At 44.1% G+C, this 68,134-nt stretch overlaps 1 pseudogene across 1 annotated transcript; it reads left to right on the top strand.

The window, feature by feature from the left end:
• Positions 1-16,126: 16,126 nt before the first annotated feature.
• LOC307247616 (histone H1-like) lies at positions 16,127-16,708 on the top strand (annotated as a pseudogene). The gene has a single exon. The product of its transcript is annotated as a histone H1-like (transcript).
• Positions 16,709-68,134: the final 51,426 nt, after the last annotated feature.

Raw genomic sequence — 68,134 nt, 5'->3', positions numbered from 1 at the left:
AGGAAAGCTACGGGCCCAAATGGCATATCTGGGCGAGTACTGAAGACCTGTGCTAACCATCTAGCCCCAGTGTTCACTACAAAATTCATCAACTCCCTGGCTGAATCAGTGGTCCCGTCCTGCTTCAAGAGGTCCACCGTTGTTCCTGTCCCAAAGATCGCCTCTCCTGCCTGCCTGAATGACTACCGTCTGGTGGCCCTCACCTCGGTGGTCATGAAGTGTTTCGAGCGGCTGATTAAGGATTATATCTGCGCCTCCCTCCTCCGCACCTTGGACCCGTTGCAGTTCACATACTAGCAGAACAGATCCATGGACGGTCTCCCATGTACTGCACACCACGCTCACGCACCTGGAAGGCCGGAAGGGGGCCTATGTGAGATTGCTGTTCATCGATTACAGTTCAGCTTTCAATACGATAGTCCCCACCAGACTGGCTGTCAAGCTGAAGAAGCTTGGACTGAATACTCTGTTGTGTGCCTGGATCCTGGACTTCCTCTCAGCCCAGCCCCAGGTGGTTAGGGTGGCGAAGCACTTGTCCAGCTCCCTCACCCTGAACACAGGATTCCCCCAGGGCTGCGTCCTCAGCGCCCTACTGTACTCCCTGCAAAACCCTCCCTGTATGACTGTGTGGCCAGGTGCAGTTCCAACACCATCATCAAGTTTGCTGACGACACCCCTGTCGTGGGCCTGATCACCGACTGCGATGAGAAGGCCTACCGCAAGGAGGTCTGACCAGCCTCCACCTGAACGTCAGCAAACCTACGGAGCTGATTGTGGACTTTAGGCGAGGAGTACAACCGAGGATGCACGCGCCGTTGGTGATTATTGGGACTTCTGTCGACAGGGTGAGCAGCTTCAAGTAACTGGGAGTCCACATCACAGAGGACTTAACATGGACTGTACACACAGACACTCTGGTGAGAAAGGCGAGGCAGCGTCTTTACCACCTCAGGCAGCTGAAGAAATTCCGGGTCTCGGTGAGGATCCTCAAGTCCTTCTATTCTGGAGCAGTGGAGAGCATCCTGACAGGCAACATCACTGCCTGGTTTGGGAACTGTACTGCTCAGGACAGGCAGGCCCTGCAGAGGGCGGTGCGTTCAGCTGAATGTACCACTGGAATTACACTCCCCTCCCTGCAGGACTTATACACCAGGAGGTGTATTAGCAGAGCCCGTAGGATCATGAAGGATCCTCATCACCCCAACAACAGACTGTTCCAGCTGCTGCGGTCAGGCAAGCGCCTCCGCAGTCACACAGCGAGAACAGAGAGACTGAGACAATTTTTTCCCACAAGCCATAAGTACTGTCCATGCTGACCTCACCAGGGGTCCTCACTGAGCCACACACATAGGCGTCACTATCTTACTGTACTGTATGTAGCATACTGTGTCACACTCTGTCACTGTTCTGGGTTGTTCGGTGTTACCGTATTGCTGCGCAGTACTGTTGTATACTGTGCTGTATATCTCACAAATGCTACCTCACTTTATTCACTGCCACTTTAATACACATATTGCCACTTTAATGCACATATGTATCTGTATATACATAATTTCCTATCCCATATACATAAGTCTACTCCATATACGTAAGCCTATTCCCTTTATCTATTCTATTTTATTTTATTTTATTCTATATATTTTTATTTTATTCTATTATTCACTTCGACTTACTGCATTACGTTTTAAGAATCAGTAAGTTGGTCTCGTAGAAATTCTTAGATAGCTACTGTGTTCAGTCTAGGACATGTTGTGTGTAATCACCGGGTGCGTTGCATTGAAATTTCACTGCATATATGTATGAAAGTATGTATATGTATGTGACGAATAAACCTCTTGAATCTTGAATCTTGAAATGTTTGGGGTTACCATATATGACGCGCCCTTTCATTCTGACAGTGGATGAGAAGGATGGCTTTATATCTGCTGTGTTGTTGCAATCCCATGGAGATAAATTACATCGTGTTGCATATTATTCTCAGAAACTTGGAGCCGTGGCAAGTGGGTTGCCTGCTTGTATGCGTGTGGTAAGTGCTGTATCTATGGCAGTGGCTGCATCTGCCTCTCTTGTGGCCTACAGTCCACTTACTGTTTTAGTACCACATGCTGTAGCCTCTATCTTGCTACAGAGCAAAACGGCTGGTTTCTCTCCAGCAACAGCTCTCCATCATCAACATGTGCTGCTCTCGCTTCCCCATGTCACCTTGAAGCGATGTACTGTCCTTAATCCAGCCACTCTTCCCCCCACTGCTGTCGATGGGGATCCGCATGATTGTTTGGCAGTGATAGCCATTGTGGTTTCTCCCCGCCCAGATCTTGCTGCTGAAGCTTTTTTTAAATTATGATATGGAACTTTATGTGGACAGGTCTGCACAGAGGTCACCGGCTGGTGACCCGCTTGTGGCATATTCGGTTGTTTCTCCTTTTGAGACTGAAATCAGCCAGGCTCCCTGGACATCTTTCAGCCCAGGCTGAAGGATTGTTTGCACGAACCCGTGCTTGCATTCTTGCCAAAGGGAAAAGTGAAAATATTTATACTGACAGTTGTTATGCATTTGTTGTTCTATATGATTTTGGTGCCCTATGGCACCACAGAGGGTTCTTAACCTCCGCTGGAAGATTAATTGCTAATGCTGACCTTGTGAAAAACCTCTGGGATGCCATCAACCTCCCAGCTCAAGTTGCAATTTGTAAATGCGCTGCTCATACCTCCGCCTCCGACTACATATCTGAAGGTAACGCTCCTGCCAATGCAGCCGCCAACGCCACTGTATTCAACACTGCTCATGTTCTAACAATGGTCATCTCTCCCGCAGATGGAGAGGACTGCGATTTTTTTTCTATCCTTGCATCCCTCCAAAAACAGGCATCCCACTCTGAACTATTGTTGTGGAAGACAAAAGGTTACTGTGACAAGGAGATTGGTATGGTCCGGAGGGAAAACCATATCTCCCATGCCAGCTTTTTCCCTACTTTGCACATTTGACACATGGTAAAGACCATGTGTCCGAATGCTCCCTTCGAGCACCTCATGATGGACTTTATTGAGCTGACTCCCTGTCGTGGTAAAAAATATTCTTTGGAAATAGTTGACATGTTCGCTAAATGGATCGAAGTGTTCCAATGTAAGACCAATGACGCCCGTGCCATGGCAAAAGCACTACTGACCGTCATCATTCCACGCTGGGGGATCCCAGTGAAGGTAAGCTCAGATAATGGTAGTCATTTTGCAAACTTTGCAATCCGCTTATCTGTGGATCCAGAAAAAGTTTTATTGCTCTTATCATCCACAAAGCGGTGGTGCCATGGAAAGAGCAAATGGAATGATAAAAAATAAACTGACAAAAACTATTGCTGAAACCAAACTTTATTGGGTTCCATGCCTGCCATTAGTAATGATGGGAATGCGAGGATGATCACATGGTGTGACAGAACTGTCCCGCATGAAGCGCTGACAGGGAGGCCAATGCGATTAGGTTGGTCTCCCTCCGTTAAAGCCACGAATGAATTACATAATGTGGACCAAGTAATGTTGTCATATTGTATGTCTCTCAGCCAAGTGTTGGAAGTCTGTGTGGTCCCAGGTCTAAGCGGCCCTACCCATCCCACTTGAAAGACCACTACACGACCCCCGACCAGGTGACTGGGTGGTGATTTGTGACTTGCGGAGGAAAAGTTGGAACTCTGCCAGATTCCTGGGACCGTTCCAGATCCTCCTCACCACTGCAGCAGCATTTAAGGTGGCAGAACGACCAACGTGGGTGCACGCATCTCATTGCAAGAAAGTCTGCAACCTTCCAGAGGACCAGATAAACGACGACAACAGAGAATCATCGGACGTGAACTGAGATCATCACATCCTGGCGGGATATGTGCTAGTAACCTTGGTCTCCGTGAAGAGGACATGCCACTACAGTATTTCTACATGAAAAGGATGATGCCCCATCAACAGGAAAATATTGGTAACGTCTGTGTGATCATCCTTCTCATTATCATTGCCATCATTCTGTTTATCATCCAACCCTGGAACACAGTTCCGCAGCGAGACTTGAATAACCACTCCCCCGCCCCACTCTCACTCACATCAGATCTTGAAGAAGAGCCTCAAGTGAGAAATGAACGTTCTGCCACTAACATTGACCAATCATTGTTAAAATGTAACTCCACTGGACATTCATTTCAACAAAATATGTGGTGGAGATTTCTGAATCATTCAGTTAAAGAGGAGTATGGTGCGGACCATTCCTCTTATGTAGTAAAATGCCTCACTCAGTGCAAACACCATTCCTCCTCTCACCTATATCAACATCATGGGAAGAATCTAGATGTTGAGCATGGGCTACAAATTTTCCAACTTATATATTAATATGACTGAACTAATATATAATGATATTGATGGAGGTATGACACATTCATTATTCAAAATAACCAGGTGTGATGGAGGAGTCTCGGTATAACAGACCGTCTATATATAGTTTATCAACAACCATTGATACGCTTTAAACCGTCTGCCGGTTCTCCTTCAGGAAGGGATACAGCATCTTCCATCGGTCATTGATCTCCAGGGGGAATTGCTCGCCATAGCATTGCCTTAAGTTTTAGCCGCTTGGTCCGGTGGTCCTGGAGGTGCTGACCGAGGTCTTCCGTGCAGGGGCTCTTGGAGGGTCGATGGCTATGGGGGTGATTTTCCTTCTTTTCAAGAAGGGAGATGCCTCCTACCTTAACAGCTGGCGTCCATTGACTATGTTGTGTATGTGGATGAAATAGAGGCCACATAAATCTTAACTGTGGCAGGGGACATGCTGTGGGATCCAGGTCGTGCTCGCAGCTTCTGAGTTCTAATAATACAAATAAAAAATGCGCTGCAGATTCAATAATACAATATATTTTAAAATATGTCCACTTGATTTATTCACTTGAGAGGGTGGAACAGAGACCGGCAGCTTGTTTGAAGTGCCGGTTTGTACTGGTACGTGCTCCGTAAGAGTTGTTAACGTTATGGCTCTGATTTAGATTGTGATATCAAAGCTAAAATAAAGATGTGGTAAAGAGCGGACGCTGAGAAGAGATGCACTTGCAGTGTGTTCAAGTTTGGCTCTTTTCAGTGAACTGGATGATCCCCCTCACTGAAAAGAGCCTCTTACGGCTTCCAATCATTTTTGTTATATATTAAATTGTATAACATATATTGTTTATATTTATTCCACGAGCAAAAAATAACATTTATTATAATGATGTACTCAAAGTTAGTTATTGAGAACCATGTCTGTGTGTTCTGCCGTTGTCGTGTTTTAAATCCTTTTACCCCGAAATGATTATTATTTTTTTTTTAACGGCTGAGCGATAACAATAGCCTGGTCTCTGCTGGACAGAAACTTAAATTACAACTCAAATGGGCTCTTTTTAAAATGAAAATGAAACAAATTCTTTATTTTATTCATTAATTAATTCCCCTCCCCCTCCTTCCATTTTGAAGTTCCTTTTCAAGAACGATGAATCTTCTAATATAAATAATTGCCATTTTCTTCATGTAAATTTAATCTAGGCCCCAATTGGAATTAAATCCAACTATTCATTATTTGTTATAAAATAGTAGGCCCTACCTATTACAAGAAAGAGGGCTCAGTGGGCCGCAAAGCAAAAGACTTTTGAAAAATACGCTTTTTTCAAAATCTGAATACCAACTGACACCTGTGGTGAATAGAATAATTGAATATATAAAAACATAGAAGAAAAATAAAAAAATGCTGAACAATAACAATTACCTGGTCTCTGCTGGGGGGGGTGGGGCTCACCATCCTCCTATAACAAAATAATGTCACAATATATATAAATCTATGTAATCACATAAACATATATGCACACACATATTGACGAACACAACCTCATATAACCCCAGTCACATATTTTCCACAATTCACATAATTCCCACAGACATCCAAGCCTTGGAGTCCAGACGCAGCTATCAGTGTTCAGGCCTCACCTTGACGCAGCTGTGGAGAGTGAGAACAACATTCGTCACATAGTTCACCAATGACCAGTAACGTCAAACTGACTATGTATTGTTTCTGACTTCCCACAATAAACCCTTCGACTCAGAGAGCTGCGCCTCAGCACATCTCTGATCCAACCCTTGTATAAGTAAAACCAACGTTGTCTGCCTCTTTATTCAAGACCCACCCATTGACAAACTGCAGATTAAAGCGACCCTTTAATTTCTGTAACACTCCGATCATGTTGGGCTTGACTCTGAATACCAACACCAGGCATGGATTCAAGGGTGGAACGGGAGGAAAACTCTGCTCCGTAAAATCTTCCACCTTTGTAATGGAAGCACAGGGGCGGTTTAAGTGATTCTGAGGCCCCAGCAAAGACCAATGTGAGGCCCTTCTCTATTTTACTAAACGCAATCATAGCTAGTGAACAAAAGCAGACCAAAATGAGAATTCTCACTGTTCTAACTGAAGACCTTCAGATGACCTTCAGCGAGTTAGAAGAAGACAATATTGCAATAAAAAGATTATAAGTATATCATCTTTAATTCTTTCAAGACAGAAGTATAGGACATGCTATTTGATAAAGTATTTTGAACGTCCACTACCTCTCAGGGGAAAAGTCTGAAGTGTGTGTGTGTGTGTGTGTGTGTGTGCGCGTGTGCGTGTGCGTGTGTGTGTGTGTGTGTGTGTTCCCCAATAGCTTAAAGCCTCCACGATGATTTACAGCCATCTAGTGGCGGAGACGTGTAACTACATAGAACTTACATAAAGGAAATGACAAGTATTTATTTTAGAAAAGTAATGGTTCTTGAAATGGAACTGCAAAATGGTAGGGGGGATGAATTTTGTTTGTGGGGTACTTCATTTTAAATGGACCTATCTGAGTAAAGTTCTGTTTTGTGACTTTCTGCAGAAGGCCCGATCCACTTGTCACGGTCCACTGCTGCTCTTTGGAGTAATACAAATGGTTTATTGATGTTAGTAAACGCCTGCAAATCCAAGTTTATAATATTATTAAAAACTATATATTGTAATTCTATACGGTACATACGCCACAGACCCCATTTGATCAGATTTAGTCAGGTTCCAGTCCCAATTTTCCTTCCAAGTCACTGCGGAGTTTCCTTCGATTGGAGGAGACGGCATCCTGCTTAGACTCAGTGGCTTCAAGAGTTAACTCACTTGATGAAGGTTTCAGGTTTGTCCATTTGAGAGTTTGATTCCTGGGTGAGCTTTTGAAAGCTACCAACCCAAGGGCACATTTAAACGCACCTGTAGAGTTTCTGACATACGCTCACCGGCCACTTTATTAGGTAAACCTTGTTAGTATCGGGTGGGACCAACTTTTGCCTTCAGAACGGCCTTAATTCTTCGTGGCATAGATTCACAAGGTGTTGGAAACATTCCTCAGAGATTTTGGTCCATATTGACATGATGGCATCATGCGGTTGCTGCAGATTTGTCGGCTGCACATCCATGATGCCAATCTTCCACCACATCCCAAAGGTGCTCTATTGGATTGAGATCTGGTGACTGTGGAGGTCATTGGAGTACAGTGAACTCATTGTCATGTTCAAGAAACCAGTTTGAGATGATTTGAGCTTTGTGACATGGTGCATTATCCTGCTGGAGGTAGCCATCAGAAGATGGGTACACTGTTCTCATAAAGGGATGGACGTGGTCAGCAACAATACTCAGGCATGCTGTGGCTTTTAAACCATGCTCAGTTGGTACTAAGGGACCCAAAGTGTGCCGGGAAATTATCCCCCACACCATTACACCACTACCACCAGCCTGAACCGTTGATACAAGGCAGGATGGATCCATGCTTTCATGTTGTTTACGCCAAATTCTGACCCTACCATCTGAATGTCGCAGCTGAAATGGAGACTCATCAGACCAGGCAACCTTCCAATCTTCTATTGTCCTTTTTTGGTGAGCCTGTGCCAATTGTAGCCTCAGTTTTCTGTTCTTAGCTGACAGGAGTGGCACCCGGTGTGGCCTTCTGCTGCCACACCAGGTGCCACGTTCAAAGTCACTTAAATCCCCTTTCTTCCACATTCTGATGCTCGGTTTGAACCTCAGCAAGTCATCCTCACCATGTCTACACGCCTAAATGCAATGAGTTGCTGCCATGTGATTGGCTGATTAGCTATTTGTGTTAACAAGCAAATGAACAGGTGCACCTAATACAGTGGCCGGTGAGTGTACATGAACCACCCACACATCAAAATACAATTGTAAAGAATAAAAACAAATGTGTATTCTTTACACTGAGTCATCATACAGCTGTTTTTTTCATAACAGTCTGTGTCACTCACATGAAAGGTAAACTACAATATTATTAATGTTATTAAAATACCGTGTCTAAATCAAAATGTTCTTAAATCAAAACATCAGAAACATAAGCGAGTTTAAATATAAATATTGAAAATAAAATAATTTCAGATCATGTATGTCACAGGAAGGAGGAAACAATTCATCCTGTTTTATCTGATTTTTAACACACTGCAAGATATTTTGCCCCTCGCTTTCCTGTGGCTGATCGACATTGACAGAGACATAGAGAGAGAGAGAAAAATAAACTTCTGACAATGAACCAGAGACTAACTTTTTTGAGGAATAATGCTGGCTTTTGCACAGACATGGCAACCCTGGTGGAGTCTTCTTGTCGGAAGTGTCTTTTTCTATGTCAATCACCCACAGGAAAGCCAGTGTATTAAAAAAATTAAATAAAAGGTTTTGTTCTTTATCAAATGACCTCAAATCATTAATTGTCACTATTTTTATTGAAAATATTTGTTATGAGATGTTCTTTGGTGCAATGGTTGTCCAACTGTTTTTTAGTCGTGCACCCCTTCTAAGATAGTTTTTTAAGCTGAGTACATCTTCACTGGCATGGAGAGAAAAACATAATAATAAATTATGTTCTGTATGTTAATCGTGTGTGTTGTTTTTAAACATTATACATATCCAATATTTTTAAACAGATAACGGTCATTTGGTCTCATCTACTGACCTAAATATGTCATTTTCTTGGAAATGGGAATGATCGTAAATTTATTTAGTCGCTATTTGATTGATTTAATTGCAGATGAATATAATCAATCACCTATTCCTCACAGACTAAAGCAACCGATAACCAGAATGATATATAACTTCAGTTGAGTTTGATGTGATTCCCCAGTGGCTTGATGACTATGATGCCAATTCTCAGTCATTTGCTTGTGGCTGAGAGATGTAACTGCACCCGACGGTGCAACGCACCAACCTTTACCACGACAAATTCCTCGTTTTGGGAAAATATATTTGTTGAGTCTGATTCTGATTGTATAGCACATTTGTCGTGCATACAAAATGCAAGAAAGCAGTGTCACAAAGTGGCGCTTCTCCTGGATTGGTCTTTTCTCCAAGTACAGTTAGCAGACCAGGTCCAGGCCATTGAAAGATTTCTAATCAAGCAACAATTTAAAATCAGTTCAGTGACACACTGGAGGAAGGAGCAGAGACTTGAGAACTGGCGTAATGTGTTCAGTTTCTTAAATTTAGTGTTGAATGTACATTAAAGTTAGAAGAGTCCGATTCACCAAAATGCCTATCCAGATGTGAGTCACAGCTGTTCAACTCTGTGGTACCAGATTTAAAGTTAAATTGTTTAATTGATATTTTTTTAAATTTCATAACAAATCTGAGACTTTGTTCACTTTAATCATGTATTTCAATGATGGATCAACACTTGCTCATGAAATTTGTTCAGTTTTGGAAACTAGATAACTAGAAAATATAAATGAGAAATCACAGCAAGTCCGCAAGTTGATGCACATCTGGATGGGTTTCATCCTGTGCTTTTATTCTTGACTTAGGCCAATCCTTTTATTTACAAATCTAATATGTTTTATTCCCAGGTGTGACTGCTTGTTGGATAGCAGAATGAAACGGTGAAAACGATTCTAAAGAAAAGGAAAACAGCTGTACCTGGAAGGAAAAAGATGCAGACAGTGCAACACTCACAGGAAGTTCTTTTAGAGTAGCGAGGATGATGGAGAATCTGGACATTGTTTTCCAGATAGAGAGGATTATTCTGTAGAAGTCATGGATCCGTTTAAGGACAAGGAAGTACTTTCTAACCCATTCAACATCTCCATCCCCTGGAACGACAAGAGCCTGCAGAGTTGGCTATGGACGTAGCGGGCCACCTAATTTATCATTATTATTATTATTATCATTATTATTATTATTATTATTATTAATAATAATAATAATAATAATAATAATAATAATAATAATAATAATAATAATGTTATTTATTTTAAACTGTTCAGATCTGCAATATATTTTTTTTATATTCCGTTGTATGAAAAAAAAATCATCCACCAACTGTTAACCATGTCAATCCATCCCTGAGTACAATAAATCATGTCCAGGTCTCCTGGATCCTGAGTTTAAATGTGCACCACACCACATGTTCTGTGAGCCAAAGTCACCATGAAGATAATAGCTCTTTCAATTTCAGAGAAATAACGTCTAAACAAATGTGTTAGGACGATTCAATTTTCCAATACAAAGCTTTGTGATGCAGTTACATATTTGAGCCACTAGAGAGTTGCAAATAATCACAAATAGTCTAATGACATTAGAACAGGGATGAGCAAACTACGGCCCTCGGGCCACATCCGGCCCGTTGGTGTTTTTAATCTGGCCCACAGAAGATTGGTACAGAATTCATAATTATGACAGCACTGATTTCACCTTGACCTGTAATGCCTGGCGTTTCACCAGGTTGCGCATTAGCCGCAGTGACTTGATTTTGCGGAGCCCGAGCTACTCTCTGTTATTACTCTGCTACTACTCTGAACCCATCTGCAACAATGAGTGGGCCAAAGAAAAGAAAAGTCCACAGTGAGTGCCGAGTGTTTAATAAGGAATGGACAACTAAATACTTTTTTACCTAGGTCTGGTCAAAGGCTGCATGTCTTATTTGCCAAGAAACGATTGCGGTTTTAAAGGAATACATCAGCCCTCACTTTTCTACCAAGCATGCTAATTACGCTAACAACCAATCATCGCATAACGGATGGCTCCCGCTCAGAGGTTGGCAGCTGGCTTGCAGGCTCAGCAAAACACCTTTATCTGACAAACTCCCATCCAAGAATCAAGCACGAAGGTAAGTTATTTGCTGGCATTCAAATTAGCAAAAGCCAGCAAGCCTTTCTCCGAAGGGGAGTTTCTCAAAGAGTGCATGGTAGAGACAGAAGGTATCTTGTGTCCTGGGAGCAAGAACAAATTTGAAAAAATTAGCTTATCACGCAGGACAGTGACTCGCCGTGTTGAATTAATTGACGAAGCTAGCTAGCAAGCTAAACAAAAAAGCGGAGTCATTTACATTATATTCTTTGGCACTGGACGAAAGTAATGACATAAAGGACACCGCTCAGCTTTAAATTTTTATCAGAGGGATTAATGACAATTTTGAGAAAACAGAGGAGTTTTTGGCTTTGGTTTTTGGAAAACACGGGGAGAGGACTTGTATGACAGTGTGTCGGCAGTCATCAAGAGGCATAAGCTACCTTGGAGTACACTCGCAAACGTTACCACAGATGGATCGCCAAATCTAACGGGAAAAATCGTAGGACTGTTCAAAAGAATCCAGGAGAGGATGAAAGAGGACAACCCTGAGCAGGAGGTAATTTTCCTAGACTGCATAATTCACCAGGAAGCACTGTGTAAATCCGTAATGCAGCTTGACCACGTGGTGAAGCCAGTTGTAAAACTTGTTAACTTTATTCGAGCGAGGGGACTTCCCCATCGCCAGTTTATTAAGTTTCTTGAAGAAACTGACGCTGATCACAGGGACTTGCTTTACCATTCTAATGTCCGCTAGTTAAGTTTGGGGAAAGTATGTATGTCAACGAGTGTGGGAGCTCAAACAGGAGATTATCTCATTTTTGGAGCTACTTGAGAACGCTGACAAGTTTCCTGAGCTGAGTGACACTAATTGGATTTGTGATTTAGCTTTTGCTGTGGACATACTGACACACATGAATGAGCTGAACGTGAGGCTACAAGGGAAAGACCAGTTTGTGCATGAAATGCATACAAACGTCAGAGCCTTCAAAACCAAGCTACCTTTATTCTCAAAGCAAATGCCAAACAAGTCATTCGCTCATTTCCCCACACTGGCTACGTTGAAAGAGGCTCCGCAACATGTGAAAAAATACAGGAAATCACTGGATGACCTGCATGAAGAATTCTGCCGTTGGTTCTCTGATTTTGGAAAAATTGACAAGTCACTTCAGCTGGTGTCATGTCCCTTCTCACAAGACCTTGAAACGGCGCCACAGGAGTTGCAGTTGGAACTGATTGATCTCGAATGTGACACTGTCTTAAAGGAGTTCAACTCTCTTGAGTTTTATGCATCATTAAGCGCAGCCAAATTTCCAAACATCCAGAAGATGGCACAGAGGATGCTGGTGTTGTTTGGCTCTACGTATGTGTGTGAACAGACTTTTAGTGTGATGAACACCAACAAAGCACCCCACAGATCCCAGTTGAGTGATGAACACCTCAGATCTGTTCTGAGAATTGCCACAACAAAATTAACACCAGACTTGTATGCACTGGCAAAAATGGGTGAATAACAACACTGTTCCCACTAAAAGGTAAGTGTATTAACACTGTAATGCTTTTTTTCTGTTTATGTTTGATATGTATGCATCTTGTGCTGACCCGGCCCGTCTGTCAAATTTTAAAAGTCAATGTGGCCCCTGAGCCAAAAAGTTTGCCCACCAGGGTTAGAACATGGATTTTGGGGGCAAATTAAACAATTAACTGAATTTTTCTATCTCATCATTTGATCAAGACACTGTGAAACCAGCCGTAAAGAAAATGTCTGTTTATTTTAATATGTATGTTATATACCACAATAACTGTACATGTTTATAACAACCATCTTGTTCTAACCTGAAGGCAGCACGTTAAAGAGCAGTACAGTGATCCGCAAAGGAGCGTTCCCTTAGGAACACCAGGATACGTGCCTCGGCTTGCACACCCGACAGCTGAGATCAACATCATGGCCCCCAAGCTCAGTGAAGTCAGGCAAGTCATGAAGAAGGCAAGGTCCTCTTCAGCAACTGACCCAAGGTACTAGAGCTGCTATGGTACCTAATGAGAACTGCCTGGAGAAAGCAACTCATTCCATCCGAGTGGCAGAGAGCGGTAACAGTCTTCATTCCCAAGGAAACAAACTCCAGAGATATTGGCCAATTCCGAAACATCGCCCTGCTGAATATAGAAGGAAAGATCTTCTTCTCAGTACTAGCCCGAAGGATGACCAACTACCTGCTAGAAAACGGCTATATCGACACCAACTGCCAGAAGGCAGGAGTCCCAGGTTTCCCAGGATGTGTAGAGCACTCCACGATGATCTGGGACCAGATCCAGAAGGCCAAGCAGGAGAAGATCGACCTGCATGTCATCTGGCTCGACCTTGCCAACCCGTATGGATCAATCCCACCTCAGCTGATCAACTACGCCATTGAATTCTTCCACATGCCCACCTGCATCAAGAACTTGGTAGCACAGTACCTCAGCGATCTGCAGATGTGCTTTTCCCTCGGGGATTTCACCACCGGTCACCACAGCGTGGGGTGTGCCATTTCTCCAATACTGTTTGTAGCAGCCTTTGAGATAATCCTCATCGGAGCAAGACAAATGGTTGGAGGGATCAAACTACCAACTGGTCAGAGGCTACCCCCACTGAGGAGCTACATGGATGACGTCACCAGCCTCCTTCAGACAGCAGAATGCACATCGAGACTACTGAGAAGGATGGATGAGTTGATGTCGTGGGCAAGAATGAAGATCAAGCCCTCCAAATCTCGTAGCCTGTCACTCAGAAGAGGAGTCAGAAATGACAGCACCATCTTTGTCGTTGGAGGAGGAAAAATCCCACTCCTATCTGAGCAACCCATTAAAAGCCTGGGGAGGCAGTACACTGCATAGCTGTCTGATAAACAGATGGGGAAACCCGTCATGAAACAGCTCTCTGACGGCTTGACAAGGATCAACCAAAGCCAACATCCTGGGAAGTATAAGGTCTGGTGCTACCAGTTCACACTCAACAGGAGGGTAATGTGGCCCCTGAAAATGAGTGCAATCCCCTAATCGACCGCAAGTAAAATGGATGGAAAAGCTAATTCATTCATCTAAAAGTGGTTGGGGCTGCCACGGTGCCTATCTGAAACCGGTCTGTTCGGGAAGAACAAACTGCAGCTGCCACTGCAGTCCATAAGTTTGGTTCTCGAGCTAAGGGAGTCCACAGACCAGTCGGTAAGGAACACAAACGCCAAGGTTCCAACTGGCCATCAGTGGAATGCCCAAACCGAGGTTGACCAAGCTGTCGGTCGGCTGCAACACCGGGAGATAGTGGGCAGAGTCCACACGGGAAGAGCAGGGCTAGGATGGGGAGAGGTGCCACGCTTCTGGTCCAAGGTCAACCGTAAGGAGAGGAAGGAGATGGTGGTGGCAGAGGTGACGAGGATGGAGGAAGATCGCTCCAAGATCAAGGCTGTGTCGCAGGGCCGACAAGGAAGCTGGACAACCTGGGAGGGAGTTGTTAACCGGAAAATCAGTTGGTCAGACCTGTGGAAGATTCCACAGGCAAGACTCAGCTTCCTCATTCGCTCAACCTGCGACACGCCTGTCCCTGTCCTAGGAACCTTCACCAGTGGTTTGGGAAAGAAGAATGCTGCTCACTCTGCAATGCCCCCAACGCAAGCCTCCAGCACATCTTATCAGGCTGCAAGATCGCGCTTTCACAGGGGCGCTACAGATGGCGCCATGACCAGGACATGAGAAAGCTAGCCGATGTGCTGGAGGTGTGTCGACAGGGTAACAAAGAACCACCATCAGCAGAGGACCACACCAGCTTTGTCTCAGAAGGAGGGGTAAGGAGAAACACCAGGCCAACAGAAAAATCAAGGCCCTTCTCTCCCGACCAGGAGTGGAACATGAGGGTTGACCTCGACAGGCAGCTCCGGTTCCCCACAGAGATCATCACCACATCTCTCCGATCAGACATAGTTGTGTGGTCAACCAAGGCAAGATCTGTGCACCTCATCGAGCTCACAGTACCACTGGACGAGGGGAATGAGGGCCGCCTCGAACGTAAGAAGGCCAAGTACTCAGAGCTGGCTGCTGATTGCCGGGAGGCTGGCTGGAAGGCTACGATCTACCCAGTGGAGGTGGGATGCCGAGGGTTTTTGGGGTTGTCAACCACACGCCTCTTGAGGGATGCAGAAGTGACCGGAGGTAGGCTAAAGAGGGCAACAAAGGACCTAGCAGAGGAGGCTGAGAAAGGGAGCTTTTGGCTCTGGCTGAGGAGGAAGGAGAGGTGATGGGGAAAGAACATCTAGCCCCAGACAACAGGGGAGGACAACTATCAGCTGCGGGGGGTGACCACCAGGAGACGTTCCAGAATTAAAGGAGCGAAACGTTGGTGAATGGTGGTTTCTGGCGGATGACCCTGCAGCTGACCCATGGGCACCGGAGGAGGTGTGATAGGCAGCAATTCCCAGCAAGCGATAACATCATCCTGTACGTTTACTAAATAATAATAATAATAATAATAATAAAAATAATGAGTATAATTATTATTTGTATCAATAATCAATAATCATGATTTACACTATTGTTAATTGGTTTGTATATTTTGTATACAAATTATTATTAATAAATATAGAATAATTCCCCTTTGCAATTTATTTTCAATTTCAACACAGCCTGTGACCACAGCACCACTCGACCACACTTTGAATTATTAGATTTGAATTGTACATTTTGTCTTAATTCTCAAAATTCTGAGATGAATTGTTGAAATCTATTTTTTTTAATTTGACACTTTAATCATGTGTCTTTGTGTACGTTACACAGCAATCACTGGATCCGTGTATTTTATCCCCAAAGGTCAGCAGAGAAAACTGAGGAGACGTTTCTGCCGCAGCGCGAACGACTGCACGGGTTGAGTCTCTGCGGTTCTCATGATGCGTTTAAGTCCAAATCCCGCCTCGGTTCAGCCTCTATCGATTCCGCCTCCACAGAAAACTTTGTCAATCAGCCTGGAGAGAAGGAGCAATGGCAGAAGTTGCTCCAGCCACTGCGGCCAAAGCCCCAAGAAGAATGCCTCGCGTCCCAAGAAACGGGACCCAGCGTGAGAGAGATGGTCGTCAGAGCGGTGTCCGCTTCCAAGGAGCGCAGCGGCGTCTTTCTGGCCGCCGTCAAGAAGGCTCTGTCTGCCGAGGGCTACGATGTGGAGAACAACAACTCCCGTGTCGAGATGGCCGTCAAGGGCCTGGTGCTTAATGGAACTCTGGTCCAGGTCAAGGGGAGGGCGCCTCCGGGTCCTTCAAGATCCACAAGGTAGAGACCGAAAAGCCCGCTAAGAAAGCTGCCACTCCCAAAGCCAAGAAGCCCGCTGCCAGGAAGCCCTCTGCAGCCAAGAAGCCCAGCAAGAGTCCAGCTAAGAAAGCTCCAGCCGCCAAGAAGTCACCCAAGAGAGCCCCAAGAAGGCGGCCAAAAGCCCCAAGAAGCCACTTAAAAGCCAAGAAAGCAGTGAAGAAACCCTCTGCAGCCAAGTAGGCTCCAGTTAAGAAAGCTCCAGCTAAGAAGGCCGCTAAGCCCAAAGCAGCCAAGAAGACAGCTCCAAAGAAGAAATAAATTCATTTCATCCCGTTGGACCCACAAAGGCTCTTTTCAGAGCCTCCCACACCCTCATAAACAGCACGTATTAGACAACTATCGATGGAAAAAATGGCATTTTAGAAACAATAATCATAATAAATCCATATTCAAAAGAAAATAACACTCATTGTTGGCTCAACACTGATGTGGAGCCTGTACAGAGAATCATCTAGATAATTATAATATAATAATACTTGACAGTTATTATTCATAATAAACATATTCCACTGCTAATAAATAATAATAATATCAATTATATTTATAAAAAAAAACTTTTTCATATAATATATATTTATAAACTGTAAAATAAAAACAAAATGTTCATTGATTAAATTATTTATTTCAGTTATTTAAGTTGATGTGATAGTATAAGATTTCACTTCATATATATATTTTTAAAATTACATTATATTATAATGCATATTGTTCTCTACTCCATGACACATATTCAACATGTAAATTTACCATCAGTGTTTATTGAAAATAACTCCATAAACTAATAAAAAACGTCAACCATTCAAAATGTTTTGGCGGAACTTTCATGAATCATGGTCACGTGACAAGTGCCATGGACCAGTCAGCACACAGCACGAGCGCTGCAGGGACTATATATGTATCTGAGCTCCACCGCTGCGATTCATTCTTGTTCCTAAACCAGTTGAGAGAAGCCTGAGCGATGGCCAGTACCAAGCGGACCGGAGCGCTCCAGCATCACTTCCAGGGAGATCCAGACCGCCGTCCACATGCTGCTCCCCTTAGAGCTGGCCAAGCACGCCGTGTCTGAGGGCACCAAGGCTGTTTCCAAGTACACCAGCTCCAAGTAATCCCAGTGCTCACCCTGAAACCAAAGGTCCTTTTCAGGACCACCCACACTTTCTCAAAAAAGGCTTTTCCATTTCTCAAAAGTCACATGATACAAGTTCATTATTCATTCTTGTATGTTTATAAATACATTATGAACACACCAGTAAAGATTACATTTCGTACAGTGATTACTGTAGATTGTTATATTAATTCATAAATATAAATTATCAGCTATTAAATATAATTTTATACCTGTATTGTTCAACCAACATGTATTCCTTTATATCTCTGCATATGTATTGGGTTTTCAATTTATGGGAAACATTAAACAAAACAAATATGGAGCATATACAAGAAATACTCCACTTATCTATATCCATGTTTGACATTGAATAGAATCGAGTCATAGGAAGCAAAGCATAAATATAAAGCTGCAGCTTCATCAAATACGGAATTCAAGTCATGTTTGACATTAAATAATAGAATACTAAATCAATTCACATAAATATAAATAACCAATGTGGTATGTGGACATGTTATACACAATTATAATGCATTTATTGTGAAGTGTACATAAATCATTCAACACATGCAAACAAGAAACTCTGGATACTTTGATCATATTTGCATGCTGACAATAGTATAATATACAATATATTAACAAATATATTATAGTATTGTGATTAGAAGATGTTATATAACCATAGTGTATTCATAGCAAAGTGTAAATATTTGCCATACAGCGGATGGTGGTTTGTTGTTCTGGCCGTTTAGCATGTCGTATTTGAGTTGAGTATGTGCCACTAACCCTAAGCTGTTCGCCGGACAAGTAGAACAAGCTGTAATGACTCCCTGTGCTTCAGTCCTGGTGTTAAAGCTTCACAGTGGACGTAGAGGAGGCCACACTGGCCCTACGCTGCAAGTCATACAAACATGCTTTAGTCTTTCTGCTGGAAAATTTTATTCAATTATATCTGAAAAAAATACATAATAAACATAATATTGCAGACAAATGCAGGTCTACCTCTTTTCAATAAGTTGCTATTCTTTTTCCTTCGGTATTTTGCCACTTCATTTAAAAATAACTCACAATACAATTTGCATTTTCTCTGTGTTCTTTGTTCCAATTGAAGTAGATTCATTTTACGTTTCATTAGTAACATTTCTATCTTGCAGAACTGAGTTATTTGTTTCCAGTAGGATGTTTTTTTTAACAAATCAGATAAGGTCAGATTGAAAACCAAAGTATATGATCCCGATCCATCTACAATTTTACTAAGACATGACTTAATTATATGATCCACACAAATGTAGAAGACAACTTCGCAATATAAAATATAAGCCATTATTCCACAGATGCATTTAATTTCACTAAATATATAATTACACCCTACATACATTTTAAACAGTTTACCATTAAGATGTATTATATAACATCTTAAAACTTTGTCTTCATGAGTTCAGTTTGATGACAAACTTTGATCTTTTTCCCCCCAAGAGCTTGAAGCCTCTGAGGCCAGTCCACGATGATTTACAACAATCTCGTGGCGGAGATGTGTAACTACATGAAACTTACATAAAGGAAATGACAAGTATTTATTCGAGAACAGTAATGGTTCTTGAAATGGAACTGCAAAATGGTGGGAGGGTGAGGAGGATGAATTTATAAAATAATGAATTTGTGTGTGGAGTATTTAATTTAAAATGGACCACGGCCTATTTGAGTGAAGTTCTGGTTTATGACGTTCTGCAGAAGGCCCAGATCCACTTGGAACGGTGCACTACTGCTTCTAGGAGTAGAACAAACAATTTATTGTTGTTAGTAAACGTTTACAAATCCAAGTTTCTAATATTACTAAAAAATATATTTTATAATTAGATATGGTGCATACGCCACAGACCACTTTTGATCAGATTTAGTCTAAGATCCAGAGGAATCATTTTAACTAGTAATCATTTTGATGGGGACCGCTGGGACCTCTTGTGGCAAAATATTTCTTGGAGCTCCCGTGTCTCCATGTGACTGGTGTTTCATGGAGAAACTCAACCTGATCTCACTAAAGTCTCCTGAGAACAGTACAAGGTTTAATTACGTGTAAATACATCTCAATTAATGGTTTTTAATGGGTGAGAGTCTCTGGTTTGTACATTTGAAGGTTTGATTCCCAAGTGAGCTTTTGGATGCTGCCAGTTAAAAGCACCTGGAGAGCTTCTGACATATATGAACCACACATCACACATCAAAATACAATTGTAAAGATTAAAAACAAATGTGTATTCTTTACACTGAGTCATCATACAGCTGTTTTTCATAACAGTCTGTGTTACTCAGATGAAAGGTAAACTAAAATATTATTCATGTTATTAATATACAGTGTCTAATTCAAATATAGAGTTTAAATATAAATATTGAAAATAAATTATTTGAGATCATGTATGGAAAATTTGGGTTAAGGAGGAAACATTTCATCTAGTTTTTGGCTGATTTTTAACACACTCCAAGCCTTCCAAATCATTGTAGAAGACCTCTATATAGAAACAATTACAAAATAAATGGTGGTTTTATAGAATCATTCATTTTAAAATATGATCTTTTGTTGATTTTAATATATAAGGAATTTCTAAAAAATAAAGTTCTGACCAACCAATGCATGGTGAAGTTATAGAGTTTAATTCAATAAAATAAAAGTAGCAGTGAGCAAGATTGATCTCGGAAAGGGTTGCCCTCTTAATGTCATGAATGACTCTCTCTCTCTCTCTCTCTCTCTTTCTCTCTCTCTCTCTCACACACACACACACACACACACACATTTCTCTTTTCTTGCTGCTATTGTCACATTAATTTTAGATTGTTCCGATTTTATCATGTTTTCGTCCGGAGGAGTTATTTCAATCAGTTATTGATGAATATTAAATATTGTCTTTGCAGGTTCAAATTTTAAAACATGTTTATTTATCAATCATACAGAATAAGCAACACATTACTGTTCATGAAACCTGTTACTGTTGCATTTGTCTCCGCTCTTACCATCCGCAGTACTTCCAGATGACTGAGAAAGGAACTGGGGGATGACAGTAGGTGTCCTTTAATGTTCCTGTGTGGGGCAGACACCAGCTGTGTTCCAATGAATGGTTATTTGTTTATTTGATTATACATAGTGATTGCCGTTAATTTATAGAACAAATGCTCTGAGCTCTAGGAGACGTTCCACAAAGCTCTACACTAACAGCTCTGGGGATGGGAGCCAAACACTTGTTGGTTGGAAACACTCCAGAATCAACACAAGGAGGTTTAATCAGCAGTTTGGACGCAGTGATGTGTCTTCAGCTGTAAGGACCAAGTGAAACTCTTCAAACACTGTGGACAGCGGTACAGTTTAGTTCCTGTGTGAATATGCTGTAGTAGTTTGAGTTTATTTTATTTTTTATTTTTTGAAGCTCTTTCCACACTGTACACACTGTACGGTTTCTCTCCTGTGTGGACACGTTGATGTCGGTTCAGATCAGCTTTGGTGTTGAACCTCTTTCCACACTGCTGCCGGTACAGTTTCTCTCCTGTGTGACAACGCTGATGCTCTGTAAGTTTATTTTTGACATAAAATCACTTTCCACACTGTTCACATTGATATGATCTCTCTCCTGAATTAATACGCTGATGTATGTTGAGTTTTTGGATTACAAGTCTTTTCACAATGTTGACAGTGGAATGATCTCTCTCCAGTGTGGATAGTCTGATGTGGTTTCAGACTACTTGGCCACCTGAAGGTTTTCCCCACACTGGTCACAACTGTGACCAGTGTGGGGAAAACCACAACTGTGACCAGTGTGGTGTTCTTGGTGTGTCTTTCTGTTTCCTGGTGGTTCCAGAGGTTCTTATTGGCAGAGAGGCTGCAGAGGGGAGTAGACTCTCTGCTCTGATCCCTCCACTTCTCTGCTGTTTGACGTAAAGCTCACTGTGACGCTCCTTAATGTGTTGATGGAGGAAGAGCTGAGACAAGAAGGAGGACAGACACCCAGGACAGGAAAATCCCAGAGTCCGGACAGACTGGGATTTCACTCCTTGAAGACGAGAGGGAGAAAAAACAATGGATTACAACAAGTCTGAGGGGGGCCCCAGTAAATTAACATGTTGAGTGCCACTTTGGCAATAACCTTTCAAATCTTCAATCAACAATGAAGAAATTAATTAACAGCAATGCCAAATTGATAGAAGTTTGTAGAATTAAAAGACAATATGACATAGTAATCCATATATTTGAGACAAAAATGTGCTCCCCCACAATAGCAGGGGTGTGCATGGTTTGGATTGGATGTGCTTGGTCGATTCACGCCACACGGCCTGCAATTTCTACCCCACAGACCAAGTGAGTTCATTACGCACTGGTGTTTGTGCGGTGAGCGGGGCATGGGTGTGTGGTGGGCTGAGGGCCAGCCAGTTGTGCCCCCTCCCAGCTGTGCTCGGGTCCTGCCGGCTTTCCCCCGGTGCTGGGTGATGTCTGGCCTGCTGTGGACCAGCAGGGCTGTGGAGAGTGCTGTCAGGTGCCATCCAGGGCCCCTGCTTGACAGCTAGGCATTGTGAGCCTGAGTCAGGGCTTCTCTGGGGGTTTGGGGTTCTTCCATGGCAGCGGTGCTTTGGGCTCAGGATGTTCTTGCGGCCGTGGGGTGTCACACAGTCTCTTTTCTTGTTGTTACAGGAAGGAGCGACATGCCATAATGATTGTTAGAACCTTTACCGAGTTAATCACGTTGTCAAATACCCCATCTTGGAGAAGCAGGAGGATTTAAATGTATATTTCATACAACACAGTAAATTAATTCTATTATATAATTATAGAACCCAGAATCGCGATTGTGGCACCTCCCCTTGTGGCTGCCTGCGTGAGCACCTTGTGTCGATTACGCACATTTTGGTATAATTTAGTATTTTTAGAGCTTATAAAGCTTATTGTGCGTAATCACCGGGTGTCATGACATTTCACTGCATATATGTATGACCGTATGTATATGTATGTGACAAATATTCTCTTGAACTTGAACAATAATGATTAGTTGTTTAGTTGAACAAAACATGGTATGATAGTCCTCCAAAGAGGGGTGATAGATGGCGGTCATACATGTATAACAGAAATGTTGTTCTATTGTCATTCCACATGTCATCCAAAGGACCAAGTTAATGTCAGTGGTTCTTGATGATTATATAACTATCTTCAGAGTGGGAAAGGTACTATGACTGTGAGCCTTTTTTTTTTGGTTAAAATTAGTCAACAAATCAAGAAGGCGTCATTATTATTGGCTAAAATATTTTCCTTGGCTTCCTATTTATAATTTGACTGTAGTTCTTACTTCACTGTGGAAGAGACAGCAAAGCAATGTAGGCTATAACTTTCATTCATTATCCCAATACATTATTACTCAACTGTTAACATCAATGAAATAAAGTAAGCGTACGCACAGGGACCGGCTTTTGAATGAATTATCAGCCAACATTCCTTTAAAGGCAGTCTCTTAATTTATGTCATTCAGAGGTGAACAGTACCCAAGTACTTTTCATTAAAACAACGGTACATCACATTGTATACAACAGTACACCTGAACCCTTACTTTGAAGATGAAACGTCCACACATACAAGTTAAGGTTAGTTGATGAAAATGATGTGCTTTGCACCATAATTTAACTGCTAAACATTTTGACCAAAACATTTTTAGGTTATTGCACCAAGGCTGGAATGCTTCAAAGTATTTAAATGGCTGACGTTTGTAGTAAATGAAGGGGGATAATACCTGAGATTTAAGGATGCAATAACCGTATCCAAGTACGCTGTTCTCAAGCATTGTACTTAAACAGCTCAGAACTTGAAGAGCATACAAAGCGGCTTAAAATTTGCTATCAAACTGCACATCCAACACTACACAGTGCACCTGTAAATATAATTTAGAATGGAGGACTTTTACCACAGTTCTATTTCATCAAAATACATTTCCCTTTGCGTTGTATACTTTGTTCACCACTGATTGCATCTGTCTTGCATTTGAGGTGAGACATTTGAAGTTAAAGATTTCAAGGGACATTTTCGGGACAGACGGCTTTGTAGGAGAAAAAATAAAAAGTTACCTGACTGAAGTTCTCTCATCTCCTTCCAAACTTCATCACTGTCGTCAGTCTGCTCAGCACTAGTTGGTTCCAAATCAGAATATGGATCTGAGCTACTGGTTGCTTCTGAAACTCCACTGTCCTCTCTGTTCTCCTCAGTTTGGCTTTGGTGAGCGCCCTCTTCATCATCAGATCGCTGGTGCAGGTCTGGAGGTAAAAATACAGATACACAGGAAGAAGTCTCACTCTACTATATACATTTTTATTAAGCTTTCAAGGTTTCTATTCATTTCAATCTACAGGGCAGATCTGCACACCGCACGGTGTTTGGCCGTCTGTAGCTCAGTCAAATCTACTTTCTTGAGGAGGAGAAGCGGCGGACACAGCATGGAAGTTGGTCAAATACTAACTTTTTAAAATTGTATCGATATTATTATATATTTAAACTCATGTGTTTTTTCGGAAGGGAATTAATCATTCAGCCCTAGATTTCACCAATTTTAGAATAGAAAAAAAATAGAAACTCAATATGTGGCGGTCAATGTTGATATTTTTATAAAAAAAAACAAAAAAAAAAAACGTGAATCAATGCCTGGTTGCATTTCGTGGTCAGTGTCCATTCAGACAATAGATACCAAACTAAACTGCTCAGACACACAACATAGCTGGGACATAAACCTGGGTAACAGTTTAAATTATAACCAAATTCAGAGGTTTTAAATTGCTGGCGACAATTTCAAACATAAAGGTTGTCAGTAAATTTGAACATAACAGGAGGGTTAAGTGATTAATGCAGCATTCCACTGAAGTTGGAAAGAAACAAACAGTTAAGATGGAACTGACTCAGTAGAAGAGCTTGGTGGGAGAAGAAAAACAAACAGTTACCTGACCGAGGTTCTGTGGTCTCTATCCAACCTCCATCAATGTCTTCATTCTCAGGTTCAGAACAGTGCGAAGAGAGGAGCTGCTCAGCACCACTTGGTTCTAAAGCAGCAGCTGGATCTTCTGGAACTACTTCTATTTATATTTCTACTACTTCTGCTTCCATCTGTTAGGTTGAGGTGCTGGCTAGAGGTTCTGCCTCTCTGTTCTCCTCAGTTTGGCACTGATGAAGCTAGGAACACTGAGCGCACTCTTCATCATGTTCCATCTTCAGAGGGAACTCCTCCTCTTCCTCTTTAATGGGTGGGGGCTCTGGCACCTGCTGGCCCAGGCTGGGGCTCCACTCCTGCTGCTCAGGGGGAAGCTCCTCTTTACAGACCGAGAGCTGCTGGAGCTGTGGAGGGAACGCTGCCAAAAAAAATAACCATGAAAATCACACAATCGCTGACAACTGCACACTTGAAAAATATGATTGTAACTTTTAATTACTGTGATAGAGTGCAGTTATATGACTTCGCCAGTAGAGGGACTCTATCTTAAGTAAATGCTACTTTGCCCTCTCTGTGATGTGTTGTACTGATAGCCAGCCTGGCATGTTACGGCCGTGCCACATGTTGTTGAAGACGATTAATAAAAGGTGAACAAACCAGGAGTTGGTCTCTGTTACCTGACGGCAAAATACCAAGATACCACAATTACCTTCATGGCCTATTCATAAATCTGAATTTAATACATTTGAAGACTTTGTCAGAAGCTGCAGACACCCTGATGAAACATTTAACTGTTGAACAGGGGGATGCAAAGGTTTCGAGGGTACAGACCTGCAGTGTGCAGCACAACCTAAGGACTCCAAGCAGCGTTCAGTAACTGTGTGTTGCTCAATGTTTTCTCTTTTAAAGCGACAAACTTTCTTTTCGTATTCTGAAAGCGTTTCTTCACTCAAGCTCCAGATGTGCCCCACATCTGCCCTCTCTGGCCGCTAGAGCATCGCCCTCAACGCCTCCACTCTGCATCTTCTCTGCTCTGGGGGAGAAGAAACACAAAACACCCATAAAATAAATAAACAGATGTAACAGATGTAATTTTGGCAAACGTTGGTGCTATTCTGACTAACTTACTAACAGCTCCACCACTAACACTGTTACTGCTGTTGCAGGTGCGTGACATCATCACGTAGCACCGTAGATCCTGGAAATCTGTGTTGTTTACATTGCTAGTCCAGAAAAAGCGGTTTATAAAATGTCAAAAACACATCCCGCTAAACTACTCCCCCTGGTGTATCTGTTCTCCTTTTTTCTCTTTCCACTACCTTCGTGTGGCTTACAATGTACAGCCCAACTCATACATACTTTTGTATTATAGGATACCATGTAATTATGTGTATGACTATAAACCTGTTTGCATTGAGTATGTTATACTTGTATGATTTGTAATTTTGCATACTACATAAAATATATACTTATTGTATCATATTATATAATTGATCATACTATACTGATACAATATTCTATCGTATATGTATATGTATATTGTATTACACATTATATCATAGCTTATATTATTTCATTTATTATATAGTTCAATATATTTTATAACCTGTATATGGTTGAACTGTCGCTTAACATTTTGCTCTATTAGTTTTTTTGCACACATAGGCCATCAGCGCCCACATACATTCTGCAACTGTATGTGCGTATTGTATATTGCTTATTTTAAATCGCACATTCAAAATTAAGGACATTTATTATGTGGATTTCTTCATACAACCTATTATCACAATCAAATATTGTGTTCCCCCACTATAAAGAGAAGACAATAATGTTGTCTCACCACAACATCTTTGGGAGCCCGAGCAGCAAAGGATGATGGCAGCTCCCCCTCCATCAGAATGATTGACAGTTTGTTATGTGTTACTATTAAATCATTAGTAATTAAACCATGTGCTATTAATATCAATCCCAGTGTGCCTGCTTCCACATCTGCTCTGCATCCACTAACTTGCGCGCGTTGGCCATGGTTTTCTTCTTGTAAACGAGAACCTTTCTCCTCGTATTCTGAGATGTTTTTTCCGAATAATTTTAAAATCTTCTCCACAGCTGCAGCCAGAGGACAGCTGATACCTGCTCTCAGGGTTTCTAACCTCCACATTCTAATACGGGGATGGAAACTGCTGCGGGGACCAAGGAAACACGATAAAGAAACGAGCCTTTCTCCAGACTTGCGGACTTGGAAGTTCAGACTTGGCAAGTACGACTCGGGAGTACAGACTCCTGGGGACCAATACCATTACCACCTCTTGGTGCGAAATGCATTCTGGGATATTTGGCTGTCCCAAGTCCACAGAAGTCACCACATCCTCGATTAAATGGGTGGAGCAAGTCCACATCCGGGCATTTCGACTGGACTTGGCTGGATGCGTACTTTGAATTGCAACAGTACTTGGGCTGCAACTGATGACGTTTCACAAGTCCACAAGAACAAAAGTAGAGACAAGAACGCAGATTGAGAAAGCACCACGATAAAGAAACGAGCTTCCGGACTTCGGTGTGTCGCTGAAAATGTTCCCCCGGAAACAGGGACTACATAGTTCCGTTTCCGCTTCTTCCAGTCCAAAGGATACTGGATTGAATAGCCGTTTCGCAATACCAAGTACGCGAAGTCCGGACTTGCGGACTTGGTAGTTCAGACTTGGCAAGTTCGACTCAGGAGTACGGAATCCCAGGGACGGGAGGACGCAGGACGGTCATTCTGCGAAATGCATTCTGGGATACTTGGCTGTTCCAAGTCCACACAAGTCACCACTGATGCATCCTCGATAAAATGGGCGGAGCAAGTCCACATCCGGGCATTTGGACTGGACTTGGCTTGATGCGTACTTTGAATTGGAACAGTACTTGGGCTGCAACTGATGACGCTTCACAAGTCCACAAGAACACAAGTACAGACAAGAACGCAGATTGAGAAAGGGCCAATGTGTCTTATTAAAAAAAACAATTCAAATATCCTATCTATCGTTTTGATATTTATTACCTATTCAATTATTAGTAATCAGCGCCTCCACTCTCTGCATTTCCTCTGCTCCGCGGGGGAAGAAACACAAAAGATCCATCAAATAATAAATAAAATAAATTAATACAAATAAAAACAAGTACTAAAGTTACAAACTATAACAAAAGTTTGACAAACGTTGGTGCTACGCCGGCTAATAGGACTTCCAGTTTGTCGCTGAAAATGATCCCCGGAAATTACACTGACTACATGGTTCCGATCCTCCTTGCACTGACTACATGGTTCCGAACCTCCGGGAATTGACTTCTTTAGTGTGAGTTTGTTTATCCACTAGAAGGCAGTAGTGGTCGAGAGTGAGGGACTGTATTTATATTATGGGATGGAGAAATACATGAGTGCCTCAAGTACAAACAGCCTATCACACTGTATCTACAGATGATGCATGCAGCTGGTACATTACTATTATATTGATATGTAACTATAGATGATATTTATATATGTGCAATGTTCACACGTGTCTGCAGTTCTGTATGTTACATTGTATGATTATTTTCCAGTAGAAACGTGATGTTAAATATATCGGTAGTCACTATAAAGTACCCTACATATTCTTTTTAATGAGCGTTAGAAGATAGTCCCTCCATAAAAAATATAAATACATAACCATGAACAACGTTATTGATGAGATGGAAATGGTGAAGGAGGGTTCGCGCTCTACAAAGATGTTGGTGGCTCATAAAAGAAGCTTTGGGTTGTTTTTGGGAAGTGATCCAGCAGATTTACTGTGCCTTGGCGGCCTTCTCAATCTTCTTTGGGACCAGAACAGCCTGGATGTTTGGCAGGACGCCGCCCTGAGCGATGGTCACTCCACCCAGCAGCTTGTTGAGCTCCTCGTCGTTGCGAACGGCCAGCTGCAGGTGGGATGATACGGGTCTTCTTGTTGTCACGGGCAGCGTTTCCAGCCAACTCCAAGATCTCAGCGGTCAGATACTCCAGCACGGCCGCCAGGTAGACGGGAGCGCCGGCACCGACACGCCGGGCATAGTTGCCTTTGCGCAACAGCCTGTGAATTGCAGCCGACGGGAATGTCATGTTCAGGGGTGTAGCTTTTTAGCTCTTAACCTCATGCGAGGTGTGCTGACTTCGCCGTTGTGATCTTTCTCTCTTGAACATAGGTGTCGCCACCTTTCTCCTTTCTCAATGCCATGTACGCTTGTTTTTCTGGTTTTCCCAACGGAGTCATGATGCATTTTCCACGAGAGTACGAATGCATGGTATACAACAACATCCACATACAATTAACAGAGCAGCATCGTTAATTAAGCATGATAAAATGAGGGCATTTCATTTGGAAAACATGTAGTCGAACCAAACAGTGATGTGATCGTCTATTCCTGCATTTTCTTTTAGTTCTACACTCAGTGAGCGGAGTAACAATTCCACCTACTGGTTCCTGTGTTTATAAGCACATTACTCTATGCCCCATAATCAATATGGGTATCTTTAACATCATCCAGCCACCAGTTACTCATTAGTCTGGGGACGGAGGAACACACATATTTCTCATTCCACTGGTACTGCTCCTGCCCTGTGGAATCACACTTTATTATGGAACAGAAATCAACCTTGAATGCCAGGGTTTGTCCTCATAGGCCTAATCGACGGGAACTGTTTATTTTGTTTGTCCCCACTCTGCGACCTTTGTCATATACTAGTCATACGAATTGGGGTCCCACTTGGTAGGAATATGTATACTGTGTAGGGTCCAGGACTTCTACTAGGGCAAACAAGAAAAACAATTTCCACATGGTTAATTACAGAATGCTTGTGTCTTTCAGCTGGATCCTTGTTTCTGTGAGAGTTCTTGCGGGTGGGGTGGCAGGGGCGCAGTGTGGGAGGTGGTGCCAGAGATCACCAGTTCTACCTTTGACCTTTACTGCATGTGAGGTGGCCAAAAATACATACCAAGGTCCAGTCCACCTTTTCTCGGGCCACTTCCGTTTGTGGACCTTGATGTGGACCCAGTATCTGGGACTGACCACCACGGGTGTGGGGCAGTCTGGGGCGGTGTTCTTGATCTGTGAATACAAAACTCGAGATACTGCGGTCAGTGCTTTGAAATATTCAGAAAAACCTTCCTGGAAATCATAAAAAGCGGGTGATTTAGCTGGTAGTCTGTGAGGACCTGGCATGGGGCGGCCTGTCCATATCTCGTGTGGGCTGAGATGTGTTCGACTATGGGGTGTAGGCTGTCTTGGGGTTGTAGGGAGGGTGCTGGTTCCGGTGTGTCCCTTCATCGGGTAGCAGGGAGGGGTAGCGGGACAGGTTTCTACCACCACCCTGATTGGGATGGAATTTCACAAATTCCTGATCATGAAACATTGGCGCAGTTGTGGCCTTGAGCACAACTGCAGCCTCATTACGGAGCTCAATGGTGTTGTGTGTGGGGGATGGGTTGATTGCAATAATGCCTTTGAATGGCAGGAGAACAAAAGACAGGGAAAAAAAAAAATAACTCAGATGTTCACTCAATCCGTTACTGGTGCAGCTGCACCAATAGTGGTGGTCTAGTGGGATAGGTTATAACAGGTCAACCTTCTTTCTTTATATTTTATGATTATTATTATTATTTTTTTAATCCTCTCCTTTTGCCTAAAGCAATTTGAGGAGATTTTCATACACACACACGCACACACAAACTCTCGAAAACACACAGACTCTCTCAAACACACACACGCCCGCAGTCTCTCTCAGATACACACAGACACACACGCACTTTTATGCTCGGTCACGTGAACCGGGCCTTTCACCCTTTAATACTTGGTTTCTCTAAGAACCGGGTATTCCACCCCTAAATGCTTGGCTTTATTAATAAGCGGGGCCCTTCACCCTTTAATGCTTGGTTTCTTTACTAAAAAAAATAACCGGGCCTCCCACCCTTAAATGCTTGGTTTCTTTACTAAAATAAAAAAAACAGGGCATCTCACCATTAAATGCTTGGTTTCTTTACTAAAAAAACCCAAAACGGGCCTCCCACGCTTAATGACATTACCGACTATCAACTACACTTCTGAAGCCTGAGTTTAACAATTTTCATCACCGGACATCACTCAGTTTAAGCACACTGGAGGTCTTTCAACAGACGGGCCTCAACAGTACGTGGAATTACTTAGCGAGTAAACATTTTTCATCACCAAACGTTGCTCAGTTTGGGCACACTGGATGTATTCTCATCAAACGGGCCAAAACGGTACATGGAATTAGTTAACACACAGCTGCTTCGGAGGAGGGGCCCCTGACCCGTTCTCTTAACTTCCTTTACTACCGTTCCCCTCAAACAATCCAATTTCTCGTCTCCACAATATTTAACAATTATTATTCATGCATCATTCAACAATACATCCCCCAAAACCACAAAGTTGTTCGTCCAACCTTAAACAGTACAACACTTCCACCTAAGATATTCCTATCTAATCTATGCAGACTTCATGAGTTGGCTCTGCTCACCTTTTAGCGGATACCCATGGAAGAATCACTGTTCAGGCTTTCGGAACTCCTCTGATTCAAGATTCAAGATTCAAAATTGTTATTCGTCACTTACATATACATACTTTCATACATATATGCAGTGAAATGGAATGCAACGCACCCGGTGATTACACACAATATGTCCTAGGAAAAATTTCTAATAGCCTAACTAACTGACTCCTAAAACGTAATACAGTAAGTCGAATACTTATAGAATAAAATAAAAATATATAGAATAAAATAAAATACAATAAAAATAAAATGAAATAAAATGGAATAGATAGAGGGAATATGCTTATGTATATGGGATAGGCAATTATGTATATACAGATATGTGCATTAAAGTGGCATGTGAATTAAAGTGGCGTGTGAATAAAGTGAGGTAGTGTTTGGGATAATACAGCACAGTATACAACAGTACGGCGCAGCAATATGGCATCACGAACAACCCTGAAAAGTGACACAGTATGCGGTACAGTATGCTACATACAGTACAGAAGGTAGTGGAGCCTATGTGTATAACTCAGTTTGGACCCCTGGTGAGGTCAGCATTGACAGTTGTAATGGCTTGCGGGAAAGAACTCCATCTCAGTCTCTCTGTTCTCACTGTGTGACTGCGGAGGCGCTTGCCTGACCGCAGCAGCTGGAACAGTCCGTTGTTTGGGTGATGAGGATCCTTCATGATCCTGCGGGCTCTGCTACTACACCTCCTGGTGCATAATTCCTGCAAGGGGGGGAGGGTAGTTCCAGTGGTACGTTTGGCTGAGCAGTACAGCTCCGAAACCAGGCAGTAAGAATGAAAGAAAGATTGAAAGAAAGATTGAGACCCGGAATTTCCTCAGCTGCCTGAGGTGGTAAAGACGCTGCCTCGCCTTTCTCACCAGAGTGTCTGTGTGTACAGTCCATGTTAAGTCCTCTGTGATGTGGACTCCCAGGTATTTGAAGCTGCTCACCCTATCGACAGAAGTCCCATTAATCACCAGGGGCGCGTACATCCTCGATTGTGATCCTCGCCTAAAGTCCACAATCAGCTCCTTGGTTTTGCTGACGTTCAGGTGGAGGCTGTTGTCCTGGCACCAGAGTGACAGGTCAGCCACCTCCTCACGGTAGGCCTTCTCATCGCAGTCGGTGATCAGGCCAATGACCACGGTGTCGTCAGCAAACTTGATGATGGTGTTGGAGCTGGACCTGGCCACACAGTCATGTGTGTACAGGGAGTACAGTAGGGGGCTGAGGACGCAGCCCTGGGGGGATCCTGTATTCAGGGTGAGGGAGCTTGACATCTGCTTCCCCACCCTGACCACCTGGGGGCGGGCTGTGAGGAAGTCCAGGATCCAGGCGCACAGCGGAGCATTCAGTCCGAGCTCCATCAGCTTGACAGCCAGTCTGGTGGGGACTATGGTGTTGAAAGCTGAACTATAATCAATGAACAGCATTCTCACATAGGTCCCCTTCTGGCCATCCAGGTGCGTGAGCGTGGTGTGCAGTACCTGGGAGACCGCGTCATCCGTGGATCTGTTTTGCCGGTACGCGAACTGCAACGGATCCAAGGTGCGGGGGAGGGAGGCGCAGATATAATCCTTAATCAGCCTCTCGAAACACTTCATGATCACCGAGGTGAGGGCCACTGGACGGTAGTCATTCAGGCAGGCAGGAAAGGCGAACTTCGGGACAGGAACGACGGTGGACTTCTTGAAGCAGGAAGGGACCACTGATTCAGCCAGGGAGATGTTGAATATTGAAGTGAACACCGGAGCTAGCTGGTTAGCACAGGTCTTCAGTACGCGCCCAGATATGCTGTCTGGGCCCGCAGCTTTCCTGGTGTTCACCCCATCAGAGCCCTCCTGACCTCGTGCACGGACACTGAGAGTGTGCGCTCATCCCCAGCGGTGTAACTCCAATTAGCCGGCGAGCAAGCGGTGTTGTTGCCAGACTCGAACCACGCATAAAAGGAGTTCAGTTGGTTGGCTAGGGAGGCGTCCACACTCGTGGCTGGGGAGGAGCTGCTCTTGTAGTTTGTTATTGTTCGCAGCCCCTCCCACAAGCGTCTTGTGTCCCCCCAATCCATCTGTAGCTCCACGGTCCCTCTGTACGTCCGTTTAGCGACCCTCACCGCCCTCCGCAGATTGTACGATGCCGCTTTGTAATTGACCATATTTCCAGATACAAGACCGTCATCATTGTTTGTGGCACGGTGGCGCAGTGCATTGCACTGCTGCCTCACAGCAAGAAGGTCCTGGGTTCGATTCCCACCTGGGGCGCTGTTGGCACTGTGCTTCGGCGGGTTATCTCCCAAATAGGAGCCTTTCTGTGTGGAGTTTGCATGTGCTCACATGGGGTTTCCTCCACCTCACGTCAGTAAGGGCCCCCTCAAAAACATGCACCCATCATCGTCTGACCAGCGATGGACATTTATCGGCGCGTCCACATATGCTGCCCACTGCTCCTGGCTGTGCCCCCGGAGGAAGGACAAGCCAGGATGGGTCAAAAGCAAAGGATCCATTTCACCGGCCACCATCAAAGCGTGTGTGTTGTAATGTGTTGTGTTGCGTGACGAATAAAGACTCTTTCTTCTTCTAAGCGGCCGTGCGAGCATTCAGAGCGCAGCGGATGGATTTATCAACCCACGGTTTCTGCTTTGGAAATATCCGAACTTCACCGTGGGAATGATATTATCCGCTAGCGTAGTCCCAGTCTACGTCAGTCAGAGCGTCCTGAAGCGCAGCCTCCGATTGGTCCATCCACCGCTTCACATCCCTCGTCACCACCAGTTCTCCTGCGATCAGAGGCCTGTAAACAGGAACCAGCGTGATCTGATTTTCTGAAGGCAGGGAGCGAGATGGTCTTGTATCTGTTCTTGTACTGTGTGTAACAATGGTCCAAAGTTCTATCTCCCCTGGTGGCACACGTGATGTGTTGGTGGAAATTAGGCAGAACTCTTTTAAGGTTCGCCCAGTTAAAGTCCCCAGTCACCACCACAGCCGCATCGGGATGTCTGTTCTGAAATCCGCACAACACATCGTACAGGACCGACAGAGCTGCGTTGGTGTCTGCTTGCGGTGGGATATAAACGGCTGTAATGATGACCGTGCTAAATTCCCGGGGAAGATAAAATGGACGGCATATGATGGTCAGCTGTTCCAGGTTCGGCGAGCAGGAGTGGGAGAGGAATCTGGTGTTGTTGGCGTTACACCAGCGGTTGTTTACCATTAGGCAGACGCCTCCACCTTTGGATTTCCCCGACTCTCCCGTTCTGTCGCTGCGGAACACGGAGAAGGCCTCGGCTGGACGTATGGCTTCATCCGGCACCAGTAGGTTCAACCATGTTTCCGTCAGACAGAGGACGCAACAGTTCCTCGTGTCTTGCTGGAATTAAATCCTCGCTCGAAGTTCATCCATCTTGTTCTCCAGTGACTGGACGTTAGCAAGAAGGATGCTTGGCAGAGGTTGACGGTAAGGTTGCGTCCTCATTCTGACCCGAATGCCGCCTCGTTTACCTCGGTGCTTCCTTCGTGGGCCCGATCGTGGAACAGCGGCTCCATTTTTGTTGTTGTTGTTGTTGTTGTTGGGAGTGTTCCCGTGTAGGATTTCCGCTGGCCACTCTGCTTCCACGGATAAAAAGTCCCAAAGTTGTAAGTTTAGGGAAATTTTTTTATCCAAGAGTGCATCGCGGTCGTATGAGGTAACTGGCGAAGCTTTTTTGGCGTACATAATGATAAAAAATGGAAAAAAATACTAAAAAGTGCAAGAGGCAACCGGAGCGCCGGCGCAGGCGACCGCTAGGGGCGGCGCCACTATCACCACTGCAGTCTTGTAATGGGATCACTTTGGGGTCAGCAATTTGTCGTGTTCAAAATTTCCAAATCCAGAATGATGCGTTGAAACTGGAACTTTGAGCTATGGAGAGTTTATTGGGCGGTTTGAGAATCTACCATAAAAAAAATCCTTTATAGTAATATAGTAGCACAGTAGTATAGATAGTAATGTATATAAATGCATTCATGTAATGTATACTGTAATATACACACATTGATTTGTTCAATGGATTAGTTCAATCGGTAATGTTATATAGAGTAGATGTGTTGCGAGGTGTATATATATATATATATACATATATTTACTCACAGGAACTGCACGGCACAACACAGCCTGCTATATCTTGCAAGGGAAGCTGCTATTGGTCAGATCTGAACAGAGACCTCGCGGCTCGCGCGCTGTTAAATCTCCTATTATGTGATTGGCCCAAACTGAGGCTGCTGACACGAACCCATCGCTGATTGGATAAATTATTATTTAAAAAGTCAGCCAAAACTCAAAGCTTTTAGACAATGACAATGGCGGCTTATTATATTATATGTTAGGGTTAGGGTTAGGGTTTTTTTTTTTTTCCTCAACACTTATATTTTATATATATCACAAAATTCATAATTTATGAAATTACAATCTACAGGATATAGAAAAAGGTTATTCAAACAATCACATAAATGTATGAGACATGCATCAAGAGCGAGCTCAGAAACAGGTCATTGTTCAATATAGTGTTTTGAATTTGATTATGAAATTATTTCCACATTTTATTTATATAAGTTAAACTATCTTTCAGTTAATTGTAACTGTTGGCCAAATTGCAGCAGAAGAGTTATATATATAATAACAATTTCAATTTTATTTTTATTTAATAATGCTATTATTTGTATTTATTTTATATTTAACAAATACACATCGATTTTAAGCTATTGACAATGAAATACCGAAGACCAGAACCTGGAATTGTGCAAACCATGTCACAACATTATTCCTGTAAAATCCTAAAATATAGATCCATGTGTGATGCAGAGGTGTGCGGATAGATACATACATTGATACTAAGGCTTGTAGACAATTCCATAGTCAATGGGATCAAAACCAAAAATGGGATCAATTCATTATCCTCACTCCAATAGTTTTGTCCTCCATGTGGATTTTCAGACTAGAGTTTGTCCACGTGGTTAACGCGAGATTTCTGCACGCACCAAACATGAGCGGCCACGCACCACCTGATCGACACCAGCCCATCCACATGTCGATATCGGGAGCTTGTATCAGATCTATCAACTTGTAACCTTTTCGCCGAATTAATATCTTTGACGACTGTGTGGTGGCTCTTAAAAGAGACGTTTTTGTTGGAGTGCGGTGCGTGTGTCGAGGCGCGCTCTCCGCGGATGCGGCGGGCCTGCTGGATGTCCTTGGGCATGATGGGGACTCTCTTGGCGTGGATGGCGCACAGGTTGGTGTCCTCAAACATACCGACCAGGTAAGCCTCGCTGGCCTCCTGAAGAGCCATGACAGTGGAGCTCTGGAAGCGCAGGTTGGTCTTGAAGGATTTATTGTGTTTTAGATTTTCTGCAATTTTATGTTTTACATTTTTTGCATATATTGTGTATTTTCATTTTTAGCATTTTCTGCATTCATTGTGTTTTTCATTTTTACCATTCTATTTGGATGTTTTACATTTCATGTTTTAGTATTTATGTTTTACAATGTGTTTTATATTATTATCTCTTTATGTGATTAAATGGGTGGCATGTAAAAAATTATCTAAATCTATTTAATCACATAAACATATATGCACACACAGAATGAAGAACACAACCTCAGTCACATCTTTTTTTCCAGCACACAGTGTTAATTCCCACAGACATGCCAACCTTGGATTCCTCTGCTGCTATTGTTGTTTTCGGCCTTGCCACAATGCAGGTGCAAGAGCAGGAAGAACACCCCTCCACTCCACTACTTCACGCATCAAAAAGTTTGCCTTATCTTGAACATGTACAAATCAGTGACGCCAAACTGACCATATATTATTTCTAACTCCCCAAAATAAAGTGTTCGTCTCAGGCAGCTGCTCTCGAGCACATCTTTGATCTGACCCTTGCACAAGTAAAAACCAATATCTGCCTCTTTATTTAAAACCATCGACTGACAAACTGCAGATTAAAGTGAACCTTTAATTTTTGTAACAGAGGTTGTGTTCCATTCTGAGACTGGCTGTGTGATTGGCTGTTGCCTTCAGTAACTGCTGAGAACTGTTTTAACAAAGAAAAACGTTGAACACTATCAGTGCCAGGAAGGCATACATTGAGTGTTTGCACAGCTTACTATTTACAGCACTATGCCCCTCAATCATATTGCTGGGTGTTTCTCTCATTCAATGATTTAACAGTCCAACTCCGGTCACAGGTAAAATCTTACTGTGCTAAAAAACAAACCACAATGCTCTGTCAAGCCCCCTGGGATTATTCTTATCTTCACATAAGGTTGAGTGAGATGGTATGTGATCTGGCCTTTACAATACAATTTTTTTACAATCATTTGAAAGAATAATCTCTTCATGTGAGCACTGAGAGACTCATTAAAACCCCAAAGCAATGTGTTTTAAAAGCTACGTAACATACAAAGAGGCTATTGTCCTATATAAAACATATGAAACATCATTCAAAGAATTGATCATCTGCATTTTTCTCTCACAAACCTCTAGCTCATCAGAGATGCTATCACTTGGGTGGAAGATATAGGTCAACCACTTATGGTGGTAGGCCTCGATCAGGCCAAAGCCTTTGATAGGGTTTAATGGGGTTTAATGTCAAAGGCTTTAGAGGGAATAGGTTTAGGGAATGGTTTTGTTTGGGGGGGCTGCGTATGTTGTATGCGGCCGTGGGGAACCAGTTCGTGTTAACGGTCCCCTCGGCAAATTTTTTGGTTGCATTCAGGGGTAAGACAGGGGTGTCTGCTTTCACTCCTGCTCTACATCCTTTACATGGCGCCCATAGCGGCAGCCATTCAGGCTGACCTGTGAGTGAGAGGTCTGCTGGTACCAGGCAATGGTGGCCTCAGGGTCAAACAGTATCAGTATGCGGATGATACTACTCTGCTACTGGAAAGTGACGCCTGCCTGCTCCTTTCCTTCGCGATCTTCCAGGTTTTGGCCAAGTTTCTGGCGAGGACTTAAATCTCGTAATATCTTCGGTCGTTCTTTGGGCGGTGGAGGGGAGGGACAGACGTACTAGGGGGGCTGTCGCTCTGCGTGGGACCTCTGGGATTACCAGGGTGGACTTTGTGGCAGCCCACAGCACCACGGCCAATTGGAACAGCTGAATTGAAGCAGTCCAGAAGAGAGTTGCCCTCTGGAAATCCATAATTAATGGATTGTGTAGATGGAATTATGATCAGGCAACATTTGAGAAATGCACACTTGGAAAATATGAAACGCCTGCATGATTTACACGGTTACACGTCGGTTATTTTTTTTAACTATTATCCCCTACATATTAAACATTTCAATTATATTATTCTGAGAAAACTGCCTTGTCCGAACTCAGAAAGATCGTAAGGAAGCAACTAATCACACTTGGGCGGGCTGAGTGGCACCAAAGGAAGGGTAAGGAAAGTGCCCGAAAACACAGGGCATTCATTTCCAACTCCTTTGGCTTCACCAAGAAACTACTGGGGCAGAAGAAAAGCGGCAACCTCATGTGCTCTTTAGAGGAGGTCAACTACCACCTAAACATCACCTTCAGCAACACTGCAAGGGAGCAAGACCTTGGCCTATGTGAGGCACTCGTAAAACCTCCAGTGCCAGTGACCCAATTCAACACTTCTGGGCCCACCCTGAAAGAGGTCAAAGAAGTAGTAATGGCTACAAGAGCATGTTCTGCCACGGGTCCCAGCTGAGTTCCCTACAGGGTCTATAAGCTGTGCCCAAGGCTACTTGTGCGACTTTGGAAGTTCCTGAAGTTGATCTGGCGGAGAGGAAAGGTCGCTGCCCAGTGGAGGTCTGCGGAGGGTGTCTGGATACCAAAAGAAGATAACTCAAATAACATTGAGCAGTTCTGTATTATCTCACTGCTCTGCTTCGAAGGGAAGATCTTCTTCAAGATTATGTCCCAACGGTTAACAGAGTTTTTCCGAATGAACGGGTATGTGGACACCTCAGTACAGAAGGGTGGAGTCCCAGGAGTACTTAGATGCCTAGAGCAGGGGTAGTGACTCAGCTGATCCAAGAGGCACGGGAAAGCAGAGGAGACCTTGCAGCACTCTGGCTGGACCTAACCAACACCTATGGATCCATTCCACACAAGCTCATGGAAACAGCACTCACAAGACATCATGTGCCAGATGCGATCTGAAAACTCATTCTGGACTATTACAACAACTATTCTATTCTATTCTACGATTCAAGCTCTCTGGTCCTGAAGAAAGGTAAAGTGGCTGACCGGTTCCGCTTTACCGTGGGAGGGACACAGATTCCATCAGTGACAGAGAGACCAGTCAAGAGCCTAGGGAAGATCTTTGATAGCTCCCTGAGGGATACAGCCGCACTCTAACAAACCAGGAGCGACCTGGCAAACTGGCTCACTACAATCAACAAGTCGGGGCTCCCAGGGAAAAATGCCTGGATGTACCAACATGGAGTCCTGACGAGGTTACTCTGGCCCCTTCTTGTTTATGAGGTGCCTATGACAACTGTGGAGGCTCTGGAGAAGACCATCAGACAGTTTCTGCGGAGGTAGTTGGGGCTCCCTCAGTCCCTATGCAGCCTTGCCCTGTATGCCCTGTCTTACAATATGAACAACAAGCACTCCTGGACGTCCGTTCGATTAATATTATATATTAATTAATTAATATTATATAATATATCAATTAATACTGACTTTTTTGCAACTTACCGGAGTACGTGCTGTGATCCCTTTGTCCTGCCGCCGCTGTGTTTACCAATACGCCGGCGGAGGAGAAAGACAAGAGGCAAACTTGCCGGAATTCTATGCAGATCTTGGACAAGATACTGCAACCCGCCGCTACCGAGCATTTTACTGGCAAATGTTCAATCCCTGGACAATAAAATGGACGAACTACACGCACAGATTATTTTCCAGAAGGACATCACTGGCGTTCACAGAAACCTGGCTGGACATTACGATGCCGGACTCTGCTGGATTTTCCATCTACCGGCATGACAGAACCACGGAGTCAGGTAAACGCAGAAGTGGTGGGGTCTGCATTATGATTAACTCTCGCTGGGGTTCAGATATATCAGTACGTTCAAAACACTACTTTCCAGACCTGGAGCTCTTAACTATGAATGTCCGTCCCTTCTACCTCCCGCGGAAAATTCAGCTCCGCTATAATCACTACAGTCTACATACCCCAGCAGGCGGATAAGACATGCGTGTTAGAGGACCTTTACGGAGTAATCAATGGACTGGAGAACGCTCACCCTGAGGCAGCTTCTATTGTTTGTGGCTGCTTCAATAGGGCTAATATGAGGAAAGTTTTGCCTTAATATCACCAGCATATCAACTTTCCTACCAGGGATGATCAGACTCTCGAGCATTGTTATTCATAACTACGGGACAGCTACCAAACCCTCCCCCGCCCTGCCTTTGTTAAGGCGGAACACACCTCCATTCTTCTCTTACCAACCTACAGACAACGATTAAAGCAAGGAAAACGGGTTTGTTGAACAGGACTGTTTCGAAACCACGGACTGGCAGATGTTTTCTGTTGCAGGTCATGGGGGCATCGATGCATACACAGACTCTGTCTCAGCTTACATCTCCAAGTGCATTGATGACGTCCGAAAGTCAAGGTCAGGACTTTCCCCAACCAGAAGCCCTGGGTTAATGGTGATGTCTGTGCTAAGCGCCGAGCACGGTCCTCCGCCTATAGCTCTGAGGACATGGAGGCCTTGAGGAAGTGCAGATATGACCTTCGGAAAGCCAACAGAGATGCCAAAAGAGCCTACAGGGTCAAGCTGGAGTCGGACTACTGACCCCAGACACATGTGGTGTGGACTGTGCACCATCACAGACTATAAAGGGAGAAACAGGAGTGATGCCCAGCCGGCCGCCTCTCTTCCCGATGAGCTCAACACCTTCTACGCACGGTTCGTGGCGAGCAACACTATCCCGGCTGCAAGGCTAGGGGCGGACCAGGATGACTGCACTCTGTTCCTGTCTATGGCTGACGTGAGGCGAGCCCTTAAAAGAGTAAACCCTCGGAAGTCTCCAGGGCCTGATGGCATTTCAGGCCATGTCCTCAGAGCGTGCGCCGACCAGCTGGTGGAGGTATTCACCTCCATATTCAACCTCTCCCTGATCCAGTTTACAGTCCCCATCTGCTTCAAACAGACAACCATTGTCCCGGTACCAAAGAAAAAACCCATCACCTGCCTGAATGACTATCGCCCCATAGCACTGACCTCTACTACTAGCGGCTAGTTGGAACCCACATCTGCTCCTGCCTTCCTGACACCCTGGACCTCCTTCTTTCAGGTTTTGGCCAAGTTACTGGAAAGTGACGCCTGCCTGCCCCATTCTTCGGGATCTTCCATGTTTTGGCCAAGTTTCTGGCGAGGACTTAAATCTCGTAATATCTTCGGTCGTTCTTTGGGCGGTGGAGGGGAAGGACAGATGTACCAGGGGGGCTGTCACTCTGCGTGGGACCTCTGGGATTACTCGGGGTGCACTTTGTGGCAGCCCACAGCACCACGGCCAATTGGAACAGGTGAATTGAATCAGTCCAGAAGTGCATATCGCCCGAACCGATCTACGGACGACGCCATCGCCCTGGCAGTGCACACCCTCTCCCACCTGGACAAGAGCAACACATACGTGAGGATGCTCTTTGTAGATGACAGCTCAGCAGTCAACACAATTGTGCCCGTTAAGCATGCTCCCAAGCTCAGGATCCTGGGTCTTAACACCTTCCTCTGTAACTGGATCCTGGACATCCTGACGGGCAGACTCCAGGTGGTGAGAATGGGAAATCTCTCCTCCTCTGCACGGACCCTGAGCACCAGAGCGCTGCAGGGCTGCGTACTCAGTCCCCTCCTCTACGCCCTGTTCACACATGACTGTGTGGCCATGCGCAGCACCAACACCATCCTGACGTTTGCGAACGACACTACCATCCTAGGTCTCATCTCCAACAATGATGAGTCCTCCTACAGAAAGGAGGTCAGCGTCTTGGGAACATGGTGCCAGGATAACAACTTCTCTCTAAATGTCTGCAAGACTAAAGACATGATCGTGGACTACAGGAAACGACAGCAGGGGGGCATCCACATCAACGGAGATGAAATGGAGAGAGACTCCTGCTTCAAGTTCCTCGGTGTGTCCATCAGTGATGACCTCTCCTGGTCCAGGCAATCGGACGCAGCAATAAAACCTGCCCAAAAGCGCCTATTCTTCCTGAGGAGACTCAAGAAGTTTGGCATGTCTGTCAGGACTCTCACCAGCTTCTACCGATGCACCATTGAGAGCATTCTCACTGGCTGCATCACCTCCTGGTATGGCAGCTGCTTCGCTGCTGATCACAAGGCGCTCCAGAGGGTGGTGAAGACAGCGGAGCACATCATTGGCTGCCACTTCCCCTCCATGCAAGGCATCTACCACACACGATGCCTTAGGAAAGCACGGAAAATCCTAAAGGACTACAGCCACCCAGGCTACGGACTGTTCACGCTGCTACCGTCTGATACCGGAGCATCCGTGCACGGACTACCATCACAAACAGTTTTTACCCTCAGGCCATCAGGCTTCTCAACCTGCAACATCTGTAGTCACCTATGAAAATTAAATGTACATCACCACAACTACATTCACATATCCACCGGCACTCCTTCCCCTTATAATTATATCCATATCTTGTGCAATAGACTGACCTATTTCTGTTGGAAATGCTATAATGTTCCAATTATTTTAGTTTCTGTTTTAGGATTATTTTTCTTATTTTCATTTTATGTACATACACTGTGACCTCTTGCCCTTATTTGTAACATCGACTCTTACTCTTTTGTAAATGTTTTGAAATTTGACTCTTATTTTATTTTTTTTAAATTATATTTTATCTTTTTATGCCCACTACGCAGTTGTTGCCTGTCATTCCACAAGAATTTCATTGTACCAAATGACCTTGTCTTGTACTGTACACTTGACAAATAAAACACTTTGAACTTTGAACTTTGAACTTTATGGGAATTCCACCAAGCTGCAGCTTCCCTTTAGCAGTTTGACAGAAGAATTCAAGGTCACACGCGCAAGGGAGGTGACGATGTACAGAGATTCCTCTGATGTTAAAGTTGCCACAGCAGGAATCTGTGTGAAGACCGGTAGGAAGTGGCAGGCACAGGAAGCAGTGCACAGAGCAGAGGCACGGCTGCGGCATAGCACTTTGGTCGGCAATGTGGCAGTGGGGCGGGCAGGACTGCGCAGTTTTCCCAAGCCACACTGCAACAAAGCCAGAGGGAGGGAGAAGCGTCAACTGGTTCAGGATACGAGCAGAGGTGGAGGCAGACCGCTGAACCAAGACGGTCCGCATGTACCAACAAGGTGCCTGGACTAGGTGGGAATATGCAGAACAGTGTAAGATCACCTGTTCAGAGCTCTGGAGAGCCAAACTAATGCGCATAAAGTTCCTCATCCTATCAGTGTATGATGTTCTCCCAAGCCCAGCCAATCTGCGTCGTTGGGGCCTGGCTGACACGCCGGCATCCTTACTGTGCCAAAGAAGCGGCACCATGGAGCAAATCCTGAGCTGCTGTTCGAAGGCATCGGGGGTTGGGCGGTACCACTGGCGCCACGACCAGGTCCTTAGGGCTTTGGTAAACACAACCAGTGGTTCAGAACAGCAAGAATCAGCACACCCCCAAGCAGTCCATCAACTTTGTCAAAGCTAGGGAGAAGGTACAACATCAGCGACGCTCCTTGGGTGGGCTTCTTGCCACTGCAAGGGACTGGAACCTCCAAGTTGATCTGGGAAAGTAGCTCAAGTTCCCAGAACACATCTCAACCACTTCACTCCGCCCAGACATGGGGTTAACATCAGAGTCTACTAAGCAAGTTGTCATAGTGGAACTTACTGTCCACTGCCATCCAAAATATCTTGGAGGCTGATGAAAAAGCCCACGATGGCTGTGGATCCGGATGGGAGATCCGTGGAGTTGCAGGCCACTTGGACACAAGCCGGGGACTGATCACCCCTGGCTCGGTCGCCCGTGTGAGGGTGTCTGATGATTAGGACCCGAATCACCCTATGACCCTGGGTACATCACTGAAGACTTGTCCAAGTAGCACCACATGGTGTATTCAACTGTTGGTACACTAGGGTGCATGCATTTATTTTGGAACTGAAACTGTAGTCGGCAATTCAACATAACTGTTTGGGAATCTCAGAATTATTCCACGTACCCCACTTTTACAATCATGGACCTAGACCAAACGATGTCGTCATAATGTGTCCCTCACCCAACCAACCCTCCAGAGGACCGGAAAACGACAACAACGGAGAATCATCGGAAATTAACTGAGATCACGATCCCAATGGAGTTATGTGCTTGTAACCTCTGTCGCCTCGGAGAGGAATTGACACTACAGTTTTCAAAGACCTGTATTTTAAACGGGTGACATCCTGTCAACGGAAAAAGATTGGTCACATCTGTGTATCTTCCTCGTCACCATTGATATCATCCTGCTGATCACACGACACTGGAACACAGTTCCACAGTGAGATAGATAACAGGCACTCTACCCCACACTCTGTCACTAGCTTGGTACACCCATTTTTAAATGTTGACTCCACTGGAGATTAATTCCAAAAAATATGTGTCGGCGGTTTTCTTTTAATTTTTTTGAATCCTTCAGTGAAAGAATACTATGGTGCAGATCATTCATGATATATACCATATACCATACCACCGTTCCTTCTCTCGCCTACTGTATATTATGACAAGAAACTAGATGCTTAGCATGGGCTACATGTTCTCCAACCTATACTAATATACAGTAAAATCCGAATGATAGAGACGGGTAACAGTATTTAGCTATAATTCTTTTGACAATTCAACTGCACTAAGGTATGGAGAAGATTAGTTACGACTGCAACTATTACTCTAGCCTACTCAACTATAGTCCATTCACGTGCTGGAATTATTTTCCATTTTCCCTCATGTTTTCTATACACTTGTTCTGATACAAGAAGTAACTGTTACCCTGGAGTTCCAGCAGGAATAACCACTGCATGTAATCATACTCAGATTATTTATACAATCGGACAGGCAACAATTCCAGACATCTATTGGCTATGTGGACACATGGTGTACGCAAGTCTGCCCAAGAACTGGGCTGGCATTTGCACACCTATTTTGTTAGATATGCCATTGATGTACAAACAGGGAATTTGTAGAAGAAGAAAAAGTCTTTATTCGTCACGCAACACACCACACTACAACACATGCTTGCACACACACACACATGCACATGCTTTGATGGTGGCCAGTGAAATGGATCCTCTGCATTTGACCCATCCTGGCTTGTCCTTCCTCCAGGGGCACAGCCAGGAGCCAGGAGCAGCATACGTAGACGCGCCCGGGGACCAGGTGATAAGTGTCCATCGCTGGTCAGACGAGGATGTGTGCATGTTTTTGAGGGGGGTCCTTACTGACGTGAGGTGGAGGAAACCCCATGTGAGCACGGGGAGAACATGCAAACTCCACACAGAAAGGCTCCTATTTGGGAGATAACCCGCCGGAGTGGCGATAGTGGTGCCGCCCCTAGCGGTCGCCTGCGCCGGCGCTCCGGTTACTCTTTCACTTTTAATATTTTTTTCCTTTTTTTATCATAATGTACGCCAAAAAAACATCGACAGTTGCCCCATACGACGCGATGCGCTCATGGTTATAAAAATGTCCCTAAACGAACAACTTTGGGACTTTTTATCCGAGGGAGCCGAGTGGCCAGCGGAAATCTTACGCGGGAATACTCCCAACGACAACAACAACAACAACAAAAATGGAGTCGCTGTTCCACGAGCCGGCCCACGGAGGAAGCACCGAGGTAAACGAGGTGGCATTCGGGTCAGAATGAGGACGCAACCTTACCGTCCACCTCTGCCAAGCATTCTTCTTGCTAACGTCCAGTCCCTGGAGAACAAGATGGATGAACTTCGAGCGAGGAATAAATTCCAGCAAGACACGAGGAACCATCCTCTGTCTGACGGAAACATGGCTGAACCCACTGATGCCGGATGAAGCCATACATACGTCCAGCCGTGGCCTTCTACGTGTTCCGCGGCGACAGAACGGGAGAGTCGGGGAAATCCAAAGGTGGAGGCGTCGCCGAACCTGGAACAGCTGACCATACTATGCCGTCCATTTTATCTCCCCTGGGAATTTAGCACGGTCATCATTACAGCCGTTTATATCCCACCGCAAGCAGACACCGACGCAGCTCTGTCGGTTCTGTAAGATGTGTTGTGCAGATTTCAGAACAGACATCCCAACGCGGCTGTGGTGGTGACTGGGGACTTTAACAGGGCCAACCTTAAAAAAGTTCTGCCTAATTTCCACCAACACATCACTTGTGCCACCAGGGGAGACAGAACTTTGGACCATTGTTACACACCTTACAAGAATGGATACAAGACCGTCTCGCTCCCTGCTTTCGGAAATCAGATCACGCCACGATCTCGCTGGTTCCTGTTTACAGGCCTCTGATCGCGCGGGATCTGGTGATGACGAGGGAAGTGAAGCGGTGGATGGACCAATCGGAGTCTGCGCTTCAGGACGCTCTGACTGACGTAGACTGGGACATGTTCCAATCAAGTTCAAGTGACGTCAGCGAGTTTACGGAGGTTGTAGTAAGTTTTGTAACTTCACTAGCGGATAATATCGTTCCCACGGTGAAAGTTCGGATATTTCCAAACCAGAAACCGTGGGTTGATAAATCCATCCGCTGCGCTCTGAATGCTCTCACGCCCGCTAACAACGACGGTCTTGTATCTGGTAATATGGACAATTACAAAGCGGCGTTGTACAATCTGCGGAGGGCGGTGAGGGACGCTAAACGGGCGTACAGAGAGACAGTGGAGCTACAGATGGAGCGGGGGGAAACAAGACGCTTGTGGCAGGGGCTGCGGACTATTACGAATTACAAGAGCAGCTCCCCCCCAGCCACGAGGGTGGACGCCTCCCTAGCCAACCAACTGAACTCCTTATATGCGCGGTTCGAGTCTGGCAGCAACACCGCTAGCGCGCCGGCTAATTGGAGTTACACCGCTGGGGATGAGCGCGCATTCTCAGTGTCCGTGCACGAGGTCAGGAGGGCTTTGATGCAGGTGAACACCAAGAAAGCTGCGGGCCCGGATGGCATAGCTGGGCGAGTACTGAAGACCTGTGCTAACCAGCTAGCTCCGGTGTTCACTACAATATTCAACATCTCCCTGGCTGAATCAGTGGTACCGTCCTGCTTCAAGAGGTCCACCGTCGTTCCTGTCCCGAAGATCGCCTCTCCAACCTGCCTGAATGACTACCGTCCGGTGGCCCTCACCTCGGTGGTCATGAAGTATTTTGAGAGGCTGATCAAGGATTACATCTGCGCCTCCCTTCCCCGCACCTTGGACTCATTGCAGTTCGCGTACCGGCAAAACAGATCCACGGATGACGCGGTCTCCCAGGTACTGCACACCACGCTCACACATCTGGATGGCCAGAAGGGGGCCTAGGTGAGAATGCTGTTCATCGATTATAGTTCAGCTTTCAACACCATAGTCCCCACCAGACTGGCTGTCAAGCTGATGGAGCTCGGACTGAATGCTCCGCTGTGCGCCTGGATCCTGGACTTCCTCACAGCCCGCCCCCAGGTGGTCAGGGTGGGGAAGTACATGTCAAGCTCCCTCACCCTGAATACAGGATCCCCCCAGGGCTGCGTCCTCAGCCCCCTACTGTACTCCCTGTACACACATGACTGTGTGGCCAGGTCCAGCTCCAACACCATCATCAAGTTTCATCATCAAGTTTGCTGACGACACCGTGGTCGTGGGCCTGATCACCGACTGCGATGAGAAGGCCTACCGCGAGGAGGTGGCTGACCTGTCACTCTGGTGCCAGGACAACAGCCTACACCTGAACATCAGCAAAACCAAGGAGCTGATTGTGGACTTTAGGCGTGGATCACAATCGAGGACGCACGCGCCCTTGTGGATTAATGGGACTTCTGTCGATAGGGTGAGCAGCTTCAGATATCTGGGAGTCCACATCACAGAGGACTTAACATGGACTGTACACACAGACACTCTGGTGAGAAAGGCGAGGCAGCGTCTCTACCACCTCAGGCAGCTGAGGAAATTCCGGGTCTCGGTGAGGATCCTCAAGTCCTTCTACTCTGGAGCAGTGGAGAGCATCCTGACAGGCAACATCACTGCCTGGTTTGGGAACTGTACTGCCCAGGACAGGCGGGCCCTGCAGAGGGTGGTGCGTTCAGCTGAACGTACCACTGGAACTACCCTCCCCCCCTTGCAGGAGTTATACACCAGGAGGTGTAGTAGCAGAGCCCGTAGGATCATGAAGGATCCTCATCACCCCAACAACGGACTGTTTCAGCTGCTGCGGTCAGGCAAGCGCCTCCGCAGTCACGCAGCGAGGACAGAGAGGCTGAGGCGGAGTTTTTTCCCGCAAGCCATAAGAACTGTCAACGCTGACCTCACCAGGGGTCCTAACTGAGCCATACACTAGGCTCCACTACCTACTGTACTGTATGTAGCATACTGTACCGCATACTGTATCACTGTTCAGGGTTGTTCATGATGCCGTATTGCTGCGCCGTACTGTTGTATACTGTGCTGTATTATCCCAAACACTACTCCCTCTATTCACATTCACATGCCACTTTAATTCACATGCCACTTTAAATGCACATATCTGTATATACATAGGCATATTCCTTCTATCTATTCCATTTTATTTCAATTTATTTTTATTGTATTTTATTCTTTATATTTTTATCTTATTCTATAAGTATTCCACTTACTGTATTACGTTTTAGGAGTCAGTTAGTCGGTCTATTAGAAAGGAATTTTCTACTTTTTATTTTATTTTTTATTTTTTCCTAGGACATATTGTGTGCTATCACCGGGTGCGTTGCATTACATTTCACTGCATATATGTATGGAAGTATGTATATGTATGTGACAAATAAAAAATCTTGAATCTTGAATCTTGTATTGTATGAATGAAAAACCAAGCTGACACTTAGGACCCATTTGCTTGGCTCAAAGATGTGCTGGGACTATGGATTTATACGCTCATAAAGATACTGAAACCTGGTAGTGGTAATGTTTTTGATGCTATGCTGCTGATTAGCATGTGTAATAACTATCCTTCACAAGATGATTACTAATATGATGGCAGGAGAGTGTCTTCAGACCACAAGATATTTGGAAACTACCTTAAGATGATGAAATTGAGATGTGAAGATATGGAATATCTCCATGTAATTCATTCCATAATATGATTCATGATTTTTTTGTTTTCTGGTTAGAATTGTAGAATAGCTTCACACTGGAACTTTATCCTCAGTGCATCTTGGGTTTGTTCCATAGTGTGTTGTATTGTCATGGTATAGATAATCCCTTATTGGTCTTTTACTCTTCTCTAGTTAAATGTGGGAAAAGGGTTTTGGCCAAGTTAAGGTGGAGATGTTCTGCGATTTATGTGTGGGATGGTTTTTTTTATTTTTTTATTGATATTGTTCCGGTTTTTATTCGATTTATGTCTCCCAGTTGATTTCTATTTGAGATTCCTGCATACAACTGGCGATACTGTTTTAATCGTTATCTTTGTTTTTCTAGTTTGTAAAAGGACCATTTTTGTACTATACTAATTCTAATACTCAATGTATGCTTTCCCGACACCGAAAGCATTTCATGTTTTTCTTTGTTAAAACAGTCCTCGGGAGTTACTGAACGCAACAGCGAATCACAGGGCTTGTCTCGGGATAGGCCCAATCTCTGCATAAAAGCTTGCTTCTTCAAATGCAAAACTAGAATGGACAGCATTCACTGTTTTAAATGTGCGTCTGTATCTTTATTCACTTTATTCTGCAGAATAAATATATTTAATACTCTGACTTTTGGTCCTAATAGCAAAGCAGGTTTACCTCAATGACCCTGCAGTGAGAATTCTCCCACACTCGCCAAAAAGCAGTACCACCATGCTGATAGGCAAAGGCACCAATGCTCTTTTCCAGCATTTTCAACAATGCAGTTACTAACTCTGATCCCTTCAGTACGTATAAGCAGTTTGCTTTTTATGAGAGACTTCTGTGGAGGGGAGCAACCTTTTTGCCATTTTTGGCAAAAACAAAACACAGCTGCAAGATGGAGCCGGTTGGGGTGTCACAGTTGGTTCCCAGGCCCGGACTGACTGTGGCGACCTAGTACCAGTGGAAGGAGGTGACCTGGTAGCTCTTCAGGAAGATGTTGCTGCTGGGGTCCCTGAGACTGAAGGTGGAGGACATACTCTGCCTTCCGTCAAACAATACAGAAAGGAGCTACAATGTGACAATCCAGAGGCAGGAGCTGTGTGACAGGGTCCTGGAGGAGAACAGGCGGCTGGTTGGAGTGAGGCTGATCTCCCCTTTCAACATGCAGGGCACCGAAAGACCGAACTTCCGGGTTGTCATGACACACATTTACAACCCCTTTATGTCGGATCAGGCAGTGTCGACATCCTGGTGAGTTTTGTGGAGGTGCTGACGGCTCTGGTGCGCTTAAATGACATCAACGGCTTCTGGTCAGGCAAGCGCCACTTTCAAGTCCTCCTGAGGCAGGATGCAGCAGGGGTCAAGGGGTTGGCTCATTGTGTCTTCAACATCAGGGCAGACAGGAGCTACCTCTTCTATGCAAGGCAGCCTGTTTTCTGCTGTAGGTGCAGGGCCAGTGGCCACACGGGGGGAGCATGTGACCACCAAGGTGAAGGTTCTGTCAGGCTTCTGGGCATGAAGCAATGGACTGCCCTGTGCTCAAGGCCGATCGTATTTGCGGGTCATCCAAGCACCTCGCCAAGGGGTGCAGCAGGACCTATGCGGCTGCTTTGAGAGGCAAAGGGGGTGCCAGGAGGGGGCCGGACGGCCCAACTGTGGAGCCTGCACCTCCTCCTTCTGCGGCTACGCTGGCGACTTCAATGCCGTTACCCCGCGTTCCGGTGTGTCAGCCTTGGGAGGGCCCTGGTGCTGGCCAGGCCTGGGTGGTGGTCTTGGCTCCTCCTAGGGGGGCCCCTTCAGCATTTGCTCCCACACCGTCAGCTCCTCCTGGGGCGGGACTCCCTGCTGCAGCCAATCTGACGGCAGCTCCAACTGTGGCAGCGGCTCCTGGGGCATCTCCCCCTGTGGCGTCTCATCTGGCGGTGTCCCTAACTGCGGCGGCTGTTCCAGCGGCGGCCTCCCCAGTAGCGAATCCACTTGCAGATCCTCCTGGGCCAGAGGCCCTGGCAGTGGCTCAGAGGAAGAGGCGATCACCACCAGCCGGGCATGGAGGCCCCCAAGAAGCTGAAGGAGGTGGCAGAGGGGGACTTGGGGTGGGCGACCCTGACCGAGGGAGTAGTGGTGGAGGTCTGGGGGAGATCCCCCTCCCTCGGGGTCTGTCTCTCCACTTTGTGGAATGATGCTCACGAGGGGCTGGTGAGTTCCCCCGCTTCCCCCAACAACGGGTCCTATTCCTGGGCTGACCTGATGGATGAGATGCCGGGAGACATTGTGTTGGGGTTGTATGACCAGTATTGGATTTGGTTCTGTATTTTCTTATGTTTAGTTTTGTGTTGTGGGGTTTTGATGCATGGTGGTGCAGTGTGCTTAGTTAGGGCTGGGCTACAGGAGTGGCAGCGGCTGCCCTCTTAAAGGGGCTGGGCTATAGGAGGGTAGTATAACTATCTACAGGAGGCAGCAGACCTCCCCTCCTTGCGTTGGAACATCTAACCCCCTGCTCTTACTGTCTTCATCGCTGGCAGCCCTAAACAGCTGCAAACAACAGCGTCCCACCCGATGAGTGGCAAGCCGCAGAAACACAAAGGCTCCCCAGACCAAACAAAGACATCTCAAAAGACAACAGGAGTTATATTTACAATGGGAGGACTTGTTCTAATTGACACAGAAATCATTTACATTAACACTCTGGAGAATCAGCAGAGAGAGAGAGAGAGAGAGAGAGAGAGAGAGAGAGATGCAAGCATGAAGTAGTGGGATTGGTTTTTGTTATATATTCCAATGTAGCAAATTAAATGCGATTCATTGTGATCAATAATATAATTCCCATTCCTATGCACTACAAAGACAATAAATAACCCTTTGTGAAAACAGCTATGTTATGTTAAGTAAAAGCATGGTGATGACATAAACACATGTTAAACCCTGGTAAACTATGTAGCCAAGTAGTGGAGATACTGTAGGAAAATCAAAGTATAGTGTGATTTTACCATAGTATAACCATGGTTCTTCTCTCGGCCAAAAACCACAGTTAACCATATGTCCGCTTACTATGGTAAAACCATGGTTAATATTTGTAGGGGTTGTCTTCTTTTTAGAAAGTTTGCCTCCCTCAAAGAGGCCTAGAACTCAAGCAGAGTGGATGTCTCAGATGTGTCTCTTACCATAGAGTCGCAGAAATGTGTATACTTTATATTTGCAAATGTTTAAACACAGCAGTCACCACTGGAAACAGCTGAAGACACGCTGAAATGTCTATTGGTACCAGCATGGGGCATCTGCCTCTTCTCCTGCTGTGTGGTGGTCCATTACACAGTCAAATTGATAATTCCTTAGATTATTTAATGACAATAATATATAAATATAGAAAAATTCCATTGAAAAGAGGAAAAGGCTCTCAAATGTAATTGACTGCTGGTGATTTTTTAAGGAGAAACTAACGCAATAATTTCAAACATCAAATCGCAGTTCTGAGGATTTGAACCGGCTCAGGGACACCCCATTGGATTTCTAGACCATGGCTTTAACCACTCACTTCAAAATGAAAGGAAATTCACATTTTGCATTGTTCACTCATATTCTTGTATCTGAATTACTGCATGGATGTATGAGGTAACATGTACAAAAGTACATTACATTCATTATGCATATTACAAAAAAGAGCCATAAGGAGAGTTAACAATGAGCATATTGTGAACATAGTAACACGCTGTATTTAAAGTCACAATGTGAAACCGTTTTTATAGAATTCAACCTTTAAATCATACTACTTTGACACACATGGAGCCATTGCGGCAAATGGGGTAGAAGAAGAAACCTTTGTGTCATGCATCTATGTCACTTCCGTAGTCAGACAGTTAAAGCGCAGCAGAGGGTGGTTTCGGTCTCACTTGTTTGTGAAAACTTTCTTCTCCGTATAGTTATGGATTACGCGAAGCGTGTACTGGAAGCTCTGAATGACATCTCGGACCTTAATCTGACCAGTGCAATAGATCCAAGTCAGTGTTAGCAGTGCGTACTGGACTTAATGTTCCGCAATGATGGTCAGTTTTCTGACAGCAACACTGAGAACGAAAGCGCCGCTGAATCGGATATTATCCTGGACTTGGAGAACATTTCAAATAACGGATTTCAACCTGACTGTGACGATGAAATGGAATATATTCAAAAACCACTGTAGGAGACCGACGATACACCCGTTGATGACGTGATGAAGTCCATTAAGGTTGATGAGAGATATTCAGATTTCAGGTTTTCCGAGACTCATATTGTTGATAAACTCTACATTTTGTTGAGTTGTCTGTACTTTTAAACTCAAACATAATTCTACTATAAAACATGTATACTCTTACTTTTAAATGAAAGCTTATTTAAAAACAAAAAAAGTTGTGTTGTTGACAGGTTTAACGCTGTTTGTGATTGGCCCATTCAGCATTATGTTAATTAGCCATGAGGCTTTGTTTGTCCGCCAAACACATTTGCATTCTGGGAGCTGGCTGAATGAAGCAAGTCTGGGTAAAACGTGGAAGTGATTGTCTCAGAATCACAGTTTGCCACAACCTTGTCAATATTAATTCATAGCTTTAAAAATATTTGCTTGATTTGCACAAGGAAGACCTTATTTGGAAGCTCTGATTCTCCACTTTCAAATGATGCAAAAAAGGGCAAAGCTGCCAAATGACCCTGAAGTGTGTGGTGGGTCCCATTTTAGAATGTGGGACCCAATTTCATAGATAGATGTGTCAGAAGACTTTGAGAGTGCAAAGAGCAGAACTAAACCAAATCAGGTTCCACCGAGATTTGCACTTAGATCACTGGATTCAGAGTCCGAAGTGCTTACCATTACTGCTCCGGCAGTTGAACCCTCGCCGCTCCCACCCTAAATGAGAAGCACCCACTAGATCAATGAGCCAAGATCAGCTGAAGTTGCTTAGAAAATCGAAAGGGCAGACTTAGTTTGGTTGGTTGTAGGCAAAGCCTTAGGAGAGTCAGCTATCAGTGGTTCATTTCCTTCATCCAAGCTACTATAGCTTTTATCCCATGAGATGGCATTGATTCAATCAAGTTCATTGCGACAAGCTCACGGTGACTGTAAAACGAACAATTCCGTCCCGTTACGCAATGACCTTCATGGGATTCAGGTTAGAATGATGGAAGGGAAAATTAACCCAGGCCGGTTCTCAAGGAATTGCATACAGCTTTGTGCCAAAGAAATTTTTTTGGGCAAGTTTTCTTTGATTGCTTATGGATTTCAAATGCTTTCATTAAGCTCTGCGTTAGACGGGATTTCTTGCTTTCAAATAAATGCCTACTGCCTGTAATAAACAGTCAACTTGTTAAAGAAGAGCACCAAATGACACGTGAGGTAATCAAACAACACAAATTTGCATTAGTGTCTGAAGACTTTCTGAGTGCGAAGTGCAGAAATAGGCCAATTCAGGTTCCACCGAGATTTGCACTCAGATCACTGGATTCAGAGTCCGAAGTGCTTACCAATACTCCTCCGGGAGTTGAACCCTGGACCACTCCAAATATATGTGAGACTCATGCCACTAGCTCAATGAGCCAAGTTCAGCTAAAGTTGCTTAGATAATCGGAACGGCAGACTTAGTTTGGTTCGTTGTAGGCAAAGTCGTAGGAGAGTCAGCTATCAGTGGTTCATTTCCTTCATCCAAGCTACTATAGCTTTTATCCCATGAGATGGCATTGATTCAATCAAGTTCATTGCGACAGGCTCACGGTGACTGTAAAACGAACAATTCCGTCCTGTTACGCAATGACCTTCATGGGATTCAGGTTAGAATGAAGGGAGGGAAAATTAACTCAGGCCGGTTCTCAAGGAATTGCATTCAGCTTTGTGCCAAAGACATTTTTTTGGGCAGGTTTTCTTTGATTGCTTATGGATTTCAAATGCTTTCATCAAGCTCTGCGTTAGAAGGGATTTCTTGCTTTCAAATAAATGCCCACTGCCTGTAATACACAGTCAACTTGTTCAAAAAGAGCACCAAATGACACGTGAGGTAATCAAACAACACAAATTTGCATTAGTGTCTGAAGACTTTCTGAGTGCGAAGTGCAGAAATAGGCCAATTCAGATTCCACTGAGATTTGCACTCAGATCACTGGATTCAGAGTCCGAAGTGCTTACCATTACTCCTCCGGGAGTTGAACCCTGGACCACTCCAAATATATGTGAGAATCATGCCACTAGCTCAATGAGCCAAGTTCAGCTAAAGTTGCTTAGATAATCGGAACGTCAGACTTAGTTTGGTTCGTTGTAGGCAAAGTCGTAGGAGAGTCAGCTATCAGTGGTTCATTTCCTTCATCCAAGCTACTATAGCTTTTATCCCATGAGATGGCATTGATTCAATCAAGTTCATTGCGACAGGCTCACGGTGACTGTAAAACGAACAATTCTGTCCTGTTACGCAATGACCTTCATGGGATTTAGGTTAGAATGAAGGGAGGGAAAATTAACTCAGGCCGGTTCTCAAGGAATTGCATTCAGCTTTGTGCCAAAGACATTTTTTTGGGCAAGTTTTCTTTGACTGCTTATGGATTTCAAATGCTTTCATCAAGCTGTGCGTTAGAAGGGATTTCTTGCATTCAAATAAATGCCCACTGCCTGTAATACACAGTCGACTTGTTCAAGAAGAGCACCAAATGACACGTGAGGTAATCAAACAACACAAATTTGCTTTAGTGTCTGAAGATTTTCTGAGTGCGAAGTGCAGAAATAGGCCAATTCCGATTCCACTGAGATTTGCACTCAGATCACTGGATTCAGAGTCCGAAGTGCTTACCATTACTCCTCCGGCTGCTGAACCCTGGACCGTTCCAAATTTATGTGAGAATCATGCCACTAGCTCAATGAGCCAAGTTCAGCTAAAGTTGCTTAGATAATCGGAACGGCAGACTTAGTTTGGTTCGTTGTAGGCAAAGTCGTAGGAGAGTCAGCTATCAGTGGTTCATTTCCTTCATCCAAGCTACTATAGCTTTTATCCCATGAGATGGCATTGATTCAATCAAGTTCATTGCGACAAGCTCACGGTGACTGTAAAACAAACAATTCCGTCCCGTTACGCAATGACATACATGGGATTCAGTTCAGAATGATGGAAGGGAAAATTAACCCAGGCCGGTTCTCAAGGAATTGCATACAGCTTTGTGCCAAAGAAATTTTTTTGGGCAAGTTTTCTTTGATTGCTTATGGATTTCAAATGCTTTCATTAAGCTCTGCGTTAGACGGGATTTCTTGCTTTCAAATAAATGCCTACTGCCTGTAATAAACAGTCAACTTGTTAAAGAAGAGCACCAAATGACACGTGAGGTAATCAAACAACACAAATTTGCATTAGTGTCTGAAGACTTTCTGAGTGCGAAGTGCAGAAATAGGCCAATTCAGGTTCCACCGAGATTTGCACTCAGATCATTGGATTCAGAGTCCGAAGTGCTTACCATTACTGCTCCGGCAGTTGAACCCTGGCTGCTCCCACCCTAAGTGAGAATCACCCACTAGATCAATGAGCCAAGTTCAGCTAAAGTTGCTTAGATAATCGGAACGGCAGACTTAGTTTGGTTGGTTGTAGGCAAAGCCGTTGGAGAGTCAGCTATCAGTTGTTAATTTCCTTCATCCAAGCTACTATAGCTTTTATCCCATGAGATGGCATTGATTCAATCAAGTTCTTTGCGACAAGCTCACGGTGACTGTAAAACGAACAATTCCGTCCCGTTACGCAATGACCTTCATGGGATTCAGGTTAGAATGAAGGAAGGGAAAATTAACCCAGGCCGGTTCTCAAGGAATTGCATACAGCTTTGTGCCAAAGACATTTCTTTGAGCAAGTTTTCTATGATTGCTTATGGATTTCAAATGCTTTCATCAAGCTGTGCGTTAGAAGGGATTTCATGCTTTCAAATAAATGCCCACTCCCTGTAATACACAGTGAACTTGTTCAAGAAGAGCACCAAATGACACGTGAGGTAATCAAACAACATAAATTTGCATTAGCGTCTGAGATCCTAGACAGATGTGTCAGAAGACATATTTAGTGCGAAGTGCAGAAATAGACCAATTCAGGTTCTACTGAGACTTGAACTCAGATCACTGGATTCAGAGTCCGAAGTGCTTACCATTACTCCTCCGGGAGTTGAACCCTGGACCACTCCAAATATATGTGAGACTCATGCCACTAGCTCAATGAGCCAAGTTCAGCTAAAGTTGCTTAGATAATCGGAACGGCAGACTTAGTTTGGTTCGTTGTAGGCAAAGTCGTAGGAGAGTCAGCTATCAGTGGTTCATTTCCTTCATCCAAGCTACTATAGCTTTTATCCCATGAGATGGCATTGATTCAATCAAGTTCATTGCGACAGGCTCACGGTGACTGTAAAACGAACAATTCCGTCCTGTTACGCAATGACCTTCATGGGATTCAGGTTAGAATGAAGGGAGGGAAAATTAACTCAGGCCGGTTCTAAAGGAATTGCATTCAGCTTTGTGCCAAAGACATTTTTTTGGGCAAGTTTTCTTTGATTGCTTATGGATTTCAAATGCTTTCATCAAGCTCTGCGTTAGAAGGGATTTCTTGCTTTCAAATAAATGCCCACTGCCTGTAATACACAGTCAACTTGTTCAAGAAGAGCACCAAATGACACGTGAGGTAATCAAACAACACAAATTTGCATTAGTGTCTGAGGACTTTCTGAGTGCGAAGTGCAGAAATAGGCCAATTCAGATTCCACTGAGATTTGCACTCAGATCACTGGCTTCAGAGTCCGAAGTGCTTACCATTACTCCTCCGGGAGTTGAACCCTGGACCGCTCCAAATATATGTGAGAATCATGCCACTAGCTCAATGAGCCAAGTTCAGCTAAAGTTGCTTAGATAATCGGAACGGCAGACTTAGTTTGGTTCGTTGTAGGCAAAGTCGTAGGAGAGTCAGCTATCAGTGGTTCATTTCCTTCATCCAAGCTACTATAGCTTTTATCCCATGAGATTGCATTGATTCAATCAAGTTCATTGCGACAGGCTCACGGTGACTGTAAAACGAAGAATTCCGTCCTGTTACGCAATGACCTTCATGGGATTTAGGTTTGAATGAAGGGAGGGAAAATTAACTCAGACCGGTTCTCAAGGAATTGCATTCAGCTTTGTGCCAAAGACATTTTTTTGGGCAAGTTTTCTTTGATTGCTTATGGATTTCAAATGCCTTCATCAAGCTGTGCGTTAGAAGGGATTTCTTGCATTCAAATAAATGCCCACTGCCTGTAATACACAGTCGACTTGTTCAAGAAGAGCACCAAATGACACGTGAGGTAATCAAACAACATAAATTTGCATTAGCGTCCGAGATCCTAGACAGATGTGTCAGAAGACTTATTGAGTGCGAAGTGCAGAAATAGACCAATTCAGGTTCCACTGAGACTTGAACTCAGATCACTGGATTCAGAGTCTAAAGTGCTAACCATTACACCATGGAACCTGCAAATGTATCTTTAGAAGCGATGTCAGATGCGTCAGAAGACTTTCTGAGTGCGAAGTGCAGAAATAAACCAAATCAGGTTACACCGAGATTTGCACTCAGATCACTGGATTCAGAGACCGAAGTGCTTACCATTACTCCTCCGGGAGTTGAAACCTGGACCACTCCAAATATATGTGAGACTCATGCCACTAGCTCAATGAGCCAAGTTCAGCTATAGTTGCTTAGATAATCGGAACGGCAGACTTAGTTTGGTTCGTTGTAGGCAAAGTCGTAGGAGAGTCAGCTATCAGTGGTTCATTTCCTTCATCCAAGCTACTATAGCTTTTATCCCATGAGATGGCATTGATTCAATCAAGTTCATTGCGACAGGCTCACGGTGACTGTAAAACGAACAATTCCGTCCTGTTACGCAATGACCTTCATGGGATTCAGGTTAGAATGACGGGAGGGAAAATTAACTCAGGCCGGTTCTCAAGGAATTGCATTCAGCGTTGTGCCAAAGACATTTTTTTGGGCAAGTTTTCTTTGATTGCTTATGGATTTCAAATGCTTTCATCAAGCTGTGCGTTAGAAGGGATTTCTTGCATTCAAATAAATGCCCACTGCCTGTAATACACAGTCAACTTGTTCAAGAAGAGCACCAAATGACACGTGAGGTAATCAAACAACACAAATTTGCATTAGTGTCTGAAGACTTTCTGAGTGCGAAGTACAGAAATAGACCAAATCAGGTTCCACTGAGATTTGCACTCAGATCACCGGACTCAGAGTCCGAAGAGCTTACCATTACTCCTCCGGGAACTGAACCCTGGACCGCTCCAGATTTATGTGAGAATCATGCCACTAGCTCAATGAGCCAAGTTCAGCTAAAGTTGCTTAGATTATCGGAACGGCAGACTTAGTTTGGTTCGTTGTAGGCAAAGTCGTAGGAGAGTCAGCTATCAGTGGTTCATTTCCTTCATCCAAGCTACTATAGCTTTTATCCCATGAGATGGCATTGATTCAATCAAGTTCATTGCGACAGGCTCACTGTGACTGTAAAATGAACAATTCCGTCCTGTTACGCAATGACCTTCATGGGATTCAGGTTAGAATGAAGGGAGGGAAAATTAACTCAGGCCGGTTCTCAAGGAATTGCATTCAGCTTTGTGCCAAAGACATTTTTTTGGGCAAGTTTTCTTTGATTGCTTATGGATTTCAAATGCTTTCATCAAGCTGTGTGTTAGAAGGGATTTCTTGCATTCAAATAAATGCCCACTGCCTGTAATACACAGTCGACTTGTTCAAGAAGAGCACCAAATGACACGTGAGGTAATCAAACAACATAAATTTGCGTCTGAGATCCTAGACAGATGTGTCAGAAGACTTATTGAGTGCGAAGTGCAGAAATAGATCAATTCAGGTTCCACTGAGACTTGAACTCAGATCACTGGATTCAGAGTCCAAAGTGCTAACCATTACACCATGGAACCTGCATATGTATCTTTAGAAGCGATGTCAGATGCGTCAGAAGACTTTCTGAGTGCGAAGTGCAGAAATAAACCAAATCAGGTTACACCGAGATTTGCACTCAGATCACTGGATTCAGAGTCCGAAGTGCTTACCATTACTCCTCCGGGAGTTGAACCCTGGACCACTCCAAATATATGTGAGACTCATGCCACTAGCTCAATGAGCCAAGTTCAGCTAAAGTTGCTTAGATAATCGGAACGGCAGACTTAGTTTGGTTCGTTGTAGGCAAAGTCGTAGGAGAGTCAGCTATCAGTGGTTCATTTCCTTCATCCAAGCTACTATAGCTTTTATCCCATGAAATGGCATTGATTCAATCAAGTTCATTGCGACAGGCTCACGGTGACTGTAAAACGAACAATTCCGTCCTGTTACGCAATGACCTTCATGGGATTCAGGTTAGAATGACGGGAGGGAAAATTAACTCAGGCCGGTTCTCAAGGAATTGCATTCAGCTTTGTGCCAAAGACATTTTTTTGGGCAAGTTTTCTTTGATTGCTTATGGATTTCAAATGCTTTCATCAAGCTGTGCGTTAGAAGGGATTTCTTGCATTCAAATAAATGCCCACTGCCTGTAATACACAGTCAACTTGTTCAAGAAGAGCACCAAATGACACGTGAGGTAATCAAACAACACAAATTTGCATTAGTGTCTGAAGATTTTCTGAGTGCGAAGTGCAGAAATAGGCCAATTCAGATTCCACTGAGATTTGCACTCAGATCACTGGATTCAGAGTCCGAAGTGCTTACCATTACTCCTCCGGGAGTTGAACCCTGGACCACTCCAAATATATGTGAGAATCATGCCACTAGCTCAATGAGCCAAGTTCAGCTAAAGTTGCTTAGATAATCGGAACGGCAGACTTCGTTTGGTTCGTTGTAGGCAAAGTCGTAGGAGAGTCAGCCATCAGTGGTTCATTTCCTTCATCCAAGCTACTATAGCTTTTATCCCATGAGATGGCATTGATTCAATCAAGTTCATTGCGACAGGCTCACGGTGACTGTAAAACGAACAATTCCGTCCTGTTACGCAATGACCTTCATGGGATTTGGGTTTGAATGAAGGGAGGGAAAATTAACTCAGACCGGTTCTCAAGGAATTGCATTCAGCTTTGTGCCAAAGACATTTTTTTGGGCAAGTTTTCTTTGATTGCTTATGGATTTCAAATGCTTTCATCAAGCTGTGCGTTAGAAGGGATTTCTTGCATTCAAATAAATGCCCACTGCCTGTAATACACAGTCGACTTGTTCAAGAAGAGCACCAAATGACACGTGAGGTAATCAAACAACACAAATTTGCATTGGTGTCTGAAGACTTTCTGAGTGCGAAGTACAGAAATAGACCAAATCAGGTTCCACTGAGATTTGCACTCAGATCACCGGAAACAGAGTCCGAAGTGCTTACCATTACTCCTCCGGGAACTGAACCCTGGATCGCTCCAGATTTATGTGAGAATCATGCCACTAGCTCAATGAGCCAAGTTCAGCTAAAGTTGCTTAGATAATCGGAACGGCAGACTTAGTTTGGTTCGTTGTAGGCAAAGTCGTAGGAGAGTCAGCTATCAGTGGTTCATTTCCTTCATCCAAGCTACTATAGCTTTTATCCCATGAGATGGCATTGATTCAATCAAGTTCATTGCGACAGGCTCACTGTGACTGTAAAATGAACAATTCCGTCCTGTTACGCAATGACCTTCATGGGATTCAGGTTAGAATGAAGGGAGGTAAAATTAACTCAGGCCGGTTCTCAAGGAATTGTATTCAGCTTTGTGCCAAAGACATTTTTTATGGCAAGTTTTCTTTGATTGCTTATGGATTTCAAATGCTTTCATCAAGCTGTGCGTTAGAAGGGATTTCTTGCATTCAAATAATTGCCCACTGCCTGTAATACACAGTCGACTTGTTCAAGAAGAGCACCAAATGACACGTGAGGTAATCAAACAACATAAATTTGCATAAGTGTCTGAGATCCTAGACAGATGTGTCAGAAGACTTTTTGAGTGCGAAGTGCAGAAATAAACCAAATCAGGTTACACCGAGATTTGCACTCAGATCACTGGATTCAGAGTCCAAAGTGCTAACCATTACACCATGGAACCTGCATATGCATCCTAGAAGCGATGTCAGATGTGTCAGAGGACTTTCTGAGTGCGAAGTGCAGAAATAAACCAAATCAGGTTACACCGAGATTTGCACTCAGATCACTGGATTCAGAGTCCGAAGTGCTTACCATTACTCCTCCGGGAGTTGAACCCTGGACCTCTCCAAATATATGTGAGAATCATGCCACTAGCTTAATGAGCCAAGTTCAGCTAAAGTTGCTTAGATAATCGGAACGGCAGACTTAGTTTGGTTCGTTGTAGGCAAAGTCGTAGGAGAGTCAGCTATCAGTGGTTCATTTCCTTCATCCAAGCTACTATAGCTTTTATCCCATGAGATGGCATTGATTCAATCAAGTTCATTGCGACAGGCTCACGGTGACTGTAAAACGAACAATTCCGTCCTGTTACGCAATGACCTTCATGGGATTTAGGTTTGAATGAAGGGAGGGAAAATTAACTCAGACCGGTTCTCAAGGAATTGCATTCAGCTTTGTGCCAAAGACATTTTTTTGGGCAAGTTTTCTTTGATTGCTTATGGATTTCAAATGCTTTCATCAAGCTGTGCGTTAGAAGGGATTTCTTGCATTCAAATAAATGCCCACTGCCTGTAATACACAGTCGACTTGTTCAAGAAGAGCACCAAATGACACGTGAGGTAATCAAACAACATAAATTTGCATTAGCGTCCGAGATCCTAGACAGATGTGTCAGAAGACTTATTGAGTGCGAAGTGCAGAAATAGACCAATTCAGGTTCCACTGAGACTTGAACTCAGATCACTGGATTCAGAGTCCAAAGTGCTAACCATTACACCATGGAACCTGCAAATGTATCTTTAGAAGCGATGTCAGATGCGTCAGAAGACTTTCTGAGTGCGAAGTGCAGAAATAAACCAAATCAGGTTACACCGAGATTTGCACTCAGATCACTGGATTCAGAGACCGAAGTGCTTACCATTACTCCTCCGGGAGTTGAAACCTGGACCACTCCAAATATATGTGAGACTCATGCCACTAGCTCAATGAGCCAAGTTCAGCTATAGTTGCTTAGATAATCGGAACGGCAGACTTAGTTTGGTTCGTTGTAGGCAAAGTCGTAGGAGAGTCAGCTATCAGTGGTTAATTTCCTTCATCCAAGCTACTATAGCTTTTATCCCATGAAATGGCATTGATTCAATCAAGTTCATTGCGACAGGCTCACGGTGACTGTAAAACGAACAATTCCGTCCTGTTACGCAATGACCTTCATGGGATTCAGGTTAGAATGACGGGAGGGAAAATTAACTCAGGCCGGTTCTCAAGGAATTGCATTCAGCGTTGTGCCAAAGACATTTTTTTGGGCAAGTTTTCTTTGATTGCTTATGGATTTCAAATGCTTTCATCAAGCTGTGCGTTAGAAGGGATTTCTTGCATTCAAATAAATGCCCACTGCCTGTAATACACAGTTGACTTGTTCAAGAAGAGCACCAAATGACACGTGAGGTAATCAAACAACATAAATTTGCATTTGCGTCTGAGATCCTAGACAGATGTGTCAGAAGACTTATTTAGTGCGAAGTGCAGAAATAGACCAATTCAGGTTCTACTGAGACTTGAACTCAGATCACTGGATTCAGAGTCCGAAGTGCTTACCATTACTCCTCCGGGAGTTGAACCCTGGACCACTCCAAATATATGTGAGACTCATGCCACTAGCTCAATGAGCCAAGTTCAGCTAAAGTTGCTTAGATAATCGGCACGGCAGACTTAGTTTGGTTCGTTGTAGGCAAAGTCGTAGGAGAGTCAGCTATCAGTGGTTCATTTCCTTCATCCAAGCTACTATAGCTTTTATCCCATGAGATGGCATTGATTCAATCAAGTTCATTGCGACAGGCTCACTGTGACTGTAAAATGAACAATTCCGTCCTGTTACGCAATGACCTTCATGGGATTCAGGTTAGAATGAAGGGAGGGAAAATTAACTCAGGCCGGTTCTCAAGGAATTGCATTCAGCTTTGTGCCAAAGACATTTTTTTGGGCAAGTTTTCTTTGATTGCTTATGGATTTCAAATGCTTTCATCAAGCTCTGCGTTAGAAGGGATTTCTTGCTTTCAAATAAATGCCCACTGCCTGTAATACACAGTCAACTTGTTCAAGAAGAGCACCAAATGACACGTGAGGTAATCAAACAACACAAATTTGCATTAGTGTCTGAAGACTTTCTGAGTGCGAAGTGCAGAAATAGGCCAATTCAGATTCCACTGAGATTTGCACTCAGATCACTGGCTTCAGAGTCCGAAGTGCTTACCATTACTCCTCCGGGAGTTGAACCCTGGACCGCTCCAAATATATGTGAGAATCATGCCACTAGCTCAATGAGCCAAGTTCAGCTAAAGTTGCTGAGATAATCGGAACGGCAGACTTAGTTTGGTTCGTTGTAGGCAAAGTCGTAGGAGAGTCAGCTATCAGTGGTTCATTTCCTTCATCCAAGCTACTATAGCTTTTATCCCATGAGATTGCATTGATTCAATCAAGTTCATTGCGACAGGCTCACGGTGACTGTAAAACGAAGAATTCCGTCCTGTTACGCAATGACCTTCATGGGATTTAGGTTTGAATGAAGGGAGGGAAAATTAACTCAGACCGGTTCTCAAGGAATTGCATTCAGCTTTGTGCCAAAGACATTTTTTTGGGCAAGTTTTCTTTGATTGCTTATGGATTTCAAATGCTTTCATCAAGCTGTGCGTTAGAAGGGATTTCTTGCATTCAAATAAATGCCCACTGCCTGTAATACACAGTCGACTTGTTCAAGAAGAGCACCAAATGACACGTGAGGTAATCAAACAACATAAATTTGCATTAGCGTCCGAGATCCTAGACAGATGTGTCAGAAGACTTATTGAGTGCGAAGTGCAGAAATAGACCAATTCAGGTTCCACTGAGACTTGAACTCAGATCACTGGATTCAGAGTCCAAAGTGCTAACCATTACACCATGGAACCTGCAAATGTATCTTTAGAAGCGATGTCAGATGCGTCAGAAGACTTTCTGAGTGCGAAGTGCAGAAATAAACCAAATCAGGTTACACCGAGATTTGCACTCAGATCACTGGATTCAGAGACCGAAGTGCTTACCATTACTCCTCCGGGAGTTGAAACCTGGACCACTCCAAATATATGTGAGACTCATGCCACTAGCTCAATGAGCCAAGTTCAGCTATAGTTGCTTAGATAATCGGAACGGCAGACTTAGTTTGGTTCGTTGTAGGCAAAGTCGTAGGAGAGTCAGCTATCAGTGGTTCATTTCCTTCATCCAAGCTACTATAGCTTTTATCCCATGAAATGGCATTGATTCAATCAAGTTCATTGCGACAGGCTCACGGTGACTGTAAAACGAACAATTCCGTCCTGTTACGCAATGACCTTCATGGGATTCAGGTTAGAATGACGGGAGGGAAAATTAACTCAGGCCGGTTCTCAAGGAATTGCATTCAGCGTTGTGCCAAAGACATTTTTTTGGGCAAGTTTTCTTTGATTGCTTATGGATTTCAAATGCTTTCATCAAGCTGTGCGTTAGAAGGGATTTCTTGCATTCAAATAAATGCCCACTGCCTGTAATACACAGTCAACTTGTTCAAGAAGAGCACCAAATGACACGTGAGGTAATCAAACAACACAAATTTGCATTAGTGTCTGAAGACTTTCTGAGTGCGAAGTACAGAAATAGACCAAATCAGGTTCCACTGAGATTTGCACTCAGATCACCGGACTCAGAGTCCGAAGAGCTTACCATTACTCCTCCGGGAACTGAACCCTGGACCGCTCCAGATTTATGTGAGAATCATGCCACTAGCTCAATGAGCCAAGTTCAGCTAAAGTTGCTTAGATTATCGGAACGGCAGACTTAGTTTGGTTCGTTGTAGGCAAAGTCGTAGGAGAGTCAGCTATCAGTGGTTCATTTCCTTCATCCAAGCTACTATAGCTTTTATCCCATGAGATGGCATTGATTCAATCAAGTTCATTGCGACAGGCTCACTGTGACTGTAAAATGAACAATTCCGTCCTGTTACGCAATGACCTTCATGGGATTCAGGTTAGAATGAAGGGAGGGAAAATTAACTCAGGCCGGTTCTCAAGGAATTGCATTCAGCTTTGTGCCAAAGACATTTTTTTGGGCAAGTTTTCTTTGATTGCTTATGGATTTCAAATGCTTTCATCAAGCTGTGCGTTAGAAGGGATTTCTTGCATTCAAATAAATGCCCACTGCCTGTAATACACAGTCGACTTGTTCAAGAAGAGCACCAAATGACACGTGAGGTAATCAAACAACATAAATTTGCGTCTGAGATCCTAGACAGATGTGTCAGAAGACTTATTGAGTGCGAAGTGCAGAAATAGATCAATTCAGGTTCCACTGAGACTTGAACTCAGATCACTGGATTCAGAGTCCAAAGTGCTTACCATTACTCCTCCGGGAGTTGAACCCTGGACCACTCCAAATATATGTGAGACTCATGCCACTAGCTCAATGAGCCAAGTTCAGCTAAAGTTGCTTAGATAATCGGAACGGCAGACTTAGTTTGGTTCGTTGTAGGCAAAGTCGTAGGAGAGTCAGCTATCAGTGGTTCATTTCCTTCATCCAAGCTACTATAGCTTTTATCCCATGAAATGGCATTGATTCAATCAAGTTCATTGCGACAGGCTCACGGTGACTGTAAAACGAACAATTCCGTCCTGTTACGCAATGACCTTCATGGGATTCAGGTTAGAATGACGGGAGGGAAAATTAACTCAGGCCGGTTCTCAAGGAATTGCATTCAGCTTTGTGCCAAAGACATTTTTTTGGGCAAGTTTTCTTTGATTGCTTATGGATTTCAAATGCTTTCATCAAGCTGTGCGTTAGAAGGGATTTCTTGCATTCAAATAAATGCCCACTGCCTGTAATACACAGTCAACTTGTTCAAGAAGAGCACCAAATGACACGTGAGGTAATCAAACAACACAAATTTGCATTAGTGTCTGAAGATTTTCTGAGTGCGAAGTGCAGAAATAGGCCAATTCAGATTCCACTGAGATTTGCACTCAGATCACTGGATTCAGAGTCCGAAGTGCTTACCATTACTCCTCCGGGAGTTGAACCCTGGACCACTCCAAATATATGTGAGAATCATGCCACTAGCTCAATGAGCCAAGTTCAGCTAAAGTTGCTTAGATAATCGGAACGGCAGACTTCGTTTGGTTCGTTGTAGGCAAAGTCGTAGGAGAGTCAGCCATCAGTGGTTCATTTCCTTCATCCAAGCTACTATAGCTTTTATCCCATGAGATGGCATTGATTCAATCAAGTTCATTGCGACAGGCTCACGGTGACTGTAAAACGAACAATTCCGTCCTGTTACGCAATGACCTTCATGGGATTTGGGTTTGAATGAAGGGAGGGAAAATTAACTCAGACCGGTTCTCAAGGAATTGCATTCAGCTTTGTGCCAAAGACATTTTTTTGGGCAAGTTTTCTTTGATTGCTTATGGATTTCAAATGCTTTCATCAAGCTGTGCGTTAGAAGGGATTTCTTGCATTCAAATAAATGCCCACTGCCTGTAATACACAGTCGACTTGTTCAAGAAGAGCACCAAATGACACGTGAGGTAATCAAACAACACAAATTTGCATTGGTGTCTGAAGACTTTCTGAGTGCGAAGTACAGAAATAGACCAAATCAGGTTCCAC

Source organism: Zeus faber (genome assembly GCF_960531495.2).
Source record: "Zeus faber genome assembly, contig: SCAFFOLD_40, whole genome shotgun sequence".
Taxonomy (NCBI): Eukaryota; Metazoa; Chordata; class Actinopteri; order Zeiformes; family Zeidae; genus Zeus; species Zeus faber.
Note: the sequence above shows the minus strand (reverse complement) of the source record. Positions and strands in the feature narration are given on the sequence as shown.